The following is a 51,518-nucleotide window of genomic DNA, read 5'->3' as shown; positions in this document are numbered from 1 at the left end:
TTGGTTATTTAAATACTTATATGCAATTTATTTTTTACCCCGTCAAGTAGCCAATATCAAGAAAGATATATATACAAAATAGCATATATAATAATATATAATAATAAACAAAATAGCAACGAAACAAACACAAGCAGGATGTGACGTTGCGACAGTCGCTTACAGACGTTTGGACTGGCCCAAAAAGTGATTCATTTTGTCAATGTTATCTCTTTCGAAAGTAGTGGTAAAATGTGATGAAGATTTTCTTTCTCCGATGATTAAGGCGTCCTTGAAATGAACTTCAAAACAAAATATTCTATTCTATGTATTTGTGTGTAAAAATGAAAAATCTTTTGAATTTTAAGGCCTCGCGGTGAAATTCGTTGCGCCGCTTCATTTTCACCTGCGATTTGGAAGTCGGCAGTAGACTACATTTTAAGAATTTTTTGACGTCAATTTGTTATGTATCCCAAGGGTGATTTACACCGTTAGACTTTGACGTTAATTTTAACGTGCGCTACGCTGGCCTTCAGACATAATGACGTACTTTGCATTTTTCTGCGCACTAACTTAACTAACTTGAATGAAAGTTTTGAATTTGCAAGGACCCTACCCTGAAGTTTCCCTGGGTTCCGCAATAGGCACTATAGGCAACCATTGAATGTTACTAAAACAGTAAAGTAAATCATAAATGAAAATATATTTACAGTTAGTTGCAAATCGCTACAGATCCTGAACTGAACATTGATTGAATTTGTACAACAATTGTTGCCTACATGTAGTTTTTATTGGACAAACTAATGATATTCAAATGGGGCGGCAAATCTACTGCTTAGAATTGTTAATTCGATGTTAATAATTTTCGGGGCGGTATAAAAGTGCGTGCGTTTTGATGTAATGCAGCATAATTGCAGTAACTGTGCCATTTGGTAGTGCAGCCGACAATACACATAACCATGTCTCGACTTACGGTAAGAAGTGTTATTAAATTATATTTAATATAAACTTATCAAATATTTTGAACTTAATAAAATCATGATCGAAAAGCAAATAAGTTAAAATGATTTTATTTATGAGTAGAATATGAACATGAGACGAGACTTCGAACACACCGACCATATGTCTTATACAATGTAAAAGTTTGTTAGCTTGTTAGGCAACTTTAAAACTTCAATTCGGCATTGTTATCTTTTCAGATCCTTTTTGTCGTCGCCGTCATCTGTGAAGTGTTTGGAGAAGGTAAGAAATCCTGCATCATATGGATTCTGGGATTATTATGACCTTAGTCTCATTAAATCTTTTTTGTTCAGGTGTCGAGAAAGATTCTAAGCCCGCGCAGTCTGGGATTCTGTCGGTTGCATCGCCAGGCCTCATCGGCCAGGGGTATGGCCTCGGCGCAGGTCTAATAGGCCCGGCTGGCCTCGTGGCCCCAGCCGGGCTCGCGGGCGCTGCCCTCGTTGGCCCCGCCATCGGCAGCGCTGCCGGCCTCAACAACGCCGGGGCCGTTGGAGCCTCCCAACTCAGCGCGATCCAAAACGCCCAAGCCGTCCAGGCCGCCCAAATAGCCAACTCCGCCGCCGCCGCCATCCAAGGAGCCCGTGTGACCGAAGCGGCAGCGAGAGCCGGCCAGGTCAACGCCATCAACAACGCTCAAGCACTCGACGCCGCGCGCATCGCTAACGTCCAAAGGGCCCAGGCTGCGGCTATCGAAAACGCGAGAGCAGCTGAAGCGGCAAGACGCGCCGCCGCCGCCAGCTCTCTGGAACTCGCCCGTGCCGTAGAAGCTGAACGCCTGGCCAACGCTGCTCGCGTGCAAGCCATCGCTATCGCCAACACCCGGGCAGTGGAAGCGGCTCGTATTGCAAACGCGGCTAGAGCTCAGGCAGCGGCCGTGGCCGCCAGCGCGGCGCAGGCGCAAGCAGTCGCCGACACAGTGGCCAGACAGGCTAGCGATGGTGCTCTACTGTTGGGCGGTGGTTACGGCGGCGTGGTAGCGGCGGCTCCAGCAGAGGCAGCAGTGCCGGTCGCCGCAGCGGCTGTGCCCGTCGGCGGTCTCGGCTATGGACTCGGCGGCTACGGTCTCGGCGGAGGATGGGGACTCGGCAAACACTAAACAGTCACCACAGCACAGTGTTGGTTCTCTATAACCATTAACAACCAGATTTTCTACATCCATTTCGATATCTTCCATAGAAATGGTAAGCGGCAGGCCTCAGTAGATATGGACTGGTCATGTAAATAGATTTTACTTCGAATTTTATAAGCTGGACATTGTAATAATAAATTGTTAGCACTAACAATTATTTCTGTTTTATTGACTTTATTCTCTAGGTTTTAGTACATTTATTTCTCGACAGTTCGAAAATCTTGGCTAACATTTCTCTTCAAAAATGTGTTGTCGGTGTTGTGAGCCAATGTTGTAAGACTGCAAATAATACTGCACGTAGCACTGTGTAATCTTTATTTAGCCGCCACGGCTGCAGTCCCTGCAATTACGTGAAAATTGAAAATTCACATTAGACAATTTATTTGTTTACTAGTGATTCATAATATATATATATATAATTATAATATATTATATAAATACCTATACGCGGGAAAGTTCACCGCTCACTTGACATACAGGATTTCCCAATATCCTATCTTTAAGATTCGCTTATCGCTGATGTACTTTCCAAACGATTTCCCTTCATGATATGTTATCAAATATGAATCCAATATGTTTGTTGGTTTGTTCAGTATTTTATTTTTTTCTCCGATTTATACCCAGATAACTTGTGCGCAAGCTTGTTAGCTTTATACAGGGTTACTAGTATCTTAGGTTATCTTTCGGTTAGTTACTGGTACACATAAGGTACATAGAGACTGACATCTTTTGTTCTACGACTTTTATCTAAATGTAATAAATACAACAAAATTCCTTTTTTTAGTTTTAATAACGATTCTATAAAAAGTTACGTCTATGTTCGATTCCACTATATACATAACGCTACTGTACTGTCTCGTGTTGCTTGGCTATTACATACGAGTAGAGTTAAGATGTGAAGAATCGCAAATTAGGTTGTATTTTTTTTTTTATATGGAAAGAAAAAACTACGAATCAAGAATAAAAGTTGCTTATTTTGATGAACCCAAGTAGTCTTTAGGAGGTTTTGCGTTTGATACCAGTGACCCTGTATATAGATATACTAGCTTGACATGATTTTCATACGAATTTTCACCACTCATTAAGTATAGTATAGTAAATTTAGCGGTTGATTATTGAAAAATAAAATAGCCACACATGTGAATGAGGGGACTTTAACTCTTGCAAATTTAATCAAACTCGGTCTAGTAGTTTAGTCGTGAAAGAGGAACAGACAGACAAACAAATAGACAGACTTTCGCATTATATCGGTAACGGTAACTAGCGCAAATGCCTAAGTAGTGAAAAAATTATGGAAAATTAAGAAAATTCATTAGGTAGATATGAAAAAACAAAATCTTGCCTCATTTATACGTCCCTAATGAAACTCAATCTGGTAAGGTCATGGTTAGGTACTTATATATGGAGGCGATGTGTGATCTTAATTTTTTTTGAATAATAATTGTGTTTTACTTCTCGAATGTCCAACGGCAACCTATTATAAACTTGTGCTTCTTCATATAACAATGTTTTTACCGTCGTTTGTCCTAGGAGAAATAATGCGTAAATTATGCGCTCGGCGCGTAATTCGTTTATTGGTACACAAAACGCCAATTTGGTTACAAAACATCCAATACCGGGTGAAAATCTTATATTTTACGCACTACACGTTCGTCTTAGTTACGCGGGTATATGGATAGATATCGATAAGATATGTATGTAGCTGTAGAGAAAATAAATACACGGTGATAGTTCTGTAGGAGCATTGTTTTAGATTGTTCTGTGACTGTGACAGTTCAGCAAAATGGCACTCAAAGTGAGTAAAGATCTTTAAAAACCCTATAATTTAAGTTAGAAATTTCACTAGCTAAAAACTAATATGAATAACTTGTGAAAATAGTGTTTGTTTGTTGTATGATTTTTTGTTAATATTTTTTCCAAGTCCAGGAGCAATAATTAAAGTATAAAAAATATTATAAAAATACTTTGTGGAGGACACAAATCGCAATATCGTATAAACTTACATAAATTCCTCTATTGTATTCAAATATTTTTTTAAAATACATACTTACTCAGATTTCTTTGAGTCATTTTCAGAGGTGGTTACAATTTATTCTAATTTTTATCGAAATAAATGTCTACATAAATATGTTTTAAATATAACCAATTGTGTTTTCAGACGATCTGCCTGCTTCTGGTAGCTTTCGAATGCCATGGTAAGTTCTAATCCATACTAATATTATAAAGAGAAAAGATTTCAATTTTTGTTTCTTTTTTTAATTGTGATGAATAAACTCAAAAACTACTGGGTAGATTTTGTTGAAATTTGGGACAGAGATAGGCGAAACCTTCAGGAGTGACAAAGGCTACTTTTTATTATGGTTTTAACCGAACAAAGCCGGGGCGAGCGGCTGGAAAATTATAAAAAGCAGATTTTATAATTTAATAGCCTGGCTGAGATTTTATTATTCATAAAACCTTTTTGATTAACGTGTGTAGACATACATTTAAATGAGTAAATAGGTAACTATTATTTAGTAAATGTAGTTCAGTATAGTTATGAATTTTTAACTAGAGGAACCGGAATTATGATCTTTAGTTTTTATTAATTTCGGTAATATTTGAAATTTAAATCGTCGTATCGACAAAAACAAATAATTTTCTTACTATTTTTCAGCATACCCGTTCACAGGATTCCCTAACAATTTTGGATCCAATCAAAACAATGGTCATAATCTCAACACCATCGAACACGTTCATGGTTCCTATGGTAACCAACATCATTTTGAAGGTTTCGGACTACCCAATAGCTTTGCTTATGGACATTTTCCTGGAAGTTTCCAAGTGAACCAGCCTGGCTTCAGCCAAAACCAGGACTTCAACAGCCAAAATCATGCCGGATTTGGACAAAATCACGGATATTTATATCCGAACAAAGATATCTTTGGCCCGAATCAAAACGAATTTAGCCATAGTGGAAACAGTCCAATTTCCCCCTTAAAATCTCGAAGCAATGTGGGACAACTTGTTGAAATTCTTCCATCCAAACCTTTTGAGCCAGTTCCCTTCGATGAAAGCAAAGCATTCCCTCGAAATATATATAACCATGGACTTCCAGTGGGACAAGGCGGATTTTCCAACTATGAAAACTCAAGACCAGTACCTAGTAATTTCGCACCAGCAGCCTTTATTCAAAACCATGGTAGTTTCGGACCATACAACAGCTTCGGTCAGAACCCAGGCTACTTTGGGCAGAACCATGATGGTTTTGCGTACGCTCATGGGTTTGATAACTTTGGCCACGGCCTCAACCAATTTAGCCAAGGAGGACAGAAACCCAATTTTCAACAAATTCCTCGTAAAATTGAAGAAGAGCCAGTTGGAGATGCTTTAATCAATTCAGATTCAGTTCCCAGCGAGGAATTCAATGTGATCGCGCAAAGTGATGATCACCATCACCACGGCCATGGTCATCATGGTTTTGGACCTGACTTTAACAACCAGCAAGCCTTTGGGCAAGACAAGTTTGGCCAAAATATTCAAGGATTTTGGCCTGGACAATATGGACCATGGTACGGCCCAAATGGATTTGCATACTGGCATGGACCTTGGCTTGGTCAGAACGGGTATGGCCCTTGGCAAGTACCAAATGGTTTGGATCAAGATAATTTGCCATGGCCATGTTGGTTTGGTCATGATCACGGACATAATGAAGAACCGAGTGCTGAACCCGACCAAGACGTAAATGATGACTCCAAGCCCGATGACGACCAACCAAGTGTAGAGGATGATGCTGTACCGTCTGCTGAAGAGGAAACCACAGAAGAAATCAATGTTGAAGAGACAGAGTGACATGAACGCGAATGATTTTAAAATTTAATACTGGTGCTAATATATAGTTTGTGCTAAATATATTGATATGAAATAAATAAATCTGGATATATTTGTTATCTTTGTTACCACCACAGCAACACCGAATATTCATCATTGAACCACACAACATTTTACTATTCTTAGCAGTTAACAATACTACTAATGAAACATAATTTATTTGTCGAATACAGGCTATTTTATTTTATTTACATCAGTAATATAAGTGCTTAAATATAGTTTTCACGTAAGTCATCCACGGAAAGTATATAGTGATTCCATTTTAGGGCGGAACTACACGCCAAGTCTTACAGATCTGTTGGAGTGAATAACACTATGAACTAAGAAAAAAACATGGAAAATACCAGAAGGCCTACTACGGAACATACAAATACGTAGCACGTTACTAACATCCACATGCTGTCTCTTTTTCCATATTGTGTACATATCATCTAAAAAAAAGAGAACGTGTGGACGCAATGACGTGCTAACGTATTTTGTAATTCATGATAGCCCCCCTGCTGTTTATCTTACCGTGCGTGTCGTAAAAGTCGGTCGAGAGATTAATTTCTTGTAGGATTTTTTCTTTATATATATCTAATAGGACTTTTGGGGTTTTTTAAATTAGTTGTTGTAGCAACAAGAAATGTTTGGTGAAAAGACCTAAGTCTCTTCTTAGCGGAATAAAACAAAAAGTGAGAAAAAATAACAACTTAATATTTGCAAGTATGTAAGGTATACATAGCATTATTTATCACAGCGAGGGTCATCGTCGGAATAGGTACCTACCCCGACTATTGATAACAGCTAGTATATAAATGTTTGTTCTCAAATCTTTCGTCATATTTCAGTGATACAGAAAGGGGTACCTGGTGAAAACATGGCTTTTAAAGTGAGTACACATAACATATTTATTATTTAAAAAACAGGTACAGTAAACTACATGTCGATAATTCTTGTTTGCTATTATCACGGTAGTAGCGGCGAATTTACATTAAATATGAATAACTTTATGTGTTGCTAATTGTATTAAATTAGATGCTTCTTAATATTTTACCATAATATTTCATTTTCGACACGTATTTTTATTATGGTCTTGAGAGTTGCATGCAACATTTGACAAAAAAATCATGTCCAGTGAGCCGTTGAGGAATGCCTTTGTCGGGAGCTGATTCTAGGTGCAATTAGGTCATACTCATAATATACAAGGACGTATGGATTAAATGGATTATTGGATATGCTTGTTTCAGATCGCTTGTATACTTTTGGCGCTTGCGGTAGCATGCTACGGTAAGTTATAGATATAGTAAGACAACTCTGACTAAGTTAAGCTAGTCCTACCTCACCTCATGAAGCACCGCATAGACCACAGGGTATCAAAAATATATAAACGACTGGACCACCACCGCACGAAAATCCGCAAATCACTCTTATAGAAATTACCACAGGACACTAGTATTTTTTTTCTTATCCACAGCTTTTCCACAAAACTACTGCGTTGTCCCTGAACATAGCCAAGGTTCCGGCCAGCAGGGAGGATTCAGCGGAGACCCAGGCTTCGGAGGCCAAAGCGGCTCAGGGGGCTTCGGCAACTATGGGCAGCATGGCGAGCACGACCATGTAGGCAGGCACAGCCGCAGCCCGCAGGGCCACGCTGGTCACGGTCATGGCGGACAAGGTGGAGAACCCGGCTTCGGCCGTAGTCAGGGAGGATTTGGTCAAGGAGGACAAGGCCAGGGAGGATTTGGTCAAGGAGGACAAGGCCAGGGAGGATTTGGTCAAGGAGGACAAGGAGGTTTCGACCCTCACTATGGCGGTCACGGACAGAACGGACACCGAGGAGGTTATCAAGAATACGGATATTAGAATTAAGAATTTTTTAATTAAGTAATAAAAACAATGTATGTATTTATATGTTTATATTTCCCTATCACAGAGCCGGTACATTTAAAATTTGTAAATTTCGGAATAAAACTCACCTAATACATACATTAGGTAAACCTGAAATGTTCAATTGCGATGTCTACATTTAAGCATACATAAGCTACTAGCAAACTATATCAAAAAATAGAAAATCAGCTAAGACCGAACACCTAATCCTTACCCCTCTGAATTGGAACTACTTAATAGTAAATAAGTAACTAGTACTACGATTTATACCTATGTGACATTGTAAACTAGTTAGGTAATATGTGCCTTACCGCCATAGGTAACTTATTAAAAGTATATAACAAACGCATCGTTGCTCATGGTGTTTAGAGTGGATGAATGTTTGGAGAGCTAATTCTTGCCCGATTTCTTTCTCCACTTTGCACAATCTTCAACATTCTTTAGTTCTCAGACTTTTAGACATTATTCTGATGACATAAAGTCCGCAGTTCTTGGGCTTATCACTTCTGCCAGGAACCAGCGGAAGTTTTGTTCCCTGCGTAATTAGCCGATATTTAAATCCTGCGAAAACTAGGTTTAAGAAGAAAAAAAACTTTATTTTTACCGAACTCGACAGGGCAAAACATGGCCAAATTATCATGCATTCGATGAATGAGAGAAAAGAGCATCATATCAATCAAAAGAGCATATTACATGCGGCATCGCAGATAATAAATATAATCTCTGAAAAAAAAATCGGTATCACATTGGTGTGACGAAGTCAGACGCGGGTCTGCCTTCAGCGGAACCATGACGAAAATAACCAGACATCACAAACATTTGGTCTTTTTTGTGTCAGAGCGTTGAACTAAATCTATTAAGGACCCCACTCTTAGATCCTAACATCATCACATCGAGTGTATTATTGCTACTTACATCTTCCTAATATCTAATTAATTCATAACATTCCTAACATCTGATGGGAAACAACCGGTATAACTCTCATATTCCTCAATTTTTTAACTTATCTATAATCGTGCGCCCCAGAATCTCCTAATTTAACTTACAAAAATCATTTTTCAAAATGCGTGTTTCATTTCCGGGAATTTATTAGAAAATTTTACACAAAAACACGGAACTTACGAAAACAAACCGTAAAATAAAATAAATACTTAGCTTTATCGCAATTCTTGTAATTCGTAACGAGACTTTCGATGCACCAATAAATTATTCTCCGGTGGCCGAAACTGGAACTATAAATATTGCATAAATTATTAAATTATTTTGAAGACTCTAGCGCCATCATTAGCAAAGTAGATAGCACGTGTCTGTTTAGTTTATAGACGATGTGGGGTCATCCATCATGGCCCTCAAAATTGTGATAACGGCTAATATATATAGTCGTTCCTTCTATTTCCCTCGTCATAACATAAACAGACACTATTACTAGAAACATGGCTATTAAAGTAAGTAATATTTAGTATTTAGTTTATATATCATAGTGTATTGTGTATAGATAGGTACGTAAGGTATTGGAGCATTTATCCATCAAAAATAGGGATCTGATTATGATAATTCTTCAGCAGATATGTATGAGTAACTATCTATCTATATATGTTCCGAGTATATTATTCGCCTAATTTATATTTTTTTACTAATATTTTCAGATTGCGTGTTTGGTTCTCGGGCTTGCTGTAGCATGTACCGGTATGTATATTAAAAATAATATGCAAAATAATACAGAATCTAAAAAAATAAAAATCTTTAAAAATAGACGAGTAGACCAAAAACTGTGCAAAATCAGAATGCTCTAATAATATCTAGTACCCGATTTACACTTCGGTACTTATATGTGACGTTTTAATTTTTTGTCTCAAGTATTATTTTAATTTATAGGTATATTACCAAGTACCTATATTACCAAGTAATGCAATAGATGCGAAAGTGCATTTATTTGTTTGTTACCTCTTCAAACATTGCAACTGCGCATAATAATAACTTTATTATTTGTAGCTGTAGAATGTCCCGAAACTTAGGGTCCTCGTAAAAAAACAAATATTAACTAATCCATAGTTTTAAGCATTTCCAGGTTTATTATTTTTGAGATTTTATTTCAGCTTTGCCAGGAGGGTACGGCGGCTACGGAGGTGGACACGGTAGCCACGGAGGTAGCCAAGGAGGCTTCGGTGGCAACCAAGGTGGGTTCGGCCACGATAGCGGATTTGGGGGAGGTCAGGGCGGTTTCGGCGGCGGACAAGGCGGTCTCGGACATGACAGCGGATTCGGTGGTCAAAGTGGACAAGGAGGCTTCGGTGGCGGCCACGGCGGACAAGGATTCGGTGGTGGCCACAGCGATCATGGTTTCGGTGGTAGCCAAGGACATGGCGGATTTGGAGGTAGTCAGGGCGGATTTGGTGGCAGTCAGGGCGGATTTGGTGGCAGTCAGGGCGGATTCGGCCAGGGACACCACGGCCACCACGGCGGATATCAGCAGCATGGGTATTAGACCTAGTCGCAATTTTTAGTTTAAAATACAATAAAGAATTATTTTATTGTTTTTGTTTTGTCTTATTAATTAAAATATATTAATATCGCGTAAGAAACTCAGTAAAACAAATTTCTACTTTCTATGCCCATTAGTTATGGCAATGCCTGTCTGTTTAAGGTACTCCGTGAAGAGACTCATAACCTTATCAGTTGTCAACATTAGCATTACCAAGGACGTCTAACGTCAGGCAAGTGCAAATCCCGGAAACAATCCCAGTCGCATTTTCAAAATCTTTATTTTTTACACTGAACGCGGGCTTCGCGGCGCGGCCGGTACGCGTTTGGAACCGATACGCAAAAATGATAGATTAAAGAATGCCTTAATGGCGAAGGTAAGTCCACCTTTTGTAGGTTAATTTTGTGTAATAAAGTTATAAATTAATTAAAATTATCAATCTTGAATTTATTGAAAGTTCTTGAATATTGGAGCAGATATTATTTTCATTGGCATTCGAAACAGTTTCCTATCGGCACACTCGTACACTCAGTACAAATGGTTCAAGGTTACTAACCACAGTAAATAACTCTGTAAATGTCTACTGAGGAGGATGCCACCCACAGCACACGGGAACCTGCAGTGGTTGTCAGCTCACAATATTATGTCATGTAACAGTTATTTACTAATAAATATTTTTTTCATTTCATTTCTAAGATCAAATAAGAGAGACAAGCTCTTTGGTATCTTGTAATCAGTAAGTTGATTATAGACTCATGCAAACAATAACGTCCTATTGTCAATGACAAATATCTTTTGATATTACTTTATCAATATATCAACTGACATTAATAAATTTACTTCATTTTATTGGCTTTTAGTTAAAATTAATTGTCTTTATTGAGGCAAGAACAACCAATGCGAAGCACGAAGAAAAGCACCTAACTACTAGCCATATAACATCAAAAAACGTAATGTTTTAAATACTTATGATTTGACTAATGTTGCAAAGTCATAAGCATTTAAAACTAAATTATATTACGAACTTGATTGACAGTTCAATAAGAGTCAAAACAAGTTTTAATTTTACTTTTATTAATTTAGGGTTCCATCAAATGTCCAAAAGATAGATATCCATATTAAAAAAAGTACGAACCGTATAAGTGGAAATCCTGAAGCTTTTAAGTATTAAAATGATTTAAATAAAACCATTGTTGAAAAAAAAAACAATATTATTTATTTTACTGCCGTACACAATCTCTATTCAGCGCCGTACATTTTAGTTGACTCGTACAATAATACTCCCTCAAACTACCTGCCTGGCGATAGAGGACGCGCAAGCGCAGACAATATTTTTTCTACAATACGAGTCGACGAAAACTTTAATATTAACAGTAATAGGTTTTTATAAACGTAGAGAATCTTTAACATTTCAGCTAAATAAAATAGTCATCTGCGCATGCGCACCCGTTACGCCCAAACGCTAAAGGCAACTCAACGTGAAGCACGAATAATACAAATGTATTTTACGAGAATCCCTACTTTTGTATTATAGAAAAATACACGTCCTCAGTGCTTTAAACCCTATCTAACTATGACTGCTAATTTTTAATTGCTATTTATTTTATTACAATGTGCATATCTTCGTAAACTGTGATAAAATTACATAGTATTAACAAATGCACCCTCAATGATGTTATATATTCCCATAGACTACACACTATGATTGAACTGCCTTCTAAATAAATATAATTTAAGATCTACTATTTACAATCTAACAATTATATACACAGATCAATAATTTAAAAATATTTTAAAAACAAAATAAAAGCGTCATTTGTCTCATCTTACATTAAAGCATTTTAGAAGGCGAATAAACGAACACTTGTTAATTACAATAAAATTTATAAGACTCTTTACACATGGGCGATTTGACCCGTCCGTCAAGAATAATAAGTATTTATATTTGACAAAGCAACATACTAGCTTAGTTTCATTGTAACCATAGCAGAAAAAAAAATCACTTTTACATAAAAACAAAATCAATAATATTCGAAAGATAAAATTTGAAAAACAATATAGAATTTATTTCACTCACCAACATATATATTTCTTGAGGAATATGTGTAAATTTAACTTTTTGATGTAAATAGGGTTTTGTCTTGAAATTTTTACATAATAGAATCAATATTTAGCATTTCGTCTTTCTCACTCATATCGTGCTGATGAACGAGATAGCAAGACCTCAGTAGGTCGTAGTCACGATATATTTTTTATAGTTTTATAGTTATGTATTAAATGCAGTGTTATTTTTTGATTATAATTATTTTAGCTACAATAATTTCAACTAATAAAATTTTGAGCTCTTCCACGCATAATTGTGCGATATATATATTTATATTTTATATTAAATCATAAAAAATAGACATTGCTACAATGTATTATATCTATAATAATAGTCAGTAGTCTCTTTTATTTTCCGAATTAGATGCCTTTTCGATAACAGTTGGTTTACAAAAAATCATTTATTTATTTAAGTCAACAATAAAAACAGCGAAATTTCGCAATTTGCTAACACCTTACCGCCACACACTAATTTGTGCAAATAATACAAATATATATATTACAAAACAAAAATAAACATTAATACAAAAACTTGGCATCGATTCTTTCACTTTCCATTCATAAGATCGATCTCAACGAGGCCCGTATTAAAATGACGCGCCCAAGACAAAGAAAACTAGAGACTTCATCTTTCGTTTCACTTATACAAGAGAAATGCATATTAGAAATACACGAGAAGAAACGAGACAGAGCGTTAATATCTTTTGTCCCTGACCGTGTGCCCGTTTTACAACACCTAGTCCGCCACTTTGTTGAGTCGGAAAGTTGTATGGTAAAGTTCTATCTCGTTCAACTGTAATTTGGCAAAACGAGCTCATCTTTAGTTTTATTTCTTGACTTCCGAAGAAGACTTTACTTTTGACACATACAAATGTCAATCTTTTATTGCAAAGGGAGGCTAAGGCCAGCGAAGTCGCCGCTAGGGGCGCTGTTGTCGAAGTTATTTTTTATTTTAAATTTCGACGTTCATGTTGTGCACCACGAAGATGAATCAATTATAGTCTGTCTTTAAAAAGTAGAAAAAACGCTGTGTCCTCTTGGCTAGCAACACTTTATATTCAGCAACCAATCTTGAACATTCATCATTCAATGGCAAAAAAATGTAGTTCGTTGAACCATTCTCTACTATTTATAGACAGACTGAAAGTCGGTCGATAGCAGTATCTCGAGACTTGGACAAGTTATATTCATATTAAATATAAGTGGGACAATGTTCTAAGCTGGTCCCGCAGGCGTCGCAGGTCTTCGCGTCCCGTTTGTTAACTAGCGTGCACGCGGGACACTCCCGCCCCCCTGAGGTTAAGGGCTGTATTTCCGGACCCCTTTTGGATTTCCCGCACATCTCACACGCGGCCACGTTGACGCGGTTCAAGTAAGTGCATGTACCGCATTCCCATCTGTAAAGATATAAAAAATAACATTAATTTCTATTAATTTGGTTTGTATTGTGTACAATAATCCTACTTATAAATGCGAAAGTTTGTGAGGGTGTATGTATGTGTGTATGTTTGTTACTCTTTCACACACAATTTACTGGACGAATTGTTATGAAATCTGGTACACGGGTAGAATATAGCCTGAAATAACAATGACAAATCGTAAATCGTGTTGCCAGCACAGTGCTCATTTTATATGCAAACTAGATGTTGCCCGGGGCTTCGCTCCCGTGGGAATTTTGAGATAAAATATAGCCTATAGCAATCTCGGATAATGTAGTTTCGGAGATTACCCGCCTCAAACATACAAACTCAGAAAGTCACAAACGCTTACCTTTTTATAATAATAGTATAGATATCACTACATATTATGAAACAGTCACCCGCCGCGTCTGTTAGTTTCTAAGCTTTTTTTAAACCACTCAACAAATTTCGATGCAGTTTTCACTGTTATTTTTATATACTTACAAAACTACCTATTAGACCGTCCAAAACGGGGCAGGGTCGTTAGTTTACATATGAAATGTTGATAATATACCTGTCCCTCTTCGCCTGGCTGTCCCCAGTGTCTGCCCTCTCTTTCTCTTGCAGATGGGAAGTCCTACTGAGAGGTCGGTCGCCATTTTGTAAGTGTTTAGGAGGCGAGCGCCGCACGGAGTCTGGCTCGTCGAGCGACACGACCAGCTGCGCTTTCAGATCGTAGTTTTGTTGAGACGAACTTGGAGCTGAAGTTGACAAGAATTATATTAAAAACATGTATCTTCTTCTTCTTTTCTCTTCCCACTAGCGCCACCGTAACATTTTTGTCCATATATTTTATTTCTTAACATAGGTAAAGTATAAAATTATCTTGACAAATTATGCCACACTAGATTAAGGGTTTTATTACAAAATATTAGTTTTCTATTTACATAGTTGACATATATACACCGAATTCGGGGGCCACTTTTTTAGTAAATTGTGAATGTGTGTACATTGTATGATTGAAATTATAATATTTTCTAATAATATTTCTAGTCTAACATAATTTTTGGAGATCATTTGTTGCGTTTTGATAAAAATGTGATGTTGGCGCTTGTTTAAGGCTAACTATAGTCTCAGCTTGTTTAGCTCAGTTACATGTCTGAACAGATTATAAAGAACAGTCCTATTAGGTCCGTACTGTTGAATAATTTGACAAAAACTAACTTTTCTAATTAAATATTTCCAATATCGACCACCGAGTCAAATATTCGTATCACACAGATAATTAATCCCTGTATTTATTATTTATATTCTAATTGGTTAATTTTAGTTACAAAATCGAGAGCATAAATTCAACTTACTAGCTATGCTCTTAGAACTGTGCGCCGCACTGTGAACTCCATTTTCTAAGGGCTTACACTTCTTCTCCACTTCAACCGCAACATGTTTCGTAGGCTTCTTCACCTTCTTCACTTCCACTGAATTCACCACTGAACCGTTCATAGAATTCTGCTGTTTTATCACATCTTTCCTATCTTTTATATCCTTCTTCGTCAACAACTTAATCTTGTCTGGAGCAACTTTAGGTGTTATCAAGGCATCTGACTTAGGATTAGGAAAAGGCTCCAACTTCCTCGTCTTCCTTTCGTCTGTTTGTTTCTTCGCCAACTGCTTCGCTCGTTTCAACTCTTGTTCTTGTTTAAGCCTCATCAAATTCTCGTTAACTTTCGCCGTTCTATACACATTATCGTCGTATGTCCGATCAAGATTCAAAGCTTGCAATCCATCTTCTAAATCCAACGTCGTGGGCTGGTATTTAGCTCGTCTTTCGTCTCTGTCTAACCTATCTAACGTCCGCGAATCTCTGTCTAAAGAGGGAGAATACCTACTCCTATCTCCGTCCTGCTCTTTGCTCGATAAATTTCTAAATACGTAATCCCAACTTTCATACGTACCCATACCGTCTTCTTTAGCTTTGCTCAACGCTGGTTGAGTGTCAGATCTTGGTAGGCTAGGTAATGTTACATCACTGAAATTAGATTTCGAAGTACTATTCCTTCTAGAACTTTCTTGTCTGCTTCTCCTTCTATCGTCTTTGCTTCCATTTTCGTAAGGGGAGTCTAGTTCTATTAGCTGTCCCGTTGGGACAGCGGGGTATCTGTATTGGGGTATAGGGGGGTACCCGTTTATAGGGACATTCGTTGCATGTTTTATTGGTGCGTAGACAGGGGTGGGGATCATATAGGGGGCATGGACGGGGTAGTAGTAAGGGACTCCGTAGGGCATGATTGGGACAGGATTTGTGACAGTCACAGGGATGTCTGGGTGCATGTGGGGGTAGACCATTTGAGGGGGGAGGACGTTGGGGGTTGGGACCATGTAGGATGGGTGGATCATGGGCGTGATGGGGTCCTCGAGGGGCATTTCTTCTGGGCACAAGTGGTTGCAGGGTTGCATGTTCGTATGGTATCTGTTCCGTGATTCCGCCACTGGCACCGGCACGTTGGAGTATATCTCCGAACCTGGAAATGAGTCTCAATCAAAAAATGGTGTCTCAATTATTTCTTGAGTTGTACTACTTGGATACTAGCTTGGTGAAGGCTAGTCCACACTTTAACTTGAACTTTTGAACCTAAAAAAAGCTTGTAGGACACTTACCATTACAGTACCCCAGGACAGGGTCCCCCCTGGTCACGAGGTTGTGTGCGGCGCCCGCGGCGTCCCCCGCGTGCGCGCCTCTCTCGCGGGCCACGTCCGACCACGATATCCTCGCCCCGCTGCCCCACACCGACTCCCACACTTGGGACATTATCTGTGAGAAAATCAATTTTAGTTTTTTTTACAATTTTACAGCTCTAAGTATTTTTAACCGAATTCAAAAATGAGGAGGTTCTCACTTCATCGCGAGACTGTTTTTTTTTTTTATTTAGACTCCAAGTGAATTGAAAAACAAGCATTCATCCACCCACGTACCACCACAACAACGGCATTCCCAAAGAGGGCGTGTGGCAAACGGGCAGTCGTAAAACCAAAACTAAATATTCTAACATTTAGGTTTATTTTCAATTATCTCCAGTGAATGAATCTCTGCTGAGAGATATATACATCATGACTTAAACAGACTTAAAGTCGGTGCCAAGTTTCAAATAAGATAAGCTATTAAATGAATACTTATCTTAAAATTATATGGAACTCCACCCAAATACGAACTGATTGACGGACCTGATGGTATTCGGCAATCTTGAGATACCAATACATTTTTATTTCTCGCATACAACATGCTTACTGATACTATTTCATGGTTCTGAATGTAAGAAACATTGAAGATGATGAGTTTATAATCACCTGACACTCGCACTGCGCTATGAGAGCGTCCCTGGAGACAGCGGCGACCATGTCCGGGCAGATCGGGGAATCCAGCGCCATTCTGCCCGACCCTATGGACTTGTATCCCATGCAGTGTAGGAGGCTCTCTGCCCCCACCATGTTCGCTTCCACTTCATGTTTGTAGTAACCGCAGTATAGCTGGAAAACAATCAATCTGGCTGTATAAATGCGAAAGATTCGATGTAAGTGTGTATATGAAAACCAGCAGTTTGTAGATTTTTAAGAAATCCTTGCTTAGGTATACATATTATAAAACAAAGTCCTTCGCCGCGTCTGTCTGTCTATTCTCAAGAACTACTGCTTGGATTCAAGCTGTTTTCACCAATAGATAGTGCAATTCCTGGGGAAGGTTTGGATGTTTAATTTGAATTTGTATGAGTGTCTGTGTAGATCTAATTTCTAAATGAATGTTTTGACATTGACTTTCGATGTAAGCGAAGGTGAACTCTAAGCGAAGACTTCCTGAAACTTTTCTGGGAACTATTTTTGAGAGCATATGAAGTAATATAAATCACTTCGCACGCAGATCCCTTCTTAATTATTGATATGACTGGAATAGAATTTATGGTGTACGTTTTATTCCAAAAATCGAATCCAGCAGAAACTCTGCATAAGTTTGTACATTTGTCATTTGTATACATATAATTTGATATAGAGAGTAGAACCTGTTTTTTCCAGGGCTTTTCATCCAACCAAGGCCCTGGTACAGTCTGCCACAGAGAAATCTGACAACCCGGTTAGATTTCTCTGTGGCAGACTGTACATTCGTCAACTTACCCGTATAACTTTGTACTCCTTCCGCCAGGGCTGTGCCAGCAGGTTGCCGGCGTACCGCGCCAGGGCTGCCCAACCGAGGCCCGCGCGGTACGCACTGAACTCCGGCAGCTCATTGATAGTCCGCTGGAACACCTTCCCAGTTTCCGATAGGCCGAACTTGCATTCATGTGGCACCAGTGATAGGTACTCAATTATGTACTCTGAAAACATATAAGATAAAAATAAATATATTAGGACAAATCACACCGATTGAGCTAGCTCCAAAGTAAGTTCGAGACTTGTGTTATGGGATACTAACTCAACGATACTATATTTTATAACAAATACATATATAGATAAACATCCAAGACCCGGGCCAATCAGAAAAAGATCATTTTCCATCATGACCCGACCGGGAATCGAATCCGGGACCTCTCGGCTCAGAGGCGAGCACTTTACCACTGCACCACCGAGGTCGTCAATTGATGTAAAAAAATATAAAATTGTACATGAAAAGGCCTTTAAAACGAATAACTGACGATTGGCCTTTTTTTGAAGTCACGTACTCAAACTGATATTATATTAGGGTATTCCCAGCTAAGTACAAGCAATACCAGATATGATTTATCTGTGAACACAGACCACTTCAGGCTGATTGGTCTGTACTCTGTGGTTGTGAATGATAGTACATGATGGTGAACTGGAATCACAATATGGGCTTCCTCAATAAGTAATGTAATCTTCAACCAATTGGCCAAGCAGTAATCACGGAGGTCGTCATATCACCAACATAAGCATACCGGCTTAGAAATACAATACTATACAATAGAAAGAGACGCAGGATCGCCTCCATTTTCCATAAAATATGTGGGGTTTACGGCTCCAGATTGCGTGAGTAGTATAACTGATACCAAGTAGACCCATTGATCTCCAATGATAAGTTACTGAAGATAAATTTGTTATGTAAGCTGACAACTTACATACTAATACAATCTGAGACGTAACCTTGAAACAGCACGAACGTGATTGGTATAAATACAGACATCCCTTTCTTTAGATCCTGCCTATGAGGATGCGTGTGAGCGAGTAACCCGCCTGCTACGGCTCGCACTGACCTTCGAGCTTGTAGTTAGCACGGTGGTATAACATCGGTAATGTGGTGGTGTTGTGATGTACAGTTACATGCAAGGATGGGGCACGTAACCTAACCTACTCTATAGAGGAAAAGCACCAGCTACGGCTGACCTTCTAGCTTGCGCTTGCGCGCCAGCTTGTCGGGGCTGTCGTCTGTCTCGAGGTACGTGTAGTGCGCGTCTTCGATGCGCCGCCACAGCGCGGGCAGCCGCTCGCGCACCACGTCGCCCATGCCCAGCGACATTACCATCACACGGACCACGGCGAAGTTAACTGTCGAATATAAAGTCAGTCACTGTTCAGTGTTGTGAAAATAAGAAAAATACACTTAACTACTGAAACTCTGAGATATTATTACCGAGCTAGGGACCCGGCCCGGCTTCCCTCGAGGTCTGTATAGACCTCGGTATAAATTGAAGAGAAAACTGCATCAATTTCCGATTCGTGGTTTAAAAGAAGAAGATTAGACAAGACAAGTTGTATTATGTAGTGATATATGCCCGTCCCGTTACCCACTACGTGTCTCCTTCCCATTTCCCGCTCCGACTCCCACTCTAGCTTTCTGCAACACGTGCCGTCCCATTTTCCATGACGTTTTACGTCCCGATTTTTTATTAACCACAAACATAAATTAAACATTTTTTGTATTTACTATTACTGTTAATCACTATAAAAAGTAATAAGTAATTTCAACTGTTTAGCTATCGCGGTTCAAGAGATATAGCCTAGTGACAGACAGACAGACATACAGACGTTGCCCGCGGCTTCGCCCGCGGGATGTGTCTTTGCTCTGTCTACACCGTAAGAGATAAAGTCATGTAAAATAGGTTTCTATATAGAAAAAGTCTAGCAGGGTCAAATCACACGATCTTATTGGCCTTGGAGAATTGACCTCGAAGGGCCACCTCGTCTGCTGTAAAATGGACGACGTAATGCGCGTAACGTTTGCACTGACGAACACCCAGGCTTTGATATAATCATAACAACCCCATTCCACACTAATAGGGATGATGGTATTCACTTCCACCACGTTACATTTACATACGTTGTGTTATTCGTAATCAGCGACCCGAAAAACCATGCCCATGTTGATATTTGACTTTATTAGCACCTTTTCCCCCATTTAGGGGTAAATTTTTGAAAAATCCGGTGACCCGTATTTACTCATTTATTGATAGAAGTAATAAACTAATCTGGTTTCCCCATACGAATCTTGAAACCCCCTTTCACCCCTTAGAGGGTGAATTTTGAAAAATCCTTTTTTAGTGCAATCCTAGGCCACATAAGGAACCTACGTGCCAAATTTGAAGTTTCTAGACCCAGCGGTTTAGGCTGTACGTTGTCAGTCATTCAGTTTGTTCTTTTATATATTTAGATAGTATACATATGTACGCAAAATTCAGATATACGTGTTTTCTTACTGCTTACTCTGGGTTTTTTCCATACTTTCGTATGGAATGCATACGAAAGTATGGAAAAAAAGCCCCTTTTAATTAAGACACACATGAGATGAAGTATGATTCGTGTTGACATTTTAAGTTTTGTTAGCGGTTCGACAGATTAAATAATCACAACATATATTGTGTATTTCTTAATCATTCACGCTATATTGTTTTCACCTAAGTCATCCAATTAGGGCCACAGCTAATAAAAATGAACCTACAAAGCCAAGTTATTTCAAGATTTAGCCTTCCTACATTTACTAGTATCTATGTCCCCCTTTAAATACTTTATACATATAATAACTATGCTTGCATATGAACTAATGTTACAATATGACGGTGTGTTTGTCTTGGGTTATATATAGGTTTAAAAGTAGATTCATTGTAAATTTAATGGAGATAATAGGAACGTTGAAGGCTGAGCTACCAGAATTCTTTTTTTTTTTTCAAACTGGAAACCGCGAGCGCATCCGCGGTTGATAGCCGGTTTGATAAATCAGATCAATAATCAGATAATGTTCATAGCTAAAATGTTATGCAAATGAATGAATACCAGTTGTGTGATTCACACACATTATGAAAAGTATAACTTGAGATTGTGTCTAATTGTCATTCTGTTGTCGTCAGAGCAACTGGCGTGTAATGCCGGCTACAAACTATTGCGGAACCGTTCGCAAATTTTGTGAAATTCGGCAGACAATGCTGGTTTTTCATTGCGGTAAATCAACCCAATCATACAAACTACGCAATGTTCACGCATTCGCTTTGGCTTACGATAGTATGGAACCACAATTAGTGTTAGAAGACTTGTGGTCGACTACAAAACTAGCCAACGATGTAAGTGTCGAGAAACAGAACGGATCATATAATCTCGATTCAAGCATTTGAGACAATTAGAAATGTGGAAATTATTTTTCTTTGTACTTACATAGATAAATGGGATTAAATATATATTCCACTTAACAATCATACTGTTTGAATTTCTCATGACTAAATACAAGCATAGGACGACAGTAGGACCCTTATAAAAATGGAGATAAGATCCAAAATCGTATCACTCACCAACCATATCCTTATCAACTGCAAATTGGTACTGAATAAAGGATTTAAACTGCATGCTAACATACAAAATATTATATGAACATAAAATATTATCTTTTTTTCGTTACTAAGTACGTTTTTTATAGTATTAAAACATAAAATATGAAGCTTTTAAAAATAGATTTTAAAAATAAATAAATAATTCAGACAGAATCTATAGTACATGTCTTTTAATCATGTTTTACTATAACAAAATAGGGTAAGAGGTAACACACCCGAAGTAACATAAAATGTCGTATAAAACTCTGGTAACACGTCCTAAAATTTTCAGCAAGTATGTTAAAATGGAAATTAAATTGATAGAAAATATATTTCACAATTTAAACAGCTTAATTTTGTGAAGTATGTAACAGGATACCACAACAAATCAGGACGAAATTGGACACTGTGCAGCCACAAACGTAGGAATCCAGATGGTATCCATGACAACAAAATATTGCTGATTTAATGTTATCAAACAAAGCATAAGGCTGAGGTTTAGTTGACGATCTGTGGAGGCATATTGCAGACATATATTTAACCTATTTCATATGTGGACATATTTTTAAATTAAAAAATAAATCTGCCTTCATTGTTAAGCCAACTAAGGAATATTTAATTATTTGGATATACTTGTAAGACATCAATAAAAAATATACACTTTCTCAATGTCACTTTTCAGGTACAGGTTTCTTCATATTACAGCTTCACCAATAGTCATCAAATGAATTGTAAAAATTTACAATTAAATAAAAAATGGAGATAAGGTTCAAAATCGAAGCATGGCTCTTATCACTAACCAACCAATACCCTTATCAACTGCAAAATAGGTACTAAATAAAGGCTGATTTAAACCAAATGTGAACATACAGAACATATGTGTAAATGTGTGTGTGTGCCAAGACTAAATAATGCACCCAATTGCATTCTTACTGGTACACATACACATGCAACACACTCAGTGTGACACATGTCATATAATTCTAAGGAAAGTCCTGTGTGGACATCCTGCAAAAGTAATTGGTCTGAACCAGCCTCTAACCATACACACCCAGCTATCAGCCAATGGACCGTGGATTCGGTTTTATTGGGAAGTGACTCAGTCATTGTTCAGAGACCGGTCAGCTTTCATTCATTACATGATTTACTTGTGACAATCGCCATTGTTATTACTTTTATACAATGTGAAAGGAAACCATATTGTTGACACTGCACAAACCCGAAATTTGGTACCAGACTGTTGATTGTAATATTTTCAACAAAATAATAGCCAATATTTTAATATGATGCCTCTTTGTAGAACTCATCAAATTATATCACTAATCATGCATAATTTTAGTGATTGTCATTTTAATACCATAAAAATAGTCACAAAGAGGATGGCCCTTTTACAAACAAAGTTTATTTTTGCAAAAATCAACTGTAAAACAAGCAAATCTACAAAAAAATTATGTACATTGAAATAAATAAGTTATCAGTTAATAATAGCAGAGATAAGAAGAAAATACATATGGAAGGTGTGATAAGATACACTGCAGATAGATATCAAAATTGTTATTAGTAATTGATTTGGCTAGATTTATTTCTTGCAACACAATCTTTCTCTATATTCTCTGTTTGTTTCTTTTTATCCTATTTTAATAGGCAGCTCATGATAAACCATTGAAATCATAACACTCACTTCAAGTAAATTTTAACTAAAATTAAAACATGGATAGACACAAATTCACCATGAAGTATATAGATAATATTGATAGTTATAGTTAAATAACTCAACTACTATAAGGTTAATAGTGTACTAACTAAATGGTTAACCTCGCTAGTTTTTATGAAACTGGGAAAAGTTTACATGAGAGATTCAGGAAAATTAATGTGTCAAAAATTCCAAATTATGATTACTTTCTCTAGTTATATCCACGAACAACCTGAATCAAACCTCATTTTAATGTATACAGCATTTTTATGTACCTAGCTATCAGGGATGGCATCTACTGGTGACGGATAGAAGTAAATATATTAGGACAAATCACACAGATTGAGCTAGCCCCAAAGTAAGTTCGAGACTTGTGTTATAGGATACTAACTCAACGATACTATATTTTATAACAAATACATATATAGATAAACATCCAAGACCCGGGCCAATCAGAAAAAGATCATTTTCCATCATGACCCGACCGGGGATCGAACCCGGGACCTCTCGGTTCAGTGGCAAGAATCTTACCACTGCGCCACCGAGGTCGTCAAAAGAAGTGTTTGTTAACAGAAAAAAAGGGGACATTTTGCTCAGCATTGAGACCTGAGCTACATACTATATTTTATACAATATTTTATTAATGTTAAGCCATTCTTAAAAAACAGTGTGTTTATTTGAGACACATTACTACCTGTCTTGCAGTCATTTAGTTTGTACCAATACAATGTATCAAATAAAACACAATGACTGTTTATAATTTCCAGACCTGAACATTTTAATTAAAAGATGATATACTAGAATACCATAAGTGTATACGAAAGCGAGTATTGAGCAAAAAATATGTTAATGACCATTACTCCCACGCCAGAACTTCAATGTTCAATGTGTAACCAATTACACACATCATTTCCCTTGATACCCAAAAATTAAGTTAAAACAAGCTATGAACTCATAATACGTACCATGTATCAGGAAGAACTCTTTTCCTGGATGTCAAAATTATTTCAATGCACCGAATGTAGAGCGGACAAAAATAGTACACCAAAAATAACGACTGGTCTCTTATGTGTATGTTTAATCGTAACAAACAATCTATGCACTTCCACCAGTACATGCTAAAATTTACGCAATGTAAAATATCAAACACTAAATAAAGTCATTTAAAATAAAAATAGTAAAACAAAATTTTAGGATTCTTGTTTTGACGTCTGTTTCTTTGATTCGATTCGAAGCACCCCACACCATTTGACTGCTGTCAAGAAAAAAATATTGACAACATGAGAAATGACAGATGACAGAATTAGTATTTTTCTCAGTTTTTTTTTAACAATTCTTCGCATAGTCGCTTCCTGTAGTTTAGTTCGAGAATTTGGATTGAGGGTGTTGTAGCTATCGTCTCTTCCAAAAACTCCTTTAAATTCGTGTATAAAATTACGTCTATTAAATCACGACCTATAGACAGATCAACGGAGTGCAATGCCACATCTTTGTTTCATACGTGACCCGCGCGCAGTGCCTTTTCTGAATCTTTTGACAAAGCCTATGAATGCGACGACGGCAGCGCAGTCATGGTGACATTGAAAACGTTTTAATTTTAATATTTTCTTCAGTAGAAGTTCATTAATATACCTTCTGAAGAAAATTGTGCTTTTGGCTCATATACAAACATAAATTATAAAAACAATGGTTAAAAATATTGTGTTTGTGGATATTTTGCGCCAAAAAGAAATAGAAACATTTTATGATGTACGTACGATTTTCATTCATAACATTTTTTTATTAATAAAGCGGTAAATTTCAATTTTGTTGATAGATCGCAGTGACATGATCACACATTTTAAATCATAAAGTATCATAACTTAATATTATTCTGGCGGACAAAATGGCATTTTCCTTTATCTTTTGAGTAATTGATCTGAGTCTTTTGGTTCTTCAATAGCTTCGTCTAGCTTAATAGCTATTCTACTACATATTTTACCGTACCTAGGTACCGTACTGTAAACCGTAGATAGTTGAATTTCAACCAACAACTTTTTTTATACTCTGTGGCCGAATTTCGGCCGCAGAGTAGAGTTGAGGTACCTATGCTTCTTGCTTGTTGACGTTAAAAAAATGGTGATGATGTGGTGGCGCTAAAATACGAAATGTGCAAAAGTGAAATTTTGTTTTGATTATATAAACTTATTGAAATTAATAGTACAATGGACGATATATTATTTATTGATAATGGAAGGCGAGATGAAATTGAAACCTTTTATGAAGTAAGCCAACAATAACAAAAGCGGGCAAATATATTTTGACATATTAAAGTAACTAATGCATAGCGTGCGTGATCTTCCAAACGAATTCTAATTGCTCGTTTAAATTTATTATTTAATTTTTTTTAATAACAAACAATACAATTGGAAAAACGATTTTGTTGGTTTATATTTGGATACTTGCCAATAGTAAAAATATATTGCATTACAGGCTTGCCAACGGCATAGAGACTATTACAGGGGCTATGCTAGTGCCCATCATCCTTTGATCTTCTTCAAAGACCCTCAGTACGCATTCCAATGTCCGGAGGAGATGACAGTGTAAGTTTGCGCTATATTTTAATGATATTAGTAAGAAAGCAGCTCTATACCTAATATTTTACCAATTTGGCCAAGCTTTATATATTGCTATAGTTTTTATTTATCCATGAAAAAATAATGGATTAGATACACCAAGCAGGGAGATACTATGTTCGCATTTTTCGACCACCACAAATGGAACATTTCTCCCGCTACGCGTCGCCGTCGCGCGCCGTGATTCCTTATACTCCGTCGACCTTTATAAAATATAGAAATACTTAGAAACAAACTTCTCTCTTTTATGTACCTAAAGATATCGGCGGACTATTTTATTTAATCTGTTGTAATAAACACAAAATTATTTATCGCAGATCATACTTGTCGTTCCCCATGTACCACGTGAAATACAAACAACCGCTGGTACTCCCGAGTGAAACGGGCCGTACCAGCAACCCGCCCGCATTGCCCGACCGCACCCTCGCCGGAAGATTCAACAAGGCAGCTTGTAAGGCCTACGTCCGTTAGTATGCCATACAAGAGTTAACTACCATTAGTCAAAACTGAAGAAAAAGATCAAGAAATTATTTAAAAAAATGTTTGCAACTCTTTGCTTTCATTGAATTCGGACGATGTAGGTATGTGCGATTTTTAAATTCTAAAAATACATTTAAATTGATATTATACCTATTTTTTTACTTTTATTCCTCCATCCAGTTATATAGATGTATATATAATATATATGTTCTGAAGATGTCTGTTTCTATAATTTAACTAACTGCCGGGGCTTTTCTCCGGAAATTTACTATATATCTATGTACCGAGAAATATATTTTTAATCATAGGGTCGTAGGAATCATCTAGATTCTACCCTCTTTCCATTGAGAAACACATATTCAAAAGTCCGCATTTTAATAGACCGTGCGAGCGAAGCGAACGAGGTATAACATTCTACTTGGAGCAAAAATACATTGTATGTTTGTAACGCGATAACTTTCGAACCGTTGGTCTGATTTTGATGAAATTTAAAAGGTATGTAGGATCTGCTAATGGAATTTTTAAGTTTTAAGTGAGGGCATCAAAATCGGTTCAGTCGTTTTTGAAATATTCGCAATTTTGTAAAAATTCATCAAAAATGTATTGTGTTCGCGAGGTCTAAGTTCGCGGCGAACAACTACAAGAAAGTAATAATCAATTTCCTTCTTTTCCGTAGTTCTATTGGAGGGGGCTAATTAGGTAACGATTAAGTTGAAATAAACTGTATAAAATATAAATAGTATAAAATCTCTAGGTACAACAAACGCATGTTGTCACTGCTCTGCATAATGTAGGTATATCGACCAAATACACAATGCTTCGCCAGTTTTTATGCGCTTCAAGGAATACCTCTTTCTTTTTAATTTATTAATCACTGCTCAGTCCTCATCGCTGTTTCGGTCACGGTCTACATTCTAAAGTAAAACGAAGTTTCAAATTCAGGGAAACGCGCCAAAATGTATTTGAACTCGCCGAGGCTAATGCCGTCGCTGTGGTCCAATTTTATTTCATCTAGGATCTGTAATTAGAAGAATGTCAGTTAAAACAAGATATCAGTCCCTTTTGTTATAAAGTCCAAACCTATACATATAATTTGATTTTCCCCATGGATCAACTCACTGGCATACAAAGTCATCCTGTTTGTTGGGACATATTTCTACATTTTAGTGATCTCATAAGATATTGAAATAGAATTTAGGGATTATTATATTACTAAACAACAGGTATTAAACGCGCACATACCTTTTTTATTTCTATTCTAGACGTTTCGGACCTTTTTAGGTAGTTACTTGTTATGTGCGCGTGCGTAGGTACCTGTTTTTCAGTATATAATCATGCAACGCGAAAGTAAGTATTTATATAAATGTAAAGTATGTAGTATTTATATAAAGTAAGTATTTATATAAGTACTTATTTATATAGTAAATGTTTAGGGATATCAGTTTTAACCTTCCCTCTGAAAAAACAGTTCAATGAGGTCCGTGAATAACCATGATAATGATAGAACATGAACATGCTAAGTAGTTACAAATTTAATAATCTGTGGTGTTCTTACATTTTTACTTATCTTCTTTTTACTTTCGTCATCGAGTTTATTTTGGTCATTCTTTTTTGTATCCAGCAGTCTATCTATGATCTCACAAATGTCTCGTTCAGTTATTTGATTGTCCTCGTCAAGATCTGTACGAAACAAAAAAAAACATTCCTTGTATAATACAAACAAGTTTGAGCCCCTATGCTTTAAGTATCTATGTCCTATCATTACATGGAGGTTTACGATTTATGAATGGCTAAATAAGTCTAATAATTGTCAATAGGTACAAAGTTTCCAATGGCGGTATTACCTAGTACTCGTAAGCCAATTGGAAAGGAACTCACCAGCAGTTCAATTCGTACCTAAGATTAGGTACTCAATAAAACTACTGAAAACGGGCATAATCAATGGATTGAAAATACTGAAGCGATTTCAGAGCAAGGTCCCAAAGCATGAATGATCTTTAAAACAACTGGCCCTAAACGAATACCTCGGAATGACAATTCCATGCTCATTTAAATAACGCAATATCCTATACTCGCCATATATCCTAAACGCCCAAGTCGCTCTGACGTCGGGTGGACAATCAGCGCTCATGGCCGAACATAAGTCCAACAGGTCCTCAAACGAAAAGGAGTCGTCCCTCTTTGAAGAGAACACCCGAAAGATTCGGTCTTGGAATGGGTTATTCTGAAAATCCAAAGATGAAAACCCACCGGTAAGTACCGAAACTTGGTTTACTAGTCTTAACGTTTTTAATCAAAATATCTTTTTTGTAAAAGATAAGCAGGCCAGCGTCAGCTTCCTTCTTCAACACATACCAAAACAAGCGGTGACGCCCGCTTGTTTTGGTATTCGAATTATATTCTCGCCACGTAATTTTGTCTACCAATTTGACTCTACGTGCTATAGTAGAGTTCTATAGTAATTTACATAGACCACAACTCGCTTAGGTATAGCGAAGGAAAATATCGTGAGAAAACATAGTTGATGTCGTACTAAGTTGAAATCGAAATGGCCATGACCCACTGCTATGTCGACTATGTAAAATCAAGACAAGAGAAACGATGTACCTTACTTTAAATTTATATAGTACTTATAAGTAGAATGCTAAGAATAACAATTTTAAATTCTGTGGTCGAATGTTACTCACCCGTAGAACATCAAACTTTTGGATGATTTTATCCCGGCTAAACCTGTGTTGATAGTCCGCAAGCACTTTATCAGGATCGATTGATTTGAATTTCTTCATCAAACTGTAATAATTTTATTCTTATAACAACACAAAGAAAGAAGAAATCTTACAAATGTGCACATTTTTTTAAAACTTTAGATATTAATCTTTTTTTGTTATAATAATATAATATAACTATAACATACTATAATATATATAACTTACTATAATATTTCGCCTTTGCTTAAATACGTAAGGGTCGTGTAATCTTCCAAGAGATCTTCTGTTACACTAGGGTGCGACTGACCTCCCCCCATTTTTGCTTACAGTTGGAAACGTTACAAACATCAACATAGAAATTTTTTATCTATCTAATCTTACATATCTCATTAATGTGATAATTCTAATGCAACTAATGGTAATTCAGTGTAAGATTGGAGTGTATTGGCATTAGCGGGAAAGCAAGATTGGGAAATATCATGGCAGTCTCACTAGCAGCAGAACCACACGCCCTACGTTATACAAATAAAATTATTCCAAATAAACTTCGCATAGCGACGCCAATAGACAGTTTGTGTATACATCAACAAAGGGGCCGGTGTCTACATTATGTAGTGTAGTCATTAGTGACTACAATTATTAGGCACTATAATAAGTGACCATAAAAACAATAAAACAACATATTACGAAGACCAAATAATTTATTACTTTTACTTACATATTACACTTATAATAAAACCTGAGATCAAGCTCAGCAATAGCAACACGTCACGCATACATTGTCATATAGTTACAATACACCAAAAAATGATTTCAAGTTACACTCGGAATACCCTATGCTCTGCACATTCTTACGTCAATTTGATAATATCAATACTATTAACCAATGCTGGTTACTAATTGCTAAGAAATTCGTCATGCCTAACACAAGTTTTTGATTTAAAGAAGCAGATAAAATTGCAATTTCACTATATACGAACGTCATAAGATACATTTAAATTGACGATCCTAATATTGTGAATATTGTACAACATTATGTAGATAATTAACCCTGTTATTCATAAAAAAGTTAAAGCAAACTAAGATAAAGTATGTTATGTCTCTGTCAATGGCAAATATCATAAGGTGCTATAGTGACAAAACATATTTTACCAAGTACCTATGCTATTATAACTTTTTTATGAATAATGGGATAAATGTTTGTAGTGGTTTCTACAATATTACCATTAGAGTGAGCAGTATTATAAGCCACAAAGGCGTTAATTGCAATATTTTAGCAATTGCCATCTCGTTTTCAACAACAAAAGTTGATCATATTAAATCCGCATTTACAAAACTCGTGTCCAATAAGCATCACATAAGTAACGAAATAAAACTATAAGACAAAACAACGCGGAAAGGGGTAATGAGCTAATTATATTAAATTGACGATATCATTCACTAAATTCCACTGAAGTATACTAGTTCTACTGCAAATGCAGAATAAATGTGTAAATTACACTAAAAGTAGCTACCAACTTAGTAACTAAAAAAGATCCTGTCAGTAACTACCACGACTATAAATAATTTAATTCGATCGGTGAGCAGTTATGCCTCAGTCCAACTTTTTACTGTATCATTTGTGACAAAAAATATATTTTTACATAGACACTCTACACAAAATATTATTTTACCGCAAATAATATAGAAAAGTTTATGTAATTTCATCTGCACCATTGAAACAAAGAAAATTAACAGTTCAAATTGCCACAATGCACAAAAACAAGAGTAAAAATAGAAATGTAGTTACTGAACAAAATAATGTAAAGACAGAGAAAAGGTAAAACCAAAAAAGGGTTATGAGAAACAAAATCAATGAATAGTCAATTATCTACATGCTACCACACAACGATGCACAACACTTGATGAGCAAAACTTAGTCAGACACATCACCTCTTGGGAAACTCCACATTGTCAAAACTAATCTGCCTTCTCGCTCTCATTTTAGCAGCTTCCTCAAACGACGGCATCGAGTTCGATTTGAAAATGCCTAGACTAGCTTTATCAAGCATACTGATCCCGCTGCTCGAGTTGGAATTTGAATCTATATTAACTAGTTTGTCTTGTAGGATATTTTTCGAGGCACTTCTAGGTTCTTGCTTTATGGATATGTCTGTGCAGTTTTCTTTGATCTGTGACGTGAATGTACTGGATGTGCCCTGTCGAGCTCTCATTTGTTGGTAGTCCGAGGCTGAGATGTAGCCGAAGACTTTGGTGTTCGCTTCGTTGTTGAGCCTGGCTTGCTCTTCTTTGAAGCAGTCGTCGACGGATCGGCCCTGGATTATTGCAAACACGTACTGCCGCGCCAGTCTGAAATAAGACGCTTTGATTAATATTTTTTGTCTATAAATTTGAGAAATCTAGATTTGATATCAGTTATTCATATTAGGTTTACTCTCTTTCGCAACATTAGTCATTGCTTTAGTTCATTCAGTGTTTCTGAATGAATTCCTGTGATGTGAAGCCAGAAGTCAACATAAAAAAATATATATATTGCTAATATTTAGTTGGCAAGCGTCTAGTGAAGTGATGTATTGCAAATTTTGGTAAATATATAATAAACATTGGGGATGCTAAATAAAGGCTTGTCAAAAAGTTTGATAGTCAATGGCACTTTATAAAGTAGATTTTTACTGTGCATAAAAACGTAAGTTTTTTTTTTCATTTACGCGGGTAACAACTCAAGCTGCAGCTAATCCTAATCCTAACTAATATTACAAATGCGAAAGTAAATTTGTTTTTTTAACTCTTCACACTTGCATACATATAGTTTGAAGTATGAAGCAGGACATAGGGTACATTTGACCTCGGAAAAATAATTGTTCCTGTAGAAATTGACTGCAGCTAGTGAATTATACATACTTGAGCATGGTGTCGGAGGTGGAGAGATGAGTGCTAGCGAGACGCGCGGCGTGCGGCGCCAGCGCCAGCAGACGCCGCGTGAGGCGCGCCAGCGCTGACGCCTTCTCGCGGAACCCCGCCGACGACATGCCCCAGCCGTGCGCGCGCAGGGCCTCCGTCACCGCCCACAGCAATTTCTGCGATACGTTTGTAATATGTCCTTTATTTATCAGATTCAATAAATACAAATTTAAAAAATTTAAAAAACCCGCATTCAAATCAGTTTTCAATATAAACAGATAGCGGGAATGTCCGCGGGGCTTTGCCTAATAACTTTGTGGTTTCGACCTCTCATAACTTATTATTTTCAACATCTCTGATTTTAAGCGACGTGATGAAACCGTACCAGATTTTAAGTTAACCATCCGCTAGGAAACTGAGAAAACCGCATTAAAATTCCATTAAGTAATTTTTACGTTTAGCGCCAACAAACATAGCCCAATAAGTTTTATTATATGTATAGATATAGAAGATGTTTTAACACAGGAGTAGAAAATTTTCGATGTGAGGTGACGATAGTGCGGGAGTAATCGACTTAATAAATTGATATGATTATATGACCTTAGATAAAATACTTATAAATATTGCATTTACCTTTTTATGAATATCATTCAACTGAGCTGTATTCTTCGACATGAACATTTCAGACGCGCGACGGTTAATCGACATATGCGACGAATTCCCAATAGTATCTCCACCAAAAGACAGACTTTTAGCTATTTTACTTCGACTAGTCTCCGGTACATCATCCAATGCATCCCGCTTCCTTTTCAAAAACTGATCACTCAATGAACCATCTGAACTTTTAGTTTGAGCCAATTCTGGAGACCCGAACAATGCTCTTTTGGATTTCATTGCTTGAAGTGGCACAGAAGTGCTTGTTTGCACCGGGACAGATTTTCTGTTCTCCGGACTTATGAATAAGGCTCTTTTTAGCGTCTCTCGCGTGGGCTGTGATCTTGTTAATGATTCAGGGTCCATGAGGAGGCGTCGCATAGCTTTTTTCTTACTGGAGCCTCCACTGCGGGTCTTGGGTGTCTTGCCTGGAGTTTTCTTGCCTGGGGTTTTCCGAATGGGTGTCTTCTTGCCAGGAGTTCGTCTGAGCCGGGGACTTTTCCTTTCTGATGTGGTGATCAACTTTCTGTGTGGGAAGAAACTTAAAAACATTCTGTTGTTAGATTAATGTGAAATGTATTAGGTAAATATGAGAATGGTAAGAAGTTTTAGAGACAATTTTCTCTTCTTAATACAATAAAAAATAAATATACTAAGTTACATTAGAGATTAATTGCAGAATATATCTATCATTTAAGATTAATTGCAGAATATACCTATCGTTAGGCTTTACCTGGTGATCTAGATACTCTTATACGGCTAATAAAGTTTGTGTAAAAGGAACCATCTGGGGGGATGCACTAACAAATAAATTACTAGATTATATTTATTAATAATCTACTTATATTTCTTTGGTATTTTTCTATAAAAATACGCGAGTAATTGCAATGCCTCATAAGCATTGATAGTGAATCTGAATGCTTTTGCGTGCATAAAAATGCAGTCATAAATTGATTATTACATTGCTTTTACAGTACAATAATACTGAAGTATCTTAGGAGGGTTTTGTTATTTATTGTTATGCTAATGGGCATGCATAGCAATGATGATAAGGGTGCACAGCATATTGTCTTGTTCAATATTTCCATAAGTCTTTCTACAGATTTACCATAACAAATGGAGGATTATCTTTTGTGCTACTGAGACCTCAATTTTGATCAAAACAAAATATATTCTTATATTTTGTTTTGATCAAAATTGAGTTTTGTTCATTGAATCAATGTTACTAAAATTAACAGTATTTATGCATTATAATTGGAATAATTATTGGTCTGTGCACTAAATCGACACCTTTTCATCCTAAGTCTTAATATGCAGAGAATGCATGGGGTTTGAAGAAACTCCTTGGCGAGTCATGATGTTGCATCAACAAGAATCCTTAAAGAAACCCAGAGATCACGAGTGAAGCCTAACCATCAACATTGGGGCTGGATTAATTAAGCAGCCGACTCTTCCCGCAAAAAAGGGCCCCAACAAGAGGCCAATGCGAATCATAGCCCTGTAGAGAAGTATTGTGCACAAAGAAGAGAGAAAAAGATACATACTTCTTGTCAATGAGCACCATCTTGCTGTTAGCCGATTTGTCGCTGATGGTGGCCGCGCTGCAGAACGCTTGTCGCCGCCGCGCCAGGTGCGACAGCCGGCGGCCCGGGGACTTCGCTTGTGCCATTCTGAAAATAACATGTTAAAGTTTTCCAGGTAACTTCCTCAGCTGTTGAGCGTCAGAGCCTAAGGCCCCTATCCTACATTTATTATCTCCACTTCGCACGGTCGTTTGTTAGTCAGTTGTCATCAACTCATGTCCATACTAATGTTATGTGAAAGTGTATTATTTGTATCTTTTAGTCAATACAGAGTATGGAGTGATAAATCTTTTGTGTGGGAATAGTTGGAAGGGTAAGGGTGATAAGCACATGCAATTTTGGCTACTTTTTTCCGTGGGCAACTATATAATAGCTTACATATAAAGGTTACAAGCTGAAAAATCAAGTTTTCCTTTTCATTTGTGTTTCACTTACTTGAGTCTAAGAGCCTTTCTCTTGCTAGCGCTACTGGGGGACTGCAAGCCTCCAGAGTATATGCAGACACTTGTCTCTGTTTCGGCTCCTACAAACCGCTCGCCGTACCGTAAGGCTAGCAGCTCAAACTTCTCTGAGTATGTGGTTACGTTGTAGCTGTAATGGTAAATAATATACTAATTTAAATAAATGGTTTAAATGCATAATTATTTATGCCTCAAAAAATTTTAAAGCAGTAATACTCCTATGATACTTATTATTGCTGCAATGACTGCTACAAACTTGTGAAGTAATTCATAAGAATGAAAACACCAATGTTTTCAACTATTTTATAGCAAGATGCCTACGATTGCTCCTGCCTGACATCAACCCTGCTTCTTTCTTTGTCTTTTAGTCTCCCAGGTAATCCCTACCAAGTTCCGCCCTAGAATACTAGGGTGGAACCACAAGCTACAAAACCGTAGCATCACCTTATAAATGCTATTTGTACATTAATTTATTCCAGAGTTAAACTAGTTGTAATGCATTATGATAAGTTAATGATTAATTTATGGTTAAAAGGGCATTTTGAATATCATTAATTGTAATGAAGATATATTTGATGATAAACGAGAATTAATGATGTGAAACTTAATAGCATTACTTGGTTAATGACATCAGAAGTTAATCACTAAGTTAATATTCTAATGTTATAGAATACTTACTAAACATCATAATATCTGCATTTCAATATATCTGGCCATGCTGTCTCCAAAGCCTCAATTTCACTACCCAGTCTAATTTCAACAGTCCTATCATTTGTACTTGTATCTAGGTCAGAATCACACTTTATACTCTCAGTACTTTTCATTGTATTTCTTTCACTGTCTTCTGTCCCTTGTAAAGACTCAGTTTCTGTTGGAATATGAACAAATGAGACTCTCTTTGTTGGAGTTGCTGAGTTGACATGTGAAGCGTCAACCTTTGTGTCATCACTGAATGCCGGCAGGAAGCAATAGTATTTTTGTAGCATTTCAGTGACATCAGTCTTTAGGGTTGTAACAGATGGAGGGGGCAGTACTCCAGCAAGAGTTTTCTGAAACAAAACCACACACACACATTGTAAAAGTTGTGATTTAGTTATTCTAGCCCTACATTATTATAACTTACAGAAAATAACAAAACAATTATTTTTAATAATCAAATATTAAAAATAATTGTTTTGTTATTTTTAATATTTGATTATTAAAAATAATTGTTTTGTTATTTTCTGTATTGTGATTAAAAATCCTTGTAAGGTAAATTGTTTTTGACAATTGAAAATGACAAACAATGTACCTTACAAAAAAAAATTAGTTACCTTAGGGTAACTCATGTAGTGTTTAGACACTAGTGCTAAAACTTCCAATTATCAAAAGTTAGCCATCTTGCACAATAAATATGCCTCTTTTCTATAATTGTAAATGAACATTCAGCAATGAATTAAAAAATGTTAATTAGACATGTTATATACTATACATACTTGCTTTTATATGTGGAAACTTGTTAATAGTTTCGTTGATATTAATTAGTTATAACATAGTTAAGAAAAGCTGTTAGTTTCCCTAATAAAATAAAATAAATAGAAATAAATTAATAATGAATTCACTTACCTCAATCTTCCTAACTTTTCTTTTCTCATAAGCTTCAAAATCTTTGAGAAAACTCCAAAAAGGTTCTGCTTCCATTTGAGGCTCTGACTGAGTGTCTTCATCGTTATCAGAGAACATGTCTGGAGACCGCACTCCACTGTCAAAAGAAGCCTCCAGTGATGAATAACTCTGCTCAGAGTTCCACTTAACATTGCTGCCTTCCCCCTGCCCTTCTTTCTTGCTCTCCTCATACTGAGAATCCCCTGTACTTTCTGTTGTTTTTTCACCCTCTCCCTTCATATCACTGCTGCTGTGTTCATCCGATGACATAACCCTGAGGTCATTGACCTCCGATTCAACGCCATCAATATCATCCACCCTCTCCAAATAAGATTGGCAGTCAGTAGACTTCTCATCCAAATTCACTAATGCATTGTTTGAAGTCAAAGCAGTGATTGGATCCACAATGGGTGTCAACTTTTTGACGTGCTTTATAGTGCCATTAAAGGACAATTCACTTATAGGTAATTTAAACACGTTCTCCGCGCTCCTCACGTCACGGAACATAGGCACACTGTCGACTGCGTTATTACTATTTTCCATAGTAGAGGTTATAAACACCGGCTGCTTGAATATATCCGGTTTTGAGTCGTCGGACGATATCGGCACGTCTGCTAGATCAGACTTATCATTCAGGAGACAATTATCAGCTGTAGCAGAAGAGTTATCAAGTAGCGATACAGCCAGAGACGAATTGGATTCAGCCTTGACACACAAATCACTTTGCAAATAACTTTTGTCTAAGCCTAAACTGTCAGAAGGCGCTTGATTCAATAATATATTTTCAGGTTCACAATGTTTGTTTTTATCAATCGATGGTGCAACGACTGACAAGTCAATATTACTGCCACTGTTGGAACTTTCGTAATCGCAGTTATTGGACGAAATTGTTTCTCTAGGATTTTCTTCTTCCGTAAAATTATCTACCACATTAAAACTTCTCAAATAACGCTCGTACAAAGAAAAGCTATCGCTCATTGAGTGACAATTTGATTCTTCCAGGGATTCCATAGTTGTTCCATAATACCATCACAGCTACATTATGTGTCCATAAACACTTTGATATCGTCAACATAGAAAACAACAATTAATACTATCGTTTTTAATTAACGGAGCAAAAATTATATCAAAAACAATTACCTACTCTACTCCTACTACCTCAACCCACACGAAATTTATAAAAACTTGAAAGGCGCCATCATTAACACGCAATCGCATGTCACGCCATTTTGATTTTAAGTTTTTTTTTTCATAAAATAGGGAGGTGGATTGATAGATAGCCTACATTATGGTGCCCGCTCTATAGATTTAAAAGGGCCCGCTCCGCACTATGCTCCATCATCGAGACAGGTACATAATGTATCTTAGTTAGCGCGGCTGCATACGTTCGGTTTCCGTATCAGGATTTCAACAGTGGTTGTCTATAATTTAAAATAGTTAAAACTATTTTGGTGATTATTTTAACAATTTTTAATCACATATTTACAATGGGAAGATACAAATCATCTTCATATAAATTTCTTTGGTTATCTCTCAGATCCATTTTTTTCTAAAGTATAACTTGTTATTTTGAACAAATACATATAATTCAAGTATATAGATATAAGTTAATGTTAAATAGCCCTTTTCTTTAAATATATTTCATAATGTGTCATCTGCATACAAGTTATGTATTATGCGTATACATCTTTTTTGAAGCAGAAAAGTGGAATTTACATTAACAGAATTCCCCCAATAGATAATTCCATATGTGAAGTAACGAAAAACATTTGCAGTTCGAGCAACTTCAGCTGAAGAGCTTTCAGCAAGTATCGAATGAGCGTTACAGTAACTGGATATTGTTTTGTTAATTTTATCTACGTGCGATTTCCAATTTAAGTTACAATCAATATTGACACATAAAAAGTTTGTTTCGTTTACGTCTTCAATTTTTTTGTTAGTTTCGTGAATATTTAAACTATATGGTTTCTTATTATAATTTCTAAACTGTATTATTTTTGCTTTTGTTAAATTTACTGTTAAGTTTATTGATTTAAGCCAAATTACTGTACTATTTCATTAATTATTATAATTAAGAGTTAATGCATTATTATTTTTTACCAATTGAGTTAAAAATATCATGTTGTCTTCAAAATGACGAAGTTTTATTGGCTTTGTAGATCTGAATGCCTCAATTAATTAAAGTTCCTTTATATTAAATCATTTTATTTCTCTTCTATTTCTATCAGCTACATTTTAACGTCTTACAAATTTAAACCATTTTTCACAACAACAATGTCACTCTATGAGATAACCATAAACAATATAATATAATAGAATATAACCTTTAAATGTGGTGGCTGTCCACTAACTTACTTATACTCAACACTCTTCCTCAGACATCACATTTAAAATTCCTAACTTAACAACAAATTCTTTTAAACAAAACTTACTAACAGGCTTAGTAAAAATATCAGCTAATTGGTTATTAGTACTTATATATTCAACTTTAACAAAACCTTGCTCAACCTTTTGTTTTATAAAATTATATTTAATTTCTAAATGCTTCAGTTTTCTTTGATCATAAGTTTGAACAGATTTGATAGTGCTTTGATTATCTTCAAAAATTTTAAAATCCTTTACTTCAATATTTAAATCATTTAAAATCTTAATAACAAAACAAGACTCAACACAAGCTTCACAAAGTGCTACCAATTCTGCTTCCGTCGTACTTAAAGCTACTACAGATTGTTTTTTAGATTTCCATACAACAGTGTTACCAAAAATTAAAAACAAATAACCAGTAGTTGATTTCCTATCAACGTCTCTACCCCAATCTGCATCAGCAAAACCAACTAATGAAATATTATTACAATTCTTATAACATAAATTATAATACAAAGTTTGTTTAACATATCTCAAAATTCTTTTCAAAGCTTTCCACAAAGTCAAATTCGGTTTACATTGATATCTGCTTAAATAGTTTACAGGGAACGTTAAATCTGGCCTAGAATTCACTGTTACATATAACAAAGAACCAATTAAAGATCTACATTTAGCTTCATAATTCATATCAATAGTTTCATCTTCAAATTTAAAATTTACATCCATAGGTGTATCAATCCCTTTACAATCACTCATCCCATGTATTTTAAGAATATTTTTTAAGTATCTTGTCTGATTAACTAAAATACAGTCATCTAGTCTCTTAATAGAAATTCCTAAATATGTCATGTCAGTATTACCTAGATCTTTCATTCTAAATTGTGTTGTCAAAAACGTCTTCACTTTTCCTATCTCTGTCTCCTGCTTCGCGAAAATTAAAAGATCGTCAACGTATAATAAAACATAAACATTATCTTTCATGTATAAACAATAATCATTTTCAGAACGTTGAAAGCCATAATCCAACATTGCTTCAGTAAATCTCTCATACCAATATTTCGGAGATTTTCTTAAACCATAAAGTGATTTTTCTAATTTGAAAACGTAATTGTCTTCTTTTCCAATATAATATCCTTTAGGTATTTTTAAATAAACTTCTTCATCAATTCGACCATAAAGAAAAGCTCCTTTTACATCCATTTGTTTAATCTTAAAATCTTTCTTTGCAGCAACTGCTAATAATGTTCTTAATGTTTGCATCTTCAATACAGGTGAATATAAATTATCCATATGTCCTGTTTGTTGATATCCCAAAACAACAAGTCGCGCTTTACATATCTCTGCATCACCTACTTTTTTTCTTTGTAAATACCCATTTAGTATCTAAAAGTTTCATATCTCTCTTTCTTTCTACTTTCCTCCATGTTCCACTATCTTCAAGAACATTAAACTCTTCCTTAACTGCATTTCTCCATAACTCACTATCTTCTCTCTTATCTATTTCCTCAAATGTATGTGGCGTATCTTCTATTTGTCCAGTCATTAAAGCATACATTACTTCATTTTCATTTCCTTCAAAATCAGTAACATAATCTTGTTGCCACTTGGGTTTTCTAATTATTCTTTTCTCCCTTACAATTTGTTCTTTTTCAGAAATTTTCTTCGAATTATCATCTTTTTCTAATGTATCTTCCGCTTCATAAAATTCTTCATTATCATTTTCTTCATTATTATTTTCTTTGTAAACATCTTCTTCTTTTACCTCTCGGCACTCCAGTTCTACATTATTCTGTCTTTCTTTTCGTTCTTTTTCATCAAAAATTACATTTCTTCCTATCACCACTTTTTTAGTATCTTCATCGTAAAGTCTATAACCGTTTCTAGCATAACCTATCATTATCATTCTTTTTCCACAGTTATCAAGTTTATGTCTTAATTGAGATGGCACATGATTATAAGCAACACTTCCGAAAACTCTCATATTAATCACGTTTGGTTTTCTTCCTTCCCATAATTCACTTGGTGTACAATCTTTCCCTTTTGTTGGGCTTCTATTAGTTACATATGCAGAACACAAAATAGCATCCGCCCAAAATTCTTTATTCAATTGCGAATCTAATAAAAGTGTCCTAGTTTTTTCCACCAACGTTCTATTCATTCTTTCCGCCACTCCATTCATTTCAGGATTATATGGCACCGTGTACTGAACTTGAATTCCGTTATTTCTACAAAAATTATAAAATTCTCTAGTTACGTATTCTCTACCATTGTCAGATCTCAATTTTAATAAGTCACAGTTAAAATGTTTCGTAGCATAATAATAGTACTCTCTAAATATTTCAAAAACTTCACTTTTCTGTTTCATAAGGTAAACCATAACAAAATGAGTGTAATCGTCAATAAACGTGATAAAATATCTATAACCTTCTCTACTAATTGGAGTAATAGGACCACAAACATCTGTGTGCACTAGCTCAAGTGGTCTTTTAGCTCTGTAACCTATCTTATTAAATGGTAATCTAGTCATTTTTCCTAACACACAAGTCTCACATAACATATTTTCGAGGTTTAAATTTTTTAAGTCACTCAATCCGTCAACCATATTATTTTTAGTTAAAACATTTAAATTATTCATGCCTAAATGACCAAAACGCCTATGCCATAACAAACTATCCGAATTAGATAAAAAACAGTTATTACAATTTTTCTTACTGAATTCCATACAAATTTTATATAGAGAATTGTCAGAGTTTCCAATCATAATTAAAAACTTAGAAGAATCGTAAACTCGAACTTTACCTCTTTCAAAAGTGACAGACAAATTACTTGACTCCATTTTTGACACTGACAATAAATTTTTTCTTAAATCAGGCACATAAAAAACATTTTTAATTGTACATGTAGTTGACTTTTTTCCAACATAACATTGAGTTTCTATGTTACCTATACCTACCGCTTGGAGAGAGATACCATTTTTGGCAGCAGAAATCAATTTTGGTTGTTTTAAATCTATATACTGAGAAAAGTAAATTTTATTATTAACTAAATGATCTGAGCATCCAGAATCTACAATAAATTCTACCCAGTCATCAGAATCTTCAGATCTTCCGAAAAATGCAACATTATCTTGATTACTACTATTACCATACATATAATATGAATTTCTTTGTTCTCTTCCTCGACCGTTAAATCTTCCTCGACAATTGAATCTTCCACGACCATTAAATCTTCCTTGACCATTAAAACTTCCTTGACTGTTATAATTTCCTTGACCGTCATATCTTCCTTGACTGTTATAATTTCCTCTACTATTGTAATTTCCTCGAACATATCCTCGATTATCATAACTTCCTCTATTATTATAATTACCTCTTCCTGCAAAATTACCTCTTACTCCTCTTTTTCCGCAATTAAAAGCACTCTGTCTATTCTCATTCTCCTGTGACGAATTCTTTCTCTTCTCTTCTTCTCCTAATAATCTATCCATTACCATATTTATTTTCAAATCTCCAATCGTTTCTAAAGCTGTTACTATTGGCTCATATGATTTTGGCATCGACAATAATATATAATTTACCTGTTCTTCTTCCGAAATTCCTCCTCCTGCCTCTTTTAATGAAGTACAAATTTCTTGTATTTTTGTAAAATGATGTTTTAAAGGCTCTGTTTCTATATATTTAATTTCATTTAATTGTCTTCGTAAAAATAGTTTACTTCTTGTACTTTTTTCTTTAAAATTTTGTTCTAAATTTCTAAACATTTGGTAGGCCGAATCTTTTCTTACATATTCTAAATGGCTATCCGCTACAGCTGCTATTATTAGAGCTTGGGCTCGTGCCTCTAGATTTTTTTGTGTAGCTATTTCTTTTTTATAAAACTCCTCATTTTCTATCGCTTCAATACAGTTATTTTCACGTAAAATACTTTTGATTCGGAAGGCCCACGTGTTAAAAGATTCTCCGGAAAATTGCACCACATTATATTTTAAAATATTACATTCTTTGTTTGCCGACATCTTGTGTAATTTTTCTAAAATTCAAATAAATTTATTACATACTATACCGTACGCATCTGACGCAGTGGAAGCGTGCTATTGGCTTTGTAGATCTGAATGCCTCAATTAATTAAAGTTCCTTTATATTAAATCATTTTATTTCTCTTCTATTTCTATCAGCTACATTTTAACGTCTTACAAATTTAAACCATTTTTCACAACAACAATGTCACTCTATGAGATAACCATAAACAATATAATATAATAGAATATAACCTTTAAATGTGGTGGCTGTCCACTAACTTACTTATACTCAACAAGTTTCAAACTGGCAAATCTTTCAACCTATTAATTCCATGACATTGCATAATGTTCTTATATCTGTTATTCGATCTCCAAGAATTTCCATGAAAAATGACCGCGCGCGGTCCCTTTTTTAAATCTATGATATATACCAATCGGTAGTACCTACCTCAACCTACCGCGCGCGAGGCCATCTAAATCTACCTACCTACCTACTAATTCCCTGGCACATCCCTAGAAAATTAAATTTGAAACAATCAATCTGCAACCTTATTGGCTGTTATAATGAATTAAGTAAATTTTATTGGACTTAACTATTGAAATGACTAGTCTACTCGTCTACTCTGATTTGCTGATCTGACATTTTTATTTTGACATTTGTTAAGAAAGTGTCTTGATGAAACTGTCAAGAAAGTTTTTTGCTTGTACAGTTCGTTCAGTTAGTCAGTTTTGCTTTTGTCATTTTCATTTTGTTTGCTTGCTTTGGTTCTGTTGATTACGGACGGTGTATAAGGAAAAGAAAGTTCATAACTAGATTTTGTGCCGGTAAACAATTAATTTAAGGTTAGTACTTGACGCAAAAAACTAGTACGTATTTTAAATTTGTTTCAAGTTAATGTAGAATAAACGCATGGAGTTATTCGACATAACTATTCAAGATTACCTCCCAATTTGATAACCCGGCATAATTTATAAACTGTTTTCTACTTAAATAGTTATGACTGGTTTAGTAGCCAATACAGGCGGCTATAAAGTATCAAAACCCATGGAGCAAATATATTTTATTTATGTGGTGTGTAAGAAAAAGATATTTGTGCAATACCCACTCACCACCCACTTGACCATTCGGTTTAAAGATCCTTGTCTTTCCATATTCTTTTTGTGTTACATATTCTAAGTCCAAGATAAAAAAATATTTAATAAAATAATAATTATTGAAAATAATACATTTGGCATGAAGTACCTACTTACATTCTAGGTTTTTATAATCTATCAAGAATGCTACTTTGGTACAATATTATACTTATTAACATTAAATTAGTTTTCTGATATTCCTTTCTTAATATAAGACTCATTCAAACATAATAAACTACAACTCCTGTCTCTACCTGCATTCTAATAGCACTCTAGCCATGACCGGTTATAGATAACAAACTTCCACAAACCAATAAGGATATAGAAAACTACTAAACTTTGGACAGCATGTCAAAGAACTCCTAATAAATCAATGCCATTATAATGTCAATGAGTATTTAGAAGGTAATATTATTTAATTAATCAATCAATACATATAAATTAGTAAAAACAGTTTCTACATTGATACATTTACAAAAAATAATTTAGAGTGATGAAGAAAAAGTAATGCACTGTGAATTTGAAAAAAATACTGTCTGTTTGATGAAATATTTAAATCAATATTTTTTTGCAGTGGTACCCCCATTTTAGGAGTCAATAGTTAAAAAGTAATAAATACAAAGATGATATCAATTACAATATTACTTACAGATTCAAAAATTTTTAGATAACCCTGAACAGTATTTACAAACAACTCTTATAGTTTAATGAGCCATCTATTTTAGCTTAATCACAAGTGTTTGCCTAACATTGATTCTTCTTCTTTATGGTGCCATCTGCTACTGCAGTTAGACAATCATTATTACAATTTTCACCTTTGATACAGCTGCCCTAAAAAATGATTGACGGTTCTCCAGAACTATTATTAACTATTTTTCAGCCATTATATTCTTCTTATTCAGACACTTCTCTTGCCTTGGATCTTTCCATGTCATCTCATATTTGGGACGTCTCATTATATGGCCGAGATATCTAAAGTTAGTGTTTACCCATTCGTGAAGTACCTTATAAGATTTGGTGCTTTGTTATTCTAAAATAGTCAGTTTCAAACACAAAATTCATAATTAAAGTCATTCAATTCAGTTTCAAAATTCTTTATTCAACCTAGGATGATCACATATTGATGTCAAAATGAAAAAAAAAAAAACTGACTGCGCCAAATAAAAGGATTATGTTTTCTGGGTTCATTTATGTATATGCGTTTTTTCATATTTTTTTTACTTTACTTTGAGATGACAGAAGGACAAGCAAACAATCACACTTTAACATTTAAAATATTAGTAGTATGGCTTAAAATAAACAAAATCTTTTCTCAAAGTTGTCTTGAATTATCTTTCTTTAATTACAGATAATGAACAATTGCGATTTTTCTTAAGTTGTATGTTTATAACAAGCTTATCACGAACTAGTTACATTAATTCAATTTCATAGATTATTTTATGTAACATTTTATTGCTACGTTTATTTTAATTACTTACTTTTTTAAACCCATTTTATAGGTGGTGTCCACTCTCTTCTCTATTATCTATTTACTTTATTGTATTGGTGTTGTAATTGTACACTCAACCAAAATAGATAAGAGACCCATGCAAAATACCATTATACCAAGGTTTACCCGTGACAAAATTTGCAGTTCATATAAAGCTTCTTAAACTATATTATCTTAAAATTCAAATTGCAAATAAGACATTATTTCCGTTTCAGGAAATGCCATTGTTGCCTATCAGTTGTCAATGCTTATTACCCCTTAGTCGCCTCATAAGACACTGACTCATGTCAGAGTCAGAGTTGCCTCCATAGTAGTCTTATTCTAGGGCGCGCACCTACGCGCTCAGCCTAAATTTCTCTAGACAAAGATTAACAACAGTAATGGAGGCTGAAGCAGAGTAATTAAGCTTCTGCAATCCCGAAAGTATCTTCTTCTTCAACCATCGTGCAAACACTGCTGAGCGTGTGTCTCCTCATGCCCACGCCATTCCTTACGCTCTTAAGCACTACTCATCCAAGACCTTCCCATTACATGAGTGATGACATCGGCCCAACTAGCCAGAGGTTTTCCCACGTTTCTACAGCCCTGTCTCGGTCTCCACTCAACAACCTTCCAACTCCCTCTCCTGCTAATATGGCCCGCCCATCTCAACTTTCTCTTAGCAAAGAAAGTAGAATATTATGTATATTTTTAGGCGACCACACTGGCGTGTTTAAACGAAAAATAAAATGTTATAAAAGTGAATTTGGGCGCCATGAATGCATTTATTGAGCGGTACAAACACTTCGTGTATTTGTGTCTAAGTGCCCCGCGGTATCTGCCTATGATTGCACTGGCCTCCGACCTCTGTCGATGTTTATTATCTATAAGGTATAAAGAAGTCAAAACGATGTATTTATGCTTGGACCTGCAATCGTTCGCACGGCGCCCGGCTTAAAGACCACGATAAGTGCATTTTCAGTATACGTGTGTGCACAAGTGAAAATTTTCTCCTGCGGTGGATTTTGCCTAAGGATATATTTCAGGTAATTAATTAGGTCTAGCTTGTTTAGCCTCTGACCCCGCCGTCAACCATGTCTGTAATTGGCAATTTATTCGATAAATTAGATGTGTTGTTTATTTAGTTTAATTACATAATTTTATCAGTTTTCCAATTTCTGTACGGTGAACGGTGCTTTTTAGGTTTGTAATTATTGGAAATATATAAGTGAAATATTCTCGATTCCACAACATTATATGTATCTTTTAATAAGTATCGAACAACAATTAGTACATCCGGGGCTATAAAAACTGTAATGTATTTAAATCATCTCGAATTGGGCCCGCCTCATTGGTAGAAGATCTTCCTTATCCGGCTTATAAAATGGCTGTGATAATGATAATTTTAAAAACATATTGTAAAAAATGTCCTTTAACTTCAGACAGAATTGAAAAAGTTTTAATTTAAATTTTGCTCATGTTTTCACTCTTCCATTTTCCTGGTTGTTTCCGCAGCCGTTAAGCTTCGGAGCCCTATTATTATTATATATATTTATAGCCCATTTTATTATAATGTAACAATTTGTTTTATTCTTAAAACAAAGCTGCAGGCTACATTTATATTTCCAATATCACAAGGAAATTTAAACACGACTAGCTCAAATTAATGATCCATCCTTATCTTTTAATTTATCACCTTTAGTGTTATTTTTATAAACATGATAGGTAGGTACTTGACCAAAACCCGGACATAACTAAGTGAAAAAAATATATATGACATAACACCATTTTTGTCGTTTATATGTATTTTTGTTTACTTGCGCGGATTTTGTATACTTAAGATTAATTTATTTCTCTCTGGCGCATAGATGTACGCTATCATTTATAATTTTTATTATTATATTAATATTAGTCAGGAGTTTTGGACTATACATGGATGGTCCATGTTTATTCTTGAGTAAAGTTCTTTGGACTAAACTTCTTCAAACCTACACCTACGCCAGCATACATAATAGTCCAAAGCTAACATGCACCTGTGGTAACCTGATCCTCATTGGACCATACCTTCTGCGGCTATTCCGTTTGAACTTATGATATATTTATGCACTATCTCATATATCCCACAACATGAAAAAGCGTCTCTCTCGTCCCTCACACTTAATACTCATGAAAAATATTTATTTTAAAGGCATGGAGCTGGTGACGTTCGCAAAAGAGCTGTTCCAGAATGCAGCAGAGCAATTGGCGAGCTACAGAATAGGACAGACTGTCCTAAGGCAGTTGGACAGAGCGCTATGGGTGGTTGAGAAGTGTGCTAGGTGGGCTGTGCCGCCACCGTGTAAGATCTTTATTTATCCTTACATATTATTAAACAAGGTCCGCGCCTGTCTGTTCGCGATAAACACGAAAATAAAAATTATTGACATCATGAAAATTTGTGCAAAATCCGTGCCTAAATCCTTGCAGTAGGCACGGATTTTCATGCGGTTTTCACCAATACATAGTGTGATTCCTGAGGAAGGTTTAGGTGTATAATTTATTGTATTTTTACCCGAGCGAAGTAGGTACGGGCCGTTAGTTTCATTATAATTAGCCTAGAATCTTGAATATAGTAAACCAACTGGCGAGATAAAGAATAGTACGTACAGACGGACAGATTATATTAGCACATTGCCCACAAATTTTGGGCGTTCTTGACGTTGCGCGGGCATTTTTGATAGCGTCCAATTAATCACTTGGTCCAAACATCCACTATCTGAAAATAATCATTTTTCATCTTGACCGAAGATTGAACTTTGGACCTACGTGTAGCAGTCTACATAGCAATATATCTATCGTCTTGGGCACACTTCGCGATATCACAAAGGCACAGTATAACGAAATGTTTCTTTTCCAGTGGATCAAGACGACCGGCCACAGCCTGAGCTGATCCGGCCACTGCCCTGGGTGTTCTTCCTAATGCTCCTCGTCATGTTGCGCGTCACGAGAGAGTCCATATCGCTCCTCAACCTGATCATGGGCAAACCGCCGCTGAGGTCTGCTGATGTGGTAGGTGACAACAGAGCGACTTCAGCTCGGGAAGGTGTTATTTAAAACTGGTTCAACGCCAACACGTACACTAGCGCCGTCATTACGCCATCATTAATTTATTTTATTTATTACTGAAAAAATTCTTCATAGTCGTATTCCTCATGGCTGAGAGTCGTGGTCATTACGTGGAATGAAACACACACGACAACTTTCTTAGCATTATAAATTGGAGTGGTTTGCCATTGCCTTCTCCATTTCACACACAAGTTAATAATAATCAACCAGTGTGCAGGTTATCTTACGATGTTTTCCTTCACCGGAAGCAAGTGGTGGTCGATGAAAATACTATATGAGTCAGATTTGTATACTACAAACTCATGTGGTACGAGTATGATTCGAATCTTCATTCGACCTTTCGATTCACAGGCGGGCGTCTTAACCATTACACCACCACCACAACCACAAAAGTGAAAAAATAATCTATACAAATTACATTGTACACTAAATAAATAATATTATCTAATATGACTTTTAGGATTACCGGTCTGTTGGCAGTCAATGCATATAGACACACTAGTGTGCTTGCAGGTTTCCTCACGAGCGATCAATGTGGCCATATTATTATGGCAAGACACTGCAAAATTTTGAAACATAGGATTACATTAAAAAATGTCTTTATTTTTCCCTCAACACTTGAAATATATTTTTTTTGTTTTATATATTATTATTTTTATTTGCACTCTACTATAATTACATGTTTTTTTGTATGCTTATTAACCATGTACTTTGTTTACTATTAGAAAAAAATATGTAAGAAAACAAAAATGGTAAGCTCATTTGGCATGATAGGAGTGACTAACACAATTTAAATGAGTTTCTTTCGGCGTTCGGAAATGCCAGTAGTTTGTAGCTTTTCGAGAAATACTATATAACCTAATTTATCGTGAAAAATTACCTGCGATGGTCTAATTTTCGAATAAATACTTTGACTGTATTATTCAGGTAATGTACATCCAAGGGAAACGGCGCTACCTGCGCACGCTCAAGTACCAGGGCAACCGCATCATGCGCGCGCGCACGAGCGCCGCGCAGCCGCACGACAGCTGGATGTCCAAGATACAGTCCCTGTTCGAGGTCACCATGTGCTTCAGGGGCCGCCAGTCGCAGTACGGGAACAATAATACCAGCACAAACAATGAGGAATTACTGGTGAGAAAGATTAATTTTTGGTTTTTAATTTAGAAATATGTTAGGTGATCAAATTATGTTAGGAATTAGCTCAAATGTTTCATTATAAAGACAACTATTAGTAAAAATATATATATATATATATTATTATATGTATAATTAATCCACCAAACGCGCTTATTTTGTGTCAGTCCCTAAGTGGCTAAGGTTAAGTTGTCTGTTCGTTATGATTACTGTAAATATGTGTTTTTAAGTGAAAACTGTTATGTAATTGTGTAGTTTTAATTTTAGAATTAGATAATATTGTTTACCTTGTATCACAAGGTAAAAGGTTGCGTTTTTACATTTTGACAGTATTTATTTAATTAACCTTATTTACGGTTAATTGAATGGATTTCAAAAAGTTTTTAAGAAATAGCTAAATGCGATTCGGCTCGGCTATGAAATTGACATGCAATTTTAAAACATTTTACGATCTCCATTTGTTGAACAAACGATTATTTATTAAACACAGAACACATAGAACTCAACTGTGTGTTGAAAATAGAGATTTATACAATTTTTAAAACCTGTATTCATAAATGAAGATATTTTGATTGATTCCAACTAATATTATAAATGCGAAATTTATGTGTACTTCACGTGTTCAACTTGCAGGTTGTGAAGAGAAGCAAGCGTGCTCGTGAACCTTCGACGCCGGCCTCTCCCGGCGAGACCAGTATGGAGCGACTCATCGAGAAGATGATGGTCGACCTCGACGCCGAATCTGATGAGGACTCCAGCTACACGGTATGATCCAGCATTTAATGCCGGCTACACTATCACTGAACTCGGAACAGGGGCCCGATTCTCACGCAATACAAGTTCACTTTTTTTCGGTTGTTTTGTGCAAATTTACAAACGAAAAACTTCTATCGATCGATGCGTCGCTCGATCTTTTTGACGTTGATTTTTTGTAAATGCAGAAACAGTAGCACAGCCTTCAGAAAAAAAAGATTAAAACTGATGAAGTGAACTTCGATTGCGTGAAAATCGGACCCCAGGTGTAGACAAGAATGCATGAACATTGCGTGGTATGCATGAGTGTTTTTATTTACCGCAATAAACCAGCTGTATGCCGAATTCGTCAAGTTCTGTGTACTGGTCCGCGATACTGTGGAGCCGGCATTACGTTAAAACGGGGCCAACCCGCACACTAACGCCACGATAACGTTTTCATCTTAAATTAGTATTTTATGAAAATTATTTGTTTTGGAATGATTTCCACGATGGATTATTACGGATCTTTACTTGCCGTAAAGTTTTTGACACATTTCAAATATTCTCCATGTTCGCTTCCAATACATACTTTTTATTGTGTTATATGTATCTAACAAAGTATTAGTTAGATACTTAACCAAATAAAACATTTTTTACCATCAGTCATTAACATTTTCAGCTAACAAACGCAACAACCGTCCGCAGCGATCGCTCGGACTCTGCGGAGTCGGACCAAGACGCGGCATTCTTCAACGAGACCTCCGACACTCACGAGGAGGCCTCCCCCATCAAAACTGACGCCTCCTCCGCAAAATCTGAATACGACACGCCAACAAAAAATAATACACCCGAACCTAAATCCAATTCGTCCCCTAAAACTTCCACACCAGAAAAGGAAATCGAAAAAGTAACGTTGAAAAAACAAGAATTTTCTTCGCCGAAAACCGAATCCCAAATGTTTTTGGACAGTGAGAAATGTTCGCCGACGAACAGTAGGACGTCGCCGAAGAGTGAGCAGAAAATCGGTAGGAAAATCATGCATTTGTTCAATAAGCTTGTCAATAAAAAAAATAATGATTATTGAACGTTAAATGGGAATAAATACACATTTGATATGGTCTGTCTTGTAGAAGGCACGATTCTTCGCAACTGATTTAAGCAATTTAA

At 35.9% G+C, this 51,518-nt stretch overlaps 7 protein-coding genes across 16 annotated transcripts in view; 4 read left to right on the top strand and 3 right to left on the bottom strand.

The window, feature by feature from the left end:
* The first annotated feature begins 850 nt into the window (after window positions 1–850).
* On the top strand, window positions 851–6,050 carry LOC128677773 (glycine, alanine and asparagine-rich protein-like). 2 transcript variants are annotated; one of them, XM_053758859.1, is made up of 5 exons: window positions 851–953; window positions 1,179–1,221; window positions 1,293–3,923; window positions 4,287–4,323; window positions 4,785–6,050. In XM_053758859.1, the coding sequence occupies exons 1-3, from the start codon at window positions 939–941 to the stop codon at window positions 2,093–2,095; spliced, it is 861 nt and encodes a 286-aa protein (XP_053614834.1). In that variant the 5' UTR covers window positions 851–938; the 3' UTR covers window positions 2,096–3,923; window positions 4,287–4,323; window positions 4,785–6,050. The 2 variants fall into 2 exon arrangements, with proteins under 2 accessions (XP_053614834.1, XP_053614833.1); XM_053758858.1 differs by lacking the exons at window positions 851–953; window positions 1,179–1,221 and having other exon boundaries at window positions 3,807–3,923.
* Window positions 6,051–6,779: 729 nt separating this feature from the next.
* Window positions 6,780–10,403, top strand: LOC128677970 (uncharacterized). The gene is made up of 5 exons (XM_053759163.2): window positions 6,780–6,869; window positions 7,228–7,267; window positions 7,455–7,840; window positions 9,514–9,553; window positions 9,964–10,403. The coding sequence occupies exons 1-5, from the start codon at window positions 6,858–6,860 to the stop codon at window positions 10,350–10,352; spliced, it is 867 nt and encodes a 288-aa protein (XP_053615138.2). The 5' UTR covers window positions 6,780–6,857; the 3' UTR covers window positions 10,353–10,403.
* Window positions 10,404–11,542: 1,139 nt separating this feature from the next.
* On the bottom strand, window positions 11,543–24,569 carry tamo. 4 transcript variants are annotated; one of them, XM_053759159.1, is made up of 8 exons: window positions 24,310–24,569; window positions 19,241–19,402; window positions 18,017–18,216; window positions 17,198–17,377; window positions 16,511–16,664; window positions 15,214–16,374; window positions 14,427–14,613; window positions 11,543–13,849 (listed from the first exon to the last, which is right to left on the bottom strand). In XM_053759159.1, exons 2-8 carry the CDS (start codon window positions 19,377–19,379, stop codon window positions 13,645–13,647), a joined length of 2,226 nt encoding a protein of 741 aa, XP_053615134.1. In that variant the 5' UTR covers window positions 19,380–19,402; window positions 24,310–24,569; the 3' UTR covers window positions 11,543–13,644. The 4 variants fall into 4 exon arrangements, with proteins under 4 accessions (XP_053615134.1, XP_053615135.1, XP_053615136.1 ...); XM_053759160.2 differs by lacking the exon at window positions 24,310–24,569 and adding an exon at window positions 21,888–22,085; XM_053759161.2 differs by lacking the exon at window positions 24,310–24,569 and adding an exon at window positions 21,634–21,754 and having other exon boundaries at window positions 15,808–16,374.
* Window positions 24,570–24,703: 134 nt separating this feature from the next.
* LOC128677971 (uncharacterized) lies at window positions 24,704–26,588 on the top strand. Of its 2 annotated transcripts, none has more exons than XM_053759166.2 (3): window positions 24,704–25,093; window positions 25,817–25,926; window positions 26,277–26,588. In XM_053759166.2, exons 1-3 carry the CDS (start codon window positions 25,031–25,033, stop codon window positions 26,428–26,430), a joined length of 327 nt encoding a protein of 108 aa, XP_053615141.1. In that variant the 5' UTR covers window positions 24,704–25,030; the 3' UTR covers window positions 26,431–26,588. The 2 variants fall into 2 exon arrangements, with proteins under 2 accessions (XP_053615141.1, XP_053615142.1); XM_053759167.2 differs by lacking the exon at window positions 24,704–25,093 and adding an exon at window positions 25,421–25,608.
* A 550-nt stretch (window positions 26,589–27,138) lies between these two features.
* On the bottom strand, window positions 27,139–29,495 carry LOC128677967 (calcium and integrin-binding protein 1-like). Its single transcript, XM_053759157.1, has 5 exons — window positions 29,373–29,495; window positions 29,127–29,229; window positions 28,516–28,663; window positions 27,995–28,119; window positions 27,139–27,457 (listed from the first exon to the last, which is right to left on the bottom strand). Exons 1-5 carry the CDS (start codon window positions 29,462–29,464, stop codon window positions 27,347–27,349), a joined length of 579 nt encoding a protein of 192 aa, XP_053615132.1. The 5' UTR covers window positions 29,465–29,495; the 3' UTR covers window positions 27,139–27,346.
* Window positions 29,496–29,830: 335 nt separating this feature from the next.
* Window positions 29,831–37,634, bottom strand: mi (minus). Of its 2 annotated transcripts, none has more exons than XM_053759154.2 (7): window positions 36,352–37,634; window positions 35,425–35,795; window positions 34,721–34,876; window positions 34,247–34,372; window positions 32,682–33,243; window positions 32,049–32,224; window positions 29,831–31,496 (listed from the first exon to the last, which is right to left on the bottom strand). In XM_053759154.2, exons 1-7 carry the CDS (start codon window positions 37,399–37,401, stop codon window positions 31,076–31,078), a joined length of 2,862 nt encoding a protein of 953 aa, XP_053615129.1. In that variant the 5' UTR covers window positions 37,402–37,634; the 3' UTR covers window positions 29,831–31,075. The 2 variants fall into 2 exon arrangements, with proteins under 2 accessions (XP_053615129.1, XP_053615130.1); XM_053759155.2 differs by having other exon boundaries at window positions 32,682–33,228.
* A 5,844-nt stretch (window positions 37,635–43,478) lies between these two features.
* Window positions 43,479–51,518, top strand: part of Jabba (jabba) — an 11,899-nt gene continuing 3,859 nt past the window's right edge. For 3 of the 4 annotated variants that reach the window (XM_053758885.2, XM_053758883.2, XM_053758886.2), the window contains exons 1-6: window positions 43,479–43,615; window positions 47,563–47,712; window positions 48,271–48,422; window positions 49,407–49,613; window positions 50,250–50,381; window positions 51,031–51,376. In XM_053758885.2, coding sequence (XP_053614860.1) covers window positions 47,565–47,712; window positions 48,271–48,422; window positions 49,407–49,613; window positions 50,250–50,381; window positions 51,031–51,376 — 985 coding nt within the window. In that variant the 5' untranslated portion in view covers window positions 43,479–43,615; window positions 47,563–47,564. Of the gene's footprint in view, window positions 43,616–46,286; window positions 46,421–47,562; window positions 47,713–48,270; window positions 48,423–49,406; window positions 49,614–50,249; window positions 50,382–51,030; window positions 51,377–51,518 lie in introns of those variants that run through there. The other variant, XM_053758884.2, reaches the window with a different exon arrangement.

This window comes from Plodia interpunctella, chromosome 18 (assembly GCF_027563975.2).
Source record: "Plodia interpunctella isolate USDA-ARS_2022_Savannah chromosome 18, ilPloInte3.2, whole genome shotgun sequence".
NCBI lineage: Eukaryota > Metazoa > Arthropoda > Insecta > Lepidoptera > Pyralidae > Plodia > Plodia interpunctella.
Note: the sequence above shows the minus strand (reverse complement) of the source record. Positions and strands in the feature narration are given on the sequence as shown.

Coding starts and splice junctions, on each gene's coding strand:
- LOC128677773 (XM_053758858.1), top strand. Junction 4,324..4,784: donor GGTAGCTTTCGAATGCCATG/GTAAGTTCTAAT, acceptor ACTATTTTTCAG/CATACCCGTTCACAGGATTC.
- LOC128677970 (XM_053759163.2), top strand. Junction 7,268..7,454: donor GCTTGCGGTAGCATGCTACG/GTAAGTTATAGA, acceptor TCTTATCCACAG/CTTTTCCACAAAACTACTGC. Junction 7,841..9,513: donor GTTATCAAGAATACGGATAT/TAGAATTAAGAA, acceptor TAATATTTTCAG/ATTGCGTGTTTGGTTCTCGG.
- tamo (XM_053759158.2), bottom strand. CDS start 21,688: ATGCAGTTTAAATCCTTTATTCAGTACCAATTTGCAGTTGATAAGGAT. Junction 19,403..21,633: donor AGTTGATAAGGATATGGTTG/GTGAGTGATACG, acceptor TATATTCGACAG/TTAACTTCGCCGTGGTCCGT. Junction 18,217..19,240: donor GCGCAAGCGCAAGCTAGAAG/GTCAGCCGTAGC, acceptor ATATGTTTTCAG/AGTACATAATTGAGTACCTA.
- LOC128677971 (XM_053759166.2), top strand. CDS start 25,031: ATGGTTAAAAATATTGTGTTTGTGGATATTTTGCGCCAAAAAGAAATA. Junction 25,094..25,816: donor AAATAGAAACATTTTATGAT/GTACGTACGATT, acceptor ATTGCATTACAG/GCTTGCCAACGGCATAGAGA. Junction 25,927..26,276: donor TGTCCGGAGGAGATGACAGT/GTAAGTTTGCGC, acceptor TATTTATCGCAG/ATCATACTTGTCGTTCCCCA.
- LOC128677967 (XM_053759157.1), bottom strand. CDS start 29,464: ATGGGGGGAGGTCAGTCGCACCCTAGTGTAACAGAAGATCTCTTGGAA. Junction 28,120..28,515: donor TTGGGCGTTTAGGATATATG/GCGAGTATAGGA, acceptor TGTTTCGTACAG/ATCTTGACGAGGACAATCAA. Junction 27,458..27,994: donor AAAAGAAGATAAGTAAAAAT/GTAAGAACACCA, acceptor TTCTAATTACAG/ATCCTAGATGAAATAAAATT.
- mi (XM_053759154.2), bottom strand. CDS start 37,401: ATGGAATCCCTGGAAGAATCAAATTGTCACTCAATGAGCGATAGCTTT. Junction 35,796..36,351: donor GAAAAGTTAGGAAGATTGAG/GTAAGTGAATTC, acceptor GTTTTGTTTCAG/AAAACTCTTGCTGGAGTACT. Junction 31,497..32,048: donor ACCTCCGACACCATGCTCAA/GTATGTATAATT, acceptor GTCTTATTTCAG/ACTGGCGCGGCAGTACGTGT.